The sequence below is a fragment of the Trichoderma reesei genome (genome assembly GCF_000167675.1).
Source record: "Trichoderma reesei QM6a unplaced genomic scaffold TRIREscaffold_11, whole genome shotgun sequence".
NCBI lineage: Eukaryota > Fungi > Ascomycota > Sordariomycetes > Hypocreales > Hypocreaceae > Trichoderma > Trichoderma reesei.
Genome location: NW_006711158.1, coordinates 896,281 through 963,700, shown reverse-complemented (window position 1 = coordinate 963,700; position 67,420 = coordinate 896,281). Strand labels below are relative to the sequence as shown.

Here is a 67,420-nt window from a genome sequence, read left to right as displayed (position 1 = left end):
CTCGTGCACGACGACGCGGTTGTCCGGAATGAGCCCGTGCAGGCCGGGCTTGACGGTCGTCGCCCTGGCCTGGCTCTTGCTGGCCGGCGTCGATGGCGGCGTCAGGAGCTGAGAGTCGGACGAGACGAAGTCGCTGGCCGTGGTCTGAGCGTCTCCCGACACGCTGTCGCTGTCGGCAACGCGAGGTTTGGTGTCGCCAGCCTGCTTCTTGGCCTTGCGTGCTTTCCTCGCCTCTCTGATGGCTTGCATGAAGAGCTTCTTGCCCCTTTCCGCGCCCGCCAACCTCTTGATCCGCACAATCAGCATCGTCTGGCTGTCTTCAATGCTCTTGCGATAGAGCGCCGCCGCTGCGTCGTCTGATGACTCCTTGACGGTGTGGTATATGGCGTCCAGTTCCACCATCTGCATCAGCATGACCTCGATGAGAGCATTCGAGTCCCTGGATTTCCAGGCGATGAATGCGTTATAGAAGACCGAGTAGGCCTGCTGAAGCGTCGTCTGCAATGAAGGCGGCATCGTGTACCGGTTGGCCGGCGTCAGCCAGGTCAGGATGTTCTCAAAGGATATCAACACGTCCTTTGCCTTGTCCACTAAATCTTGCAGCTGGGGGTTGTTCAGTTCGGTGGCGGGCAGTCGATGGCGGCTCAGCTGCGCTTCCACCTCCCTGTCCTCCGCCGATTCGTCCATGTTGTTGAGGACCTGGTCGGGATGACCGAGGATGAGGAAGGCACTAAGGAACGTGCGAACCGCAGCCATCTCCTCGACAGAGCCCGGTTCGCCTTCTTGGAGACCGCAGATCCGGAGAAGCCGGGCAGTTACGAGAAGCACCTTTTCCTGAGCAAGCAGCTCGACAACAGTATCAAATGAAGTATCCCTGATGCCGTCTACACTCAGGCCGAGAGCGTGGAAGTCCTGCAGAATCTTCTTCCTCATACACCCGCGCCACCACGTCTGGATCTTGGTGGCTGCCTCTTCGTCGCTCATCTTCGTTTGCGGCAGCGTTTCCGCAGACTTCTTGGCGACGACGCTCAGTCCTCTGGTACGCTTGACTGCCGTCTTGTTTCGAAGCTCCTCGCGCCGCCTCTGCGCCTCGGCCATGCGCTCCTCCATCTGCGCCTTCATCTTGGCAATCTCCTGCTCGCGCCGCTCCTTGGTCGACTCGGCGATCTGCTTGGCCTTCTTGACCTCTTCGGCGCAGCTGGCCACAATCTCGGCCAGGTTGCGCTGCCGCGCCTGCTGCGCAGCCAGCGCGCGCTCCTCGGACGTCGTCTGGCCCCGGGGCGCCGCCTTGGCCAGGGCAGCCCTCAGGCGCACCTTTTCGGCGTGCGCGGCCCTGTCGGCCAGCCGGGCTCGGCGGTCTTCTAGAAAGTTTGTGCGTCGGACGTGCTGGGCGACGTATTTGCTCTGGTCGCCATCGCGGCGGCTGGAGGGCTGGATGGAGGAGCAGCGGGAGTGGGCGGAGGAGAAGGAGTTGCGGCGGGACGAGGCGGCCGAGTCTCTGCGGCGAGCCTGCGAGGGTCGGTAGAAGCGGGCGGCGATGCGCGGCGGGGGCGTGAAGATGCGTCTGTCGCCGTCGTGCAAGTCTTCCTCGACGGACGGCATGGCGAGGTCAAAGTCCATGTCCATGTCGATGCCGAGGTTGTCGTCTGAGAATGCGCAGTCGGAGTCGTCCAAGTTGTCCACGCGCCCCGTGAAGTCGGCGGAATGGCGACGCATGGCGTCTGCCTTGCCGGTTTCGTTCATGATGAGTTGTGTGCAAAATCGTGGTTGTGATGGTGTTTGCAGTCGTAGGTTGATGGCAGGTCGATGGCCGGTTGCGGTCGACAGCACGAAACGTAAGCTGGGGAACTTATCGGCACCTCTAGCTCGTTGGTGCTGTTTTTGGGGGGGGACCCTAGAATGTAGTCGGTCTAGGGAGAAATCTGTGGAAGCGATGCGCAGCTGTGGCGTCTGATTCCGTCGGGGAAAGCAGGCAGTCGATGTGCCCAGACGAGGCTTGGTGGCATGTGGCGGCGCGGTGCCTTGCCTTTGCCTTGCGTGAGGTATGTATGCAGGTGTGCGTGAGTGTGTGTAGGGTGTCAAATCAAGGGTGTGTCGCCTTGGCCTTGATTTCGCACGTCGATCGAAGCCCTCGGGAAAAAAACTAGCCAGCCTGTCTTGCCGGGCTAGGGGGGGGGGAGAGAGGTAATGCTGGAGCACAGAAAAAAGAAGGAAAGAAAGGCAGCCTTCTGCTGACGAACAAAGAGAAGAGAAGAGAAGCGAAGATGAAAGAGCGAGAGGGGAGAACGAGAGAGAAATCCGAGGCGTCACAGCCGAGAGGGCGCGCACGTCGTTAGTTGGTCACCTTGGGTGGTATCAGAAGTGAGAGAATGGCCCCCCCGGACTTGTTTCGAAGGAGGGAAATCGACAGGCTTGGTGAGGCGGCGATGACGGATGACTGATCCGGGCGGACCAGAAGCGGAAAGGCGGTGTTGCAGCTGCTGGTTGGTAGCTGTAGCTGTAGCTGTAGCTGTACCTCTTAGGTGGTCGTGTCGTAACGACAGCGGTGTTGGGGGCTGCCTGTAGCCCCGTGTTACGCTAAAAGCGCAGCGCTGAAGATGCTACCTACATGTAACCAGGCAGCCCTCGCTGCAGAGATTCACGCTCTCCACGGGCTAGTTGGTCACCCTCCAGCGGCGTCATTTGATGCCTGCTCGTCAGTTTGACCACTGGTCGAGCTTCCCGTCGGGTCCCTTCAAGGGTTCCGGCTATTGATACGCTCCTCACACGCGCCAGGCTGATTGCAGTGACGAGCATCATGCTGCACATTCAGCTCGGTAAGCAGTCCCATCAGCAGCCAAGCTCGTGCGATGCCGTAGCACTGTGCCTATCTACCTAGGTAGGTACTCGTACAGCGCCTCTCTCTTGGTAGTAGTTGACTCGTAACCAGTCCAGCCTTTCGAAAGCGGCCTCATCTTTCACCTGCAGCCTCACCCCTGTATCGTCTGAACAGACCATCCAGATAAGGTACCGATACATCTAATGGACCCCGAAACGCCATCTGCCCACGCAAAGAGGTCATGCAGCTGCATCAATCTGCTCCCATTGAACCCATCTGGAGCATGCACCCCATCCAGTCCGACATCAATACATGTAAGGTACTTGTACAGCCACAACCATCTCATCCTCCTCCTCTTCTTCCTCCTCATTCTTCTACACAACATCACTGCTACCTCGTGAATCTCCCCGACTCAAGAACCAATACCCGCTTCTGCACGCACACACAGATGATGTATCAGCGGGGGTGTTAATATGAGACGCTCTCCAAACCCGCCTGATGATTGGCAATCACCTTTCCATACCCTTCCACGCCATCCATCCATCCATCCATCCCAGGCAGATACTAGATAGATTCCTTGAACACGTCCAACGCAACCGGCGTCAGAGAAATCATGCCACTCAATCACGAAAAAAAGAAAAACATACCTAGTAAGATCATCATCACGGAATTTGGACACAAAAAAAAAAAAAAAACAGCGCTGTAATAACCCTCAATGCTTTGTTGCAACTTTGCAACTCATGACCCAAATCTCCATTCGTCAGGCAGGACCCCTATATCGTCATACTAGTACTAGTAGTATAAGTAGCCCCGTGTGTGTGTGTGTCGTGCATAGAAGTCCACCAAAAGGCAAGTTTCTATTTATAGCAGCGCAAATGTTTCGACACCTTTTGGAACTTGACTCTGGCCTTCCTGGCTTTCTGCGTCAGTACCAAAGACCATGCGAGAGAGAGAGGAATCTACAACAGACTGGAGCCCCGGAATCAGAACATTGTAAAGGCTTTTCAACCATACGAGTAGCAGCATTGGCCCCACCAACTCCAATCCCCTATTCAACACATATCCAAGTCATCCATCACCAAACAACCACCTCACAAACAAGTAACGGCATGAAACACCGCCCCCGATTCCTGCTCAGCGTCTCCATCCCGCATTTATCCTTCACTTTTCTGCTATATAAATAGTCTGTGCCAGGTAAGGTATTCTATCTGACACAATTTTCTACAAGGCAGCACAAACCCCAGATTTTCCCCAGCAATCTAATTCACAAAGCGTAGCGTAACTTTACAAGCAAGAGGTACGCAATCTTCCCACGTGTAAGACAAGCGACGTATGGTGTAGGTAAGGTATGCATATGCACGTCTTTGTCTCAAGCTATTTCCGTCCGTCATGAGTACCTAAGGTACTACCAACAACCTAGGTAGTACTGTTAGATTATTGCTCTACTACCTACCTACCGATATGAATTCCTAGTAGTACCTAGTAGTAGGTAAGGTTAAGTAGAGAGACTGTATCCGTACCTTGCCTGTGTTGCCAAGCAGTACATTGACTTGCGATGTCATTAAAATATACACGCGCCTGCGCCCATGCCGTGCCTTTTTTTCCACTCGCTTCCCCGAGAGCCATGTCTCAAATGCATGTCATCCTCTTCTCCTCCTTGCATAAGGTATGAGCCGTTGCCTACGAGTATTACATGCCTAGTACTACCAGGCTTGCCGGGGTAACCAACCTTTTACTCTATAAATGAACCCACAGAAAAAAGACCAAAAGATAAGGTAGACATTCACTCCGTAGAGCAGCATCATAATCCTTTCATCCTTTCATCAAAGCAGCAAAATATAGATATATATGTATGTATGTATGTATTTATATACACATATACTCTGTAAGGTGTGTTTCTCGAGTCGTTTACTTATGCCATAACCATTCGTGTTCCGCATTCGGCATGTACGCTTCCTGTTGTTCCGCGCAGATGCCCATTCCTCATCGTTAGAAAAAAGACGACATAAAAAACAATATTAAGTCCAAGCACCCCCCAACGCCGATTATTCTCCTGCTGTGCCCGCTCGTCTTTTTTGCTGTGCTCCTTTGTAAAATGCCTTTGATTTCCCCCACCCCCCTCGTGTTCTTTTGGTGAGCCCAATCTTGCACACCACATATACTACGGCATGCATTCTAGCAAGTGAATTAGTGAAGAAGAAAAGATGAAGAAGAGGAAGATATAAATCTTCGTCATGAGACCTGGTAGCTCTCGCTGTGGTGTCGTCGGCCAGGCGTACTGCCTGTGCCTCTGTCGTGCAGTCGGTGTATCCATTCAAGCACCGTCTCGTAGCACAAGACGTATTGCCGCAAGCTCTGAACCATGCTGATTCTTTGCTCGCGGAAGTCTTCCACCGTCTTTTGAATCAAATCAACCGATTCATCCCGCAGCCAGGACACGTCAATCGACTGTTGCCCTTGGGTTCCGGGGGTCTCCAATCTCGGCTGTCGCTCCAGGTTGAACTTGAAGCCCATCTGCCTGTTCGTCATGGGAGAAATGGCATCGTCAGAGTCCGCCATGGGCGTATCCCCCCCTGCGTCCCGAGAAGGCTGCTGCTGGCCCCCGGGCATGTTGGCCAGTCGCTGACGCTTCAGCATGTCAATCACGCTGTCCACGGTGCAGAACGCTCCCGTCCGACCGCATCCTGCGGAGCAGTGGACGAGCATCGGCCGGCTCGCGCTGTCGGCTTCGGGCTCGTCGTACCACGAAAGAGGCGTCATGTCATGAGCAATCTTGCTAGAGCCCACGACCGAGGCTGTTTCGACCGGGAGAGCCGCGCGCTGCATCACGTTGGCAAGCTCCACCAAAGCAAGGAGGTGAGACGGCTGCGCCGGCGTGCCAAAGTCGGGCCAGGAGGAGAAATGAAGGTGAGTAATCTCGCGGATGGGAGAAAAGGGATGGGCGGAGTGAGAAAGCGCAAATTTGCGAATGGTGACAAACGCCTCGGATTGCGATTGAGGAGGAGGGGGGTTGGCCGCAGCTGTCTCGAGGGTCGTCGTTGTGTTGGCTCGCTTGCGGCTGGCCTCGTTTGATGACATGGCGGCGTTGCTTTGCGCGTTGGAGGCGCGGTGCTTGTCGAGATCGAGTGATGCCTTCTTCTCGGAAAGCTGCTTCAGCTTGATAGGGCCGTATTCGCGATCCTTCCAGTATGTGTGGCACTTCAATTGGCCTCCTTCTGACTCGGCCGTCAACATGACAATGACGCGCACATCTTGCTCCCAGATAACAGACCAAAAGTCCTATTGACAAGAGTTAGCAAAGCGACCACTGCAAAGGCAGCGCTTCGATAGCTGTTTGCTCTTAAGCTCACCTCAAAAGTGTCAGGCAAGGGGCCCTGACTCGCAATATATCGCTTGTTGCTCCCTGAGGCGGTGATGTGACTGGCGTTGACATAGTCGCAGGCGCCCTCGGGCCTGTTCTGAAGCTTCACTCGCGCGTGCTCAAAGGGAAGAATGTCCTTGTAGCGGTTCTTGCCGCCCTTCTCGACTCCCGAAAGCTGCACTCGGCCGTTCATGGCCGGGTTTTGAGCAACATTGCCCTCGTTGAACGCAGCATACGCATTCTGCATACGAGTCTTTTCCTCCAGCTCTATGCGCAGGAAGCGGTCCGACACCCGCTTGCCGTGGTCAGGCTGCGCCGCCGCGTCGCGGAGCCACATGGGGAGCACGCCCGGCTCTAGGCCGTGCGGCCAGGCAACGTCCAGCTGACCGACGCCGTCGGCCAAGTCCATGTTCTGTCGAATGTTGGAGAAGAACGGGTTCTTGGACGTGGGCAGCATGACGCCGCCAATGACGGGCGCAAGGCCTCGCGTGGCACCGGGGAACGCGCCGCCATCAGAGTCCGTGGACACGGTCGAGCTGCTGTCAACCAGTTCGGGATACGACGTCACAAACCCTTGGAAGCCTCCTCTAAGAATGGCCGTCTCTCCGGTATAACCCTCGTTTGTGAACTTCTTGATCATGTTCTGCGCCGCAACGGTGTCACGCTTGTCCGAGGAGCGAGAGTCGTATACGATGATGCGGTCCACGTCCCGCCATGTGGAAAACTTGTCTGACGCCGAACTGCTTTGGAAAGTTTGCTGCAGCTTTTCAGTGTTGTACGTTGCCCGCTTCAGAAGCGTAGTGGGTATGCAGAGGTTCAGCGCTCCCTTGATCCGGGACGAGGCATAGTTGTTGGACGACCGAATATCCAAGAGCAGGAGGCTATCCTCGTCCTCGGTCACCAGCAGGTCCTTGAGACACGCGGCAGTAATCAACGATGGCTGTCCAGGCTCCAGCTTGGTGGGCATAGTGACGGCCCTTGTCATCTCTGACAGCTTGGGCGAAGGAGGCTCCGGGCGGTGCTCCATCACCGAGAGTCGCGGATCTCGGTCTTCGGACCGAGTCAAGCTCGTCCGGCTCTGCATGGGGTCCATGGGCATGGGGGACTCGAACCTCGGGATCGCGATTCCGGGAAGCTGCAGGGGAAACAGGGAGGCTTCAGAATTCCTCTTCGAGTCGGATGACACATAGGCAGAGTCGTGGAGGCTATCCTGATCGACGTCCATTCGACTTGACGGCCGGTCTCTGGGGAGGTTCAGGGCACGGGGGAACGAGCTCTCAGACCCCGTATCGCTCGCATGGGTATGCCACCTAGGCGCCCGTGGGCGCACGATGGCCGGGTTGGACGTGGGCTGGACGTAATGGGAGGTTGGCAGCGCAAACGACTTGCCCCTGTTGATGTCGACCTGTCTCTTGAAGGCCTCAAACTCGGGGTTAGACTCGACATGCTTCGGGAGCGCAGCGGCGAAGGACTTGACCGACGACGAGGTCGGACTCCAGTTGTTGCCCAGGCCAGAGGAATCTCGAGGGTCGTGGGCAGAGTCGACCACCAGTCCAAAGTAATTGGGACTGGGCGGCCGCACTTCAGGCCGCAGCGGAGAGAGCTTGGGGGGAGGGTTTTGGCCGAGAGCGAACGAGGCGCGAGGGGAGGAGGCGGGAGTGGTAGATTTGCCCGTCTTGCCGGAGCGGGACGACTGCGAAAGGGAGTGTGAGTGAGAGGTGACGGCAGACGGCGACGGCCTCGCGTGTGTCTTCATGGTGTAGTGGACAGGCGTCCGGTCGCCAGCTCGCGAGTCGTGCATGGCCGGTGCCTGGTCAAAGGGAGGAGTCGACAGCATTGGTTGAGAGATTGGCGTTCATCAGCAGGTCGGACGGCCCATAACTAGGAGGGTATCATGAGAGTTTTGACGACCGCTGGCTGGGTGGAGGCCGGCAGCGATGGTGACGCTCGAGGGCGACGTCAGGCAAGGTATGTATGTACGGTACGGTATGGTATGGTATGGATGTGCAGGCTGCTGCGTCTTTGCTGCGCTGTTGTGTTGGCAACCGGTGGGACGAGAGCAAGCAAGCTTGGGGGAGGCTCTGCTTGATTTTTTCCTTTTTCCTTTTTGTCTCTGGCGCGTCCCAGCAAACACCGTCGCAGTGGAATCGGGTGGATAGGCAGAGAGAAGTATGAAGTAATCGAGACCCCTGGCCGCTCTCTTTTTTAACGTCAAGAACGAGGTGGCAAGAAGTCCCCCGAAACTGATGTGGCGCTGGTTGTTCTATGACAGTGTGCGCTCACGGCGGGCTCGGGCGGTGCAGGGAAGGGAAATGGTGCTGGGAATGCGGTGGGAATGACGACTTTCTGGAAGCTTGAACAACAGCCTTACTGGGGGGGTGGATTGGATGCAGCTGGCGTAGGTTGAAGCTGGCAGATGCAGATGCAGCAGCAGCAGGCCAGGATATGCCGGATATGCTGGATATGGAGTGGAAAGGGGCGGGTAGGGGGGGGAAAGGACCGACGATGGGGGAGAAGGGCGTAAGACGGTGCTTTGATATGGGATAAGAATGGCGGCCAACGAGAAAGGAACCAGAGCGAAGAAACGGGGGGGCGTCGACGGATGGCCAGACGTGAAACCGACGACGTCAAGCGGGTATTATTGGAGAGTACTGTAGACTCGTTCTGGCCGAGGCTGAAGCCGTTCCGTTGAGGCTGTTGGGTAGGGGCTCTTTTGCCTTGGGGGGGTGGCCTGGAAAGGGACAGAGTTTCTGGTGCTCTCGTGTTGCAAAAACTGCTCTTGTTGCGGAATAGGCCTAACGAGGAGACGATCCCACCCCGGCTTTTCTTTCTCGTGCTTTGCTTTTGCCTCTCGTCAAGATTAGCGCGCAAGGGGAAAAAAAGAGAAAAAAGAAGAAGGGGCGTGTGGGAGCTGAGTTGGAGCGGCGGAAAGGGGAGAAAGAGACCGGCGAAATGGTACGAAGCAACCAGAGGCAGAAAACGACAAGCTTGTGGAGAGAGAAGAAGAAGCTGGGAATGTGGGAGGGGGGACAGGGGCCTTGCAGAAATGCGAAAGTACTGCAAGGTACCGGGCCGGGGGGTGGAAGGTGGTGCGCCTGGTAGGTAAGGTAGGTACCAATACCTAGACCTAGAGCCCTGCGTAATGGCGCTGGCGGAGGGGAGCTTGAGGTTGATGGTCGCAGGAAAGGGCCTGAGCAGCGTCAAAAACAATTCATGGCACATGTCATGGTTTTTGTGCCAGAGCATCTACATATGTAGTAGTAGTGATGATAAGGTACTGTCCGATTGACTTGTCCTGTAGCTTGGAACATTCCCATCCACATGATCATGGGGGATGGATGGCGGGATGGAAGGCGAGGGCAGCCGTGGTGGTGGTCTTGTGGCGGTAATATTATTACACAGGGCAGAGAATCAGGCAATCTTTGTGCCATCGATCCCCGGTTGGATCAATCAAGCACTCCATCGATCTATCATTAGTACTCGTAGTATGTAGTAGGTATTCAACACAACGCGTGAGGCAATAAAAAGAGAGCTCAAGGGCTTTTGCGGGACAGCCATCAACAAGACAAGAACAAGACACAGGGCGTGGCAACCACAGAGCCAACAAACAATCGTACCTTGCTGTCGAGGTGCACGAGGGCACTGTACACGGTACTGTATGTAGGTACTACCTGGTAGAGAGCAGACAACATGAAGACGGAGTTGAGGAGGTACTTGGAGGTACCTGGCGGACGCTGGCTGTGGTCCGGGGGCTGGACGGACGATGAGGTCGCTGGTGATCGCGTGCGGAAGGGATCGGCGCTGGCATGACAAGCATGGTGCAGGTCGAAAGGGTCTGGGTCCCGGTCTATTGCTTCGGATTGCAGGCAAACCGGTTTGTCCTCTGATAATGTTATTGCCTAGCAATTCCTCACTTCGCACATGCCTGAACCTGCAACTGGGCGGCGCGCGGTGGGAGGAGGGATCTGCATGCCCAAGAAGGTCGCGGCCGGTTCTTTTCCTCCGTATCGCCCGGGCCACCGTACTGTATGTGCAGTGCAGATAGATGCCTTATTACGGTCGATGCTTTTGATCAAGGTGCTGTTCAAGCTCCGTTTGGTTTTGAAGCCGCGCCTTTGAACCGCCCGTTCCCCATACTAGCAGTAATAATACTCGTACGTACATACATACTCGGACGCCCTTCCGTCTCCTAGCACGGAGTTTTCGCAACGGCCTCATTCGCAAGGGCGTCACAGGGCGTCTTGGTTGCGGACTCGCTCCCCTGCCGGAGGGCTGAAATGAGGCTGCTAGTAGAGCAGACACAAACAAATAGGAAAAGAGGCTGTGACTATTACCTACTACTACTGGGCTGACAATGCCGCTTTTCTTTTCGCGTGGCCTCGGGGAGCTGTTGCCGCTGCCGCAAGGCGCCAGGAAGAATATTTAGCACATCCCCAACTCCAACTACGAGAATGATTACATGGTAAAACTGAACCGAGAAACACAAAGTCGGCGCATTCTGGCGTCACTCAAGCGGGAACTTGAGGGCTGACCGACTTGTGAGATGGATGACGATGTTGTTTGACTTTGGCACTAGGGGAACGGGGAAGCATTCACGCTGCATCCAAGCTGCGTGCTAATACTTTGCATCTACTACTAATAGTGATAACTCAATCAATAGACGGCTTTGCTGCCAATTGCGAGAAAGGGTTGGAGCTTGAGACGAGACAGAGAGGGTCAGGCAATGATGAAAAGCCATCAGTTTTAGTACCGTATTATCTGGGCTAATAATACTACCCGTATTACTTCGACATGGCATGCAAGGTGTGTCTCACGATTCCTTTGCCGGGGAGTCATCTTCACCTAGACCTCTGCCGCCAATGGTGATATACTGCACAGTATTACTGCGTACCTGCTGGCCCAGAAACCGTCCAGCCAGCAGAACAATCGAAATGCCGCGAGTCCAAGAACAGCAAAGACAAAAGCACCGAAAAGAACGCTTCACGCTTGCAGCCACCGTCTGGTCGCTGTCGCATGGCCCTCGCCGCCCCACACCTTCGTCATCGCGGCGCCAAGGGTCAAGGGTCCCCGCTAACAGCACCCAAACGGGCCATTGAGCCCCACCCAGTCCATCCAGTCCATCCAATCCCGCCTCTTCGCTTCGTTACAGCGCCCAATCGCTGTGCTTCTACTGTAGGTATCCATGACCCCCCCAAAGGCGCGCCTCCCCCGTCAGTGGCCCCCCCCCCTCGCCGTCTCCATCTCTCCCCCTCAACGGCCCTCCACTCCCTCCAACCACAGCGCGGGTGGCGCTGCCGCACAACGTCACCGCGCCCCTTTGCGTCTTGGTCGGTCGGGTCCAGACTTTGGGGGCCCCAGAAGTAAAAGCGGCTCCGCCATGCTTGATCCCTGCTCAGGTACCGTCAGGTACTCCGTGTGCTACGGAGGGCTGTTTCTGTGCTTTTTACGGGTAATATGTCGTCTTGTCAGCCCATGAACCTCTTGCTTGGGTGTAAATTTCTCACGTTTCCTCACGAGGTCTCGTCATTGAGATGGTGCTTGTCTGCTTTCAATGGTTTGCATGCCTTGATTTTCGAGAGAGAGTATGAAGAGTGCATTAAATGATGTGAGTTGGTCAGTGATTAAGTACTAGTGAATAGGTCATACTGGTACCTTAGTAGGAATTTTTCCTCATAAGCAGTTTTGAACCTAGGTACCTAGCCGTTTAAAGCCATCCAAAAGCACTGTGCAAGCCTGCTAAAACTCGTCTCCCTCTCCAGCATACCTCGACAACTGTTCGAGTTCGCACATACTGCAGTAATAACGAACGACGAATACTCGTATTACAGTTGATACCTCAAAGCCGGCGTCCATTATTGTGTACATGTGCTGATTAACTATTCGCTCCCCTCCACCAGCGGGTGCCTGCCGCGAAAGCTTGATTCTCGTCTTCCTCTTGCCAGTCTCATTGCCCCTCAACTCCCAGCTTACCAATCCCATTGGTCCATCCATCATCCAGCTGCGTCAACCCTACGCCTGCCTCTGCCAATACCAAGACGCCGATGACCAGAGAGAGAAAAACAAAGAAAAGAAAAAGAAAAAGAAAAAGAAAAAAGAAAAAAAGTCTAGAACTCTTGTGTGACGCCCATGTACGAGGTGGTACATGTTCTAAACTACGTGATAAACAGCTGTGCTTGATGAGGTGCTAAGATTACTCGACACTATTTGTTCGAGAGGTTGCCAAGGTGAGCGCGCCAGCTGAGATCAATGAGCGAAAAAACGGGGCGGTTGCAATACACAGAGTTAATAGATACACGTAGTAGTAGTACCTTATAGCGCTCTGCATACAAAGGACAATCTCTCACACAATAACAACATACTGTATGTATGTAGCACAGCAGCAGCTCCGTTTCTGCCAAAACTGCATTGTGGCGGGAGCGGGAAACAAGCCTTATGACGTAGCCGGCTCAAAGGGGCATGACGGCTATCAGCAGCTCTTGTCCGCCTTCCCGATTCGACCCGTCGAAGAAAACGCAGGGCGGACAGCGAAACTCGCCGGCTTCATGCGAGTACGAGAATTATCATCGCCAGTGGACTCATAGTAGTAATCGCACACCTACGTATACCACCACCTCATTACATACCTACCTGCCCCTTGGAATATTCCAGCACACAGCAATCCGACAGTGATTGACAGGTACCGAACCTCTTCGCTGCGGGACTACCTTAGACTGTCCCATGCCCGTGCCAAATCAGGCCACTCGACGCAAACCATGTCATTATCCTACCCATAGCATTACCGTCTGCCCTACCTCCCACCTCCAATACTCTGTCCGTACTTGTACTAGAGCTGTACACTCCATCCCCTCCCTCTTCTTGTTACTACTGTACTAGCGCCAGACAGACCTCAGGATGGTGTGGTGTCGTCCTCGAGAGCTGCGGAGTTGTGTAGTACTGTAGTAGTAGCAACGGAGGAGTCGGGGTTGGCAGGGAGTCGGCCTGGTCAAGACTCGAATCATCTTGACGCTGTCCGAACGAACCCCGGAAGGAATGATATTACACAGGACATGGGGATTCTAGTCAACCTCAGATCGCATGCTTTAGACTTTTTCGTGTCTTTCTTACTTCCGTCACAGCTCCGATGATCGCCCAAGTCATACCATGGCCGTAGACAAGACAGATAGGTAGTATGTACCGCACGTAGAGCTGCCAGTCTCATCGCTTCGTGCCCCCCTGGTCATGGTCTCGGCCACCCCTCGCTCGCCCTGCCTGCCATCCACCATTCGCTCTCGCGTGCATCCTGCGACGGCATCGCCTATTGATGCTGTAGCCGACGAGGCAAATTGCGATGGTCATGGGCCGGGCGAGAGTCCGTATACGCCTTCACAGGCAATGCCAGGCAATGGAACCCATTGTGTTGTGTTTAGTGTACTGATCTGAGGAGATGCTGCCCGGAGTCCCAGCCAGCCCATATGTCTTTTAAGACTGCTAATACTATGTATTGCCACTTGAATTATTATAAGAGAAGACTCTTACCTCCCGCTACTATCGAGCTGTATTATGTACTTCTAGCCTTGCCGTTTATCATCATGACTTCTATCAGATATATATCTAGAGTAGCTTCCTCACCTTTTAGCCTAACTAGAAATAGAGGGAGACCTTTTCCGGCGATTTCTTTCCACCGCATGGATATGCCTACAAAACTTTGTACTACAGCGATAGCCGTCCGTTACTCGCACAGCAGTTAAAAGTCTCCGGGTTACGAGGACGATCTGCAAGACAAAGATGGCCGCGAGCCGCCTCTCCAGCACGCATTGCTCACTCGCTCGAGTCTCATAACGGGCTGAGGCTCTGTTCCGACATGGCAGTTCCGTCAAGCAGTTCCGTCTTAAACAGGGTACGCGTTCCAAAAACGATACATATCATTGAAGCAACAAAAAAGCAGGATAGACTCCTATAGTAGTGTCTGTGAAAGGGCCATATCATCATCAGTGTCTACTGTAGAAGCATTCTCTGCCCTCTCAGGGCCCGATCGCCGGAGTCGCGCAATCTCTGTCGGGTCACGCAATCGCCAGACCCTTTTTTTTCCCTCCTTCCCCACAAACGTTCCTCGTGAGACCATTGTAGTATGCGAGTAGGTAGGGAAACAGGGAGGGTTTGAACAAGGGGAGGGGTCCTTTTGGATGATAAGCTGCCAGGCTTCTTTTGGTAGAAGAAATTTGGTTGTAGTAATACAAAGGACGCACTCCTACAAAAGCGTCTTGGCCTTGCTTTCGTGTCTCAGTGATGGGACGCGATATTATACTACTACTACCAATCAAGGGATGCCTTCTGCCGACTGGGCGACAGGAGAATCTGGCTGGGTGAGTTATCACCTCATTACTCCATAGGGCTCCAAAGAAGTATCTGCAATCGTTATTGTTGCTGACGGCACATTGTCCCTCAATAACTCGGCCACGGAATGTCCATCGATTTGTCTCTGCACACGTTTCCATCGCAAGCCAGGTCCCTCGGAGCTTTCCTGACGCAAGAAACTTCTTTGCTGGACTAACAACACGCAACCACGTATGCCGGCTACGCAATATTACTATTACTCGCTGCATGAAAGACTGGAGACTTGCACCATGACAAAAACACCTGGCTTGCTACTATTGCCTCTGGAATGTTCGCGTCTGCCGTCATCGAGCTTTGACACGGACGGCTTTTCCCCCCTCCCCCTCCCCTTGCTATCATGCGAGTCAAGTCAAGGTGAGATGATGAAGACGAAAGGTCGGACAGGGATTGTGCAGCAATAGTTGACTTGACGGCTTCTTACGGTGAGCTTGTATCAAGGACACTTCACCTAGTACATCTCGTCAAAATTGGTGGGTTCAAGATTATACAGATCTCACAGGCTAGATTCATCCTCTACAACGACTGCAGTTGAGCCTTTACTGTTTGTTCAACAACACTGGAGGAGATTAGAGTGGAAAACCTCCCGGAGAACAGAGGAAGTGGGGTTGATTCGGGTGCTGATGACCCGAGGCTATTATGATATCGTGAACTCAAGTCCAGTACACATGTTCTTCCCATGATTGTCTGTAAAGAAATTTGCCCATCTCACGATGGCTTCGACAGGCCTTCGGGTTATCCGCTGGCGGTACTGCCCAACGAAGAGATATAGAACAGAAAAAAAAGGATCAACAACGCCAAGCCTTGTCTAAGCCGTGAGCGTCTCCAGATACCGAGCATCGGACCGAACCCTATTCCTTTTCGTCAATGTTCTTAATCCAACTTCTGATAGAGGAGATACCAATTGACACGGATCTCGGTGACTCTGTTAATCATTGCATCTCTATTAGAACAGTCATTCATTCATTCATTCAATCAATCAATCAATCAACATTCCCAGCTGCTGCAGCGTGGAGAGAGGGAAGACACACTCCCGTCCCCTTTAAGCCGTCAGAACCCGCCAGGCGCGCCTTTTCTCACTACAATTACTATCTGTATCAACCACGGGCCACAGCTTGCCATGTTCTCCGTTCAAGAGTTCAAGAGCGGAGAGAAAGCTACTCGATCCGACTCAAACTATTACAGGAGAAGACCCATATCTAAACAAGTGACGAAGCGTAGGATATGATCCAAACTATGCCGTTTGGCGCAAGTTTCCGCGAATGCGCCCTCTCTCCCCGCAAGTACAACAAGTCATAGTTTAGGTATTCTTAGTCATCTTATACCGCGGGCCTATATCGAGCATCATCAAGTCGCCATGAAGCCATTTCGCGAAATAACAAAAAAAAGGCGCATGATACATGAAAGCCCAGTAACAAAGACTGCCAAATTGCTCAGACCCGATTCAACTCCTCTAGGTTCAGATTCGTAGAACCACAGAGTTGCTCGAAGCAGAGCATCATCCCGCCTTCAAGTCCAAAAGCCCAGTCAGTCCACCATCTCTCACCCTCAAAACCACAGATACTAACGCCCTCTCACAGAAACAAAGAAATATCGTTGGTAACAAAAGAGGTCTCAAATAGACAAAAAAGGCATCATCACAATGTCCCAGCCAGCAACCAGCCTCTCCCCGGAGGACCGCCTCAAGGCCCGCAAGCCCGTGCCCAAGCCCGTCCCAGCCTACCTCCCCACCGCCGGCTCCCCCCTGAGCGTCGACAAGGACCTGTACGAAACCATCCAAAAGGCCCCTCGCGTTCTCGTCGAAGAGTTTACCCTGCCCATTCGCTCTGGAAGGGCGTGGGAAGCTCCGGCTGGCTCAATCATCCACATTAGCACCCCCGAGGGGCCTCAAGTCGGTATGTACATACCTATCTCCAACTTAAAAAAAGAAACATCTTCCCATCTCAAGGCCGCACCCTTCCCAAGTCCTGTCTACACCATTCCAAAAAACCGAATATAACTGACTTGATCATACGAAAAAAAGGCGACCTCAACATCTGGAACCGCCACAACCCCCGCGAACGCTTCTGGGCCAGCCGCACCCGCCAGCTGCACTCCACCCACGTCTCGACCCACGACCGCCTCTGGTCCAACCTGCCCTACATGCGGCCCCTCGTCACCATCCTCGCCGACAGCCTCGCCTGGTACGGCCACGACGACAACGGCGGCCGCGTCCACGACCTGCTGGGCACCCGCTGCGACCCGTACATCAACACCGTGCTGTCCGGCGGGCAGTACGACTTCCACTGCCACTCGAACCTCAGCCGCGCCGTGGCCCGGTGGGGGCTGAGGGAGGACGACGTACATGATGTGCTCAACTTGTTCCAGGTCACGGGGCTGGACGACAAGGGGAGGTATTTCATGAGTCCGTGTCCGGCGGACAAGGGCGATTATATCGAGTTTCTTGCCGAGCAGGATGTTCTCATGGCCTTGAGTAAGTTCTTTGATACGCCCGTACATTCCTTAATGCTCCCATGAATGATTCCACCATAGCCTTCTGATAAACAGTTGAAGAGGGGGTTCGAGAGACCACGAGGACGGCTGACGTTGATAGGTACCTGTCCCGGCGGCGATCTCTCCCTCTGGGGCTTCGGCAGCGACAGCGAAAAGGAAATGATCAAGGTATGCCGCCCCTTGCACGTCAAGGTCTACCAGCTCGAGGACAAGGAGCTCCTCCAGAAGAGCGGCTGGAAGCCCGCAGAGACGTCCGGGTACAAGGGCATGCATGGCGTCTTTTCGCCAGAAGGGGAGCCAAGTCAGCGAAAGTAAATCACAACTCTGGCTCGGGCCATATTTCAAGGCAACGTAGAACAGGGGTATCAGCACTCGTGGCAACTCTTGAATATTGGCACTAGGGAATGGGGCGATGTTTGCCTCACACGAGTACTCTCATGTATGTAGTACATACAATGTCATTGTCATGTATCATTCATCTGTAAGTTGATGCGAAAGGACAGGAGGCAGCTAGGTATTGGTACCCGCATAATGGTATGGTTGAATTATCCTTACAACTCCATGTCCGTGGCTGCCGTGGTGCACCTAGGAAGCGCCCGAGAATGTAGGATACAAATGGTTTCCCTTCCTTTTCATTACGCATGTATGTTTTTGAATCGTGAATTTGTCGATGTACAGGCCCGTTTACTTCCACAGCTTGCCAAGAGAAACCTCCTTATCATCGTGCTTGTTGAGAATCTTGGCAGTTGCCAGTTCAAAGTCCTCCTGTGTAACGTGTACTCTCCTCTCTCGCAGAGCGTACATGCCTGCTTCTGTGCACACACCCTTGAGCTCGGCCCCGGAGCAGCCGTTCATCTTTTCGGCAATCTTGGTCAGGTTGATGCCTCTTGTCAGGTTCATCTTGCGGCTGTGGATTCGGAGAATGTCGGCTCGCGCTTCGATGCTTGGCGGGGGGAACTCGATTTTGCGGTCGATACGCCCGGGCCGCAGCAAGGCGGGGTCGAGGATGTCGAGACGGTTCGTGGCCATGATGACCTTGATGTTCTTGGTGGGCTCGAATCCGTCCAGCTGGTTCAGCAGCTCCAGCATGGTTCGCTGCACTTCCGAGTCACCACCTGATGAGCCCTCCACTCGAGAGGAACCAATACTGTCGATTTCGTCCATGAAAATGATTGACGGGGCGTGCTCTCGGGCCATGATGAACAGCTCTCTGACCATGCGGCTACCTTCACCAATGTACTTTTGCACCAACTCCGAACCAGAGACCCTGATGAACTTGCAAGCCGTGTGATGGGCCACAGCTCGGGCCAGCAGTGTCTTTCCGGTACCGGGGGGTCCATATAGCAAGACGCCCTTGGGTTGGGCGATGCCCAGAGACTCAAAGAGCTCGGGATGCTTCAGACCCAGCTCAATCACCTCCTTGATCTCCTTGATCTGCTGATCCAGTCCACCAATCATGTCGTATGTGCTGTCGGGGACCTTTTCTACCATCATGAGCGATACCAGGGGGTCGACCGATGACGGCAGCATCTTCTCGAGCTTGTAGCTGTCTGACAAGAGTGTGACTCTCTTTCCGGGGGTGAGCTTTGAGATTTCGACATTATCGGACACATCGACGACTGGCACACAGACGATGAGCACGCTGAGAGCGGACGCTGGGGATGGTTCATTCAGGACCTACCGTATTTGCCCTCGGGATGTACTTTGACGAGGACCTTCTTGGTGCTCATCACCTTGACAACCTCTCCGACGTATGATCCGGGCTGCTGCAGCAGGCCCAGCTCTTCCCTCAGTAACCGGACCCGGGAGTTGTAGTCGTTGCGCTGGGCTTCGAGACGGCGGAGGGCAGCCTGACCCTTGAGGATCTCGAGCTTCATCGCCTCGATCTTGTTGCGGTAGTACTCGTCGAGCGCCATCTTGGGCGGGCTCCGGGCTGGAGAGGATGGGCTGTGAAGGAAGAGTATGGAGACGGCAAGCTGGAGGCTGTTGATTCAGTGGTGTGCGTCGTCGAGATGCGGGAATGCAGAAGGAGGCGAATTTGGTTGGTCAGTGTAAGAGGTGCTCGTGATGGATGGCGATTGGGGCCAAGTTGAAGCTGCGCAAGGCTACAGCTGGTGCTCGTAAGCGCTGGGCGTGCTTCCGGATTATGGGTTGTGCCGGGCTCCGCGTTAACCGTTTGCGCTGCCGTCTGTGAAGCTTCAGGTCTTGTCACAGTGCCTAGGTACCTGGTACCTTGGGTACTTACCATGTTAGCAGTAATTTCTCTGTGCTTCAGCAAAACCAGGTCGAAAAACGGAAATGACGCCAGAAACGGAAAGATACTGCCTTCTAGCCTTGGCTGACGTCTTGTTGCAACAGAAGAGCAGCGAGATGCGGCTTGAATGCCACCGTCGGCTGTGCTTTTGCCGGTACCTGTGCTAGCACGGCATCGCGGCGCAGACATCAAGTACCGCGCCTCAGTCGCGGACTCTCACCACCACCACCAGCTCCCGAGCTCCTGCGCCCAGAGCCCGCAACTCTTTACTCGAGGCTGCACCACACCGCATCAGTAGGTAGAGTAAACGGCGGCCTGTTTCTTTTCTTCCGTCTCTTTTCTCTTTGGTAGCTGCTCTGCTCGTCTACCTCGTCATCATCATCATCACCATCATGCCATGCAACACACAAGTTTCCATCCCCAGCACCCTGTACATAATGCTGTATTTGACAACGCAAAATGACGTTGCATCCTGGCTGCAAAATCCGGGTCACGGACTGGCGGGATCACAAGGACCAAAAGCGATAAGGTAGGTCACGCCGAGTGAGCGGCCGCAGACGGTGAGGAGGCTGTGGATGCCTTGTGCCCGTTGACCGTTTCGTAAATAATATCCATCATTATTCTCTCGCCTCTTTCCTGCGTCTTCTTCAGTGGGAACGAGGCCAAGGGATATATAATCTGTAGCTCTTTATTGCGCTGCATGCCATACAAAAGCGGGCTGGCCAGTGCTAGTGGGTGTCATCTGCAAGCTCCGCGAAAGGGCAGCTGGACATTCGATTGGCATTCTTTGCATGGCCTGCTATTGACTCGTACGAGTGCTCTTGTGCACCATTCGCTGCTGCCAGGTGCTTGTCTGCCGCTTATCCTGCGCCTCATCGACGATTCGGACCCAGCTCCAGCTTCGGCGCAGCTTTAGTTTGCATTTCGTTAACTGACTCTCGAGATACCCGAGCGAGTGGCTTCAAAAGGTTCTGAGCCTTCTGCCTGCCAAGGGTACCTGCTAAACCTTGGCTGACCTCACCTAGAACCCTTGTATTAGTTAGCATTGGAGCCCTGGAGCTCGCTTGCTGGGCGGGCAGGAAGCCAACAGCTGGAGCTCTTCCTCTTTGTTCTTCCTTCTTCTTCCTTTCCTCTCCCTATCCTTCTCCTTCTGCTGCTGCTGCTGCTCCTCTTCTTCTTCTCTCTGCAGCTCCGCCGTCTCCATCACTTCCGTCAACATCCACAGCTTCTTCATTCTCTTCTTCTTCTTATTTGTTTCCCCTCCCCCATCCCTCTTCTTTCCATGTCTGTGATGCCACATTTGCAAGCCCGCCATCACGACACGCTACAGACTCCCTGATCCCGTGTTCACAGCCCCTCCACTCAGCTACTACCTACTACTACTACTAAGTAAGGTAGAGCTCGCTAGCCCGATCTATCCACAGCCGCCGGGCGACAGGGATAACCTCTGAAAGTCGGACGTTATCTCAGCCCTTTTTTTTTTTATTAGACCTGCCAAGTCCTCGTTCAGCAGGCCTGCGAGGATCATCATCACCTCTGTCGCGGCATCGTCGCCGTCTTGACACCGCCATCGACAGCCATGGATCCCTCGCAGCAGGACAGCGCGCCTCCCGCGCAACGCGCCAGCGTCTCCTCGGGCATGATGTCACCGACAGACACTCGGAATCCTCCTCTGTCCAGGCATTCATCTGTCGTGGACGAGGGCACGCCGTCGACGGACACCGTCCGGCGGCGCCCCGAGGGATACGGTAGGACAACGCGACACTGTCATACCCACGCCGGCTCTTTGCAATGTGCTTGCTAACGCAGCCCGTCCACAGGCACCATCCCGAACATGAGAAGCAGCCAGACGCTCAGCGACCACCAGCCAGGGCGGAGCAGTCAGGCGGGCCGCTCCACGTCTGCGGCAGGGCCCGAGAGGAGTCAGTCTTATTCGCGCCTGCGGAAACCGCCTCTCTCGCGACGCACGTCGGCCACGACTCCACACAAGGGAGAGGTCTTCTCCGTCGACGACGACACACACGAGGTAGAGGCGGACGCTGCCGAACGGCGCGCAGGCTTGTCGACGCGCCGCCGCCTACCACCTCCATCGGGACTCGCCCGTATCCAGTCCTTCCGTAGCGCCGAAGACGAAGCAGACACCGAACGCAACGACGAGGCCAGCACGGCCGAAGAGGAGCGCGACGAGGCGGAGGAGGAGCTGCCCTTGGACGAGCACGTCGACTGCGATTCCGATGGCGAAATCAGCGAGGCCGAGAGCTTCACGCTCAAGGACAGGCAGCAGGCCATCAACCAGACACACCCCTTTGGTATCCGAGTCTGGAAGCCCGCGCTGTACAAGAAAGACCGCTCCATCCAAAAATTTGCCCAGGCAGACATCCACTCTTCGCCCGGCGGTAGGGTAAGCAGTTGGCTGCTCCTCTTCAACCTGCTCTGGACGCTCTTTTTTGGGTGGTGGATTGCCTGCTTCGCAGCCTTTGGCGCAATCATATGCCTCTTGTTCTCCGCCGCGCCCAGCGGGAGAGAGTACGGAAGAATCCTTTGGGGCCTGGCCGGCTACTTGTTCTACCCCTTTGGCAAGTTCATCCGGCTCGAGAAGGATGAGGCCTACTTGGATGAAGATCAAGACGAGGGCAGGAGCATCTCCGAGTATGAGCAGTGGCAGAACGGCGACCTCGAGTACGGCCGGCTGTTCTTTGGACCCGATCGGCACCGCTCCATCATCGGCCGCTCCCGGAGGAGCATCGACTCGGAGCCCAGCGAGACGGAGAGCCTGTTGGGACGGGGTCGTCGCGGCGACGCTGGTGATCTTCACCCCCGGCTGAAGCGTCGCCTGTTTGGTCGCGGAGAATGGAACATTGGCCGCATCATCTTCTTCGTCTTCTTCTACTGTCTCATTTCGCCTTCTTTGATCATCATATCCGGCATTTGCTGGTTCCTCGTCTTCTGGATCCCCATGGGCAAGGTTACCATGCTGCTCTTTGACCACCTCAGGAGACACCCTCTCGCCCTGTCGTTTGAATCCCACATCAGCTATGCGCGAGTCGATGACGCCCCGGACTCATCCATTCTGGTCTGCACCTATCGAGCAGTCGGCTCAAAGTACTGGAAGTACACCGTTGACGGCACCAACATCTTCTTGATCAACCTCATGGTGGTCGTCGTCTTTGTCATTGCCGACTGGCTCATTCTGGACCGGATCCTACACGTGGAGATGCTCCTCACCTCGCCTGCCTTTCTGTTTGTTGCTGGCTTGCTCTCCATCATCCCGCTGGCGTACTTTATCGGCCAGGCTGTGGCCTCCATCTCGGCTCAGTCCTCGATGGGATTGGGCGCCGCCATCAATGCCTTCTTCGCCACCGTCGTCGAGGTCTTCCTCTACTGCGTCGCACTGAGCCAGGGCAAAGGTCAGCTCGTCGAAGGAAGCATCGTGGGTAGCATATTCGCCGGTATCCTGTTCTTGCCCGGCATCTCCATGTGCTTCGGCGCGCTCAAACGAAAGACGCAACGGTTCAACGCCAAGTCGGCCGGCGTGACGTCCACCATGCTGCTCTTTGCCGTTGTTGGTGCCTTTGGTCCGACGCTGTTCTACCAGATCTACGGTACGCATGAACTCAACTGCATGGACTGCGAAGACTACGTCTACGGCGGCATCATCGGGGGCGGCGCCGCACGCGATTGCCGGCGATGCTACTTCTCGCAGGCACCTGCTCTCGACGACCGCTTCTACCTCGAGGCCGTGCGGCCGTACTGCTACTCCGCCGCCATCCTGCTCTTCTGCTCGTACCTCATCGGCCTGTGGTTCACGCTGCGCACGCACGCAGCCGTCATCTGGAACGCCGAGGTGGAGGAGAAGCGTCACGAAGAGGCCATGCACGCTTCGGCAACGCTTCGAGCGCCGCACCAGCCGTCGACGGCCGAGGGCGCCGGGGCTGATATACGCGATTCGAACCTGTACAAGCGCATTCTGGGCCAGTCCCTCAAGCAGGTTGGCCTGCCGGACGCCTCCCGGCCGAGCTCCACGACTGCCCAGGATGCCGGTGGTGCCAACGGATCAAGCAGCACCCCTCATGTGGTACCGCCCAGGGTCGGTGCCGAGGAAGATCAGCAGCAGCCGCCCTTGCGACCGACGACCAAGGTGCCCGCCCTGAGCCAGGTCGACAACAACCTGGTGCGCGAGGTTGCCGAGATCGCTGCCACGGCCGCCACGATTGCCTCCCGTGACCGGTACGCGCACAAGCAGTCCACGGCCGGCCCAGCAACGCCACGACCGCACGGCGCCAGCCGAGCCAGCCACGCTCCCGACGTTGAGGAGGACGCTGCCACTGCGGGAGCGGCCACTGCGCACGCTGGCGGTCACGGCCACGATGCGCCCAACTGGAGCCGCACCAAGAGCACCGTGATCCTGCTGGGGGCCACCATCCTGTACGCCATCATTGCCGAAATCCTGGTCGACACCGTCGACGTTGTGCTCGAGAGCTTCTCCATCGACCAAAAGTTTCTGGGGCTGACCCTATTCGCCCTGGTCCCCAACACTACTGAATTTCTGGTAAGCACCGCGCATTATCCCCATCCAATCCCCTGAGCCCGTGCCTGCCCCTCTCCCCGTGCCCACGATTTGCTGACGCTATTGGACTCTTTGTCTTGTCTCTTTGCTACTAGAACGCCATCTCTTTTGCCATGAACGGCAACATTGCACTCTCGATGGAAATCGGCTCCGCATACGCCCTCCAGGTGTGCCTGCTCCAGATCCCGTGTCTCGTGTTCTTCTCAGCCGTCTACCCCAACATCCCTGCTGGCGGTGACGCGGCCATGTATACCTTTTCGCTGCTCTTCCCGCAATGGGACCTGGTGACGGTCGTTTTGTGTGTGTTTCTGCTCAGCTACGTGTACGGCGAGGGCAAGAGCAACTACTTCAAGGGCAGCATCCTGATGTTGACCTATCTTGTCGTTGTGATTGGTTATTATTTCAGCGGCTACACCGAGGCTGCCATGGGGCTGCAGCGCTTCGACGTGATGGGGTCTGATGGCAAGTACCAGACCTTCAAGACCATTGGCAGGTCGACAAACGGGAGAGCTTTTGAAGTGATCTAAGCGGCTCAAAGCCGAAGCTGTGGAGAGGCTGCAGCGGCGGCGGCAGCTTCATCCTGTTACTACTGATACCACCACCCTTGATCGTTTGTTAAATGCCCGCGAGGTCCGAACAAGCTACATACGTCGATGGCCTTGTTGTCTCATCTTTCTGTTTGTCTTTGCCATCCGGTTTATTGGTTTGGAGTGGGTGCTGCACGTCTTGCAGCATGAATATCTGCATCTCTTGTCTCTTATTATATTGCTCTCTCGGAAGGGCAACACGCCCAAGGTCTTTCTCTTGATTTGCAGAGCCGGCATTTCTTTTTGCTTGTTTTTTTTTTTTTTTTTTTTTTTTTCTATTCTTTTCCTTGACATTCATGGCATTGTTCGACATGACGGCAGGCTGCCTGGCAGCGGCCTGAATCGGTGTACTTTATTTTGCTTGGTCCATATCGCTTGTTTGGTCGACGAGATTGTGGTGTGGCATGGAGTCGACGAAGCGTCTCTTGAACGAAAAGCATATGTTTTATTGACATTTCACCTCTTTTCCACGTTGCTGTTGCGTACAGGATACTACCATGACCCTGACGCCTTGTGTGAAATGCATTGGAGGAATGATGCCATTGCCAACCACCCGTCTCCTTACCAGTCTCTGCAAGCCGCGTGATCACATGCATCTCTAGTCTTCTTTCCTCCATTTTCCTCTCCATCTCGGACACACGCGGGGCTTGCCGGCTGTGAGATTCATGAACCAGCAGGAAGAGAGACGAGACGAGAGGAGATTGGTCGACGAGGTCCAAAAACGTCAAGGGGGGGGATGTTCTAGATCTCTCTTCACTGCCAGTGTGTGTGGGGGGGAATAACCAGTTGCAAAGTGCCGGGGGTAGTATCGTCAACGCTTGCCTGAATAGGCAGAGCTTTGCAAATCGTGCATACGGCTTGTCTTGTCCGAAGAGGAAAAGAAAGGGTATAATACTACTTAAGACTATCAGGGGTCCTACTACTTGCTGTAGACTTTGCACTTCGATTGCAGGATAGGAGGGGGGCGTGTATTGATTGGAGTGGATGGAGAGAGAGAGAGAGAGAGAGAGAGAAACTCGTCGGATGCTGCCCGTGATGCATAGGGAGCTTTTTTCTTGCATGAGAGCTTGGGAAGCTTCTTGAGCTGTTGTTACATTACTCGCTTTGGTGGTGGGGGAAGGCAAGGTTTTTTAGAGTGATACTTCGTTTGCAGGAGGCTGTTTAATTGTATGATTTCTAGTTTAACGAGGGAGATAAGTTGTTGCATGGTACACACGTTTGGGAGTCGGTATAAAGCGCAGTGTGGGAGAAAAACGTCCGACTGCCTTCAGATAGAGCTCAGTCTTGAGAACAAAGAAGAAAGACATGACTGGACAAGATGAACAGAAGAGTCTTACCGCAACATGCCAGTCAGGCCCATTATTCGTGCGTCCGGCATCGCGATGCAATAATCAGCACCTTGTCAAACCCTCCTATGTACAGTACTAGCACAAAGATCATGAAAAGAACCAGGGGTATAGGTATTACTACCACGTGGGAAAAAGGTGATCCTAACAGGAGGGCTCAGCTGACACTTGCAAGTTTTTCCTCTCTCTATCTTCTTCGACTTGCTCGGTTTGGGTCTGGGCCTGGGCCATTGCTCGTTTGTTCGTGGGGCAAAAGGGGGAAAGGATCCATAAGCCAGGAGGAGGAGGAGGAGGGCTGCGTTTGCCCTCTCGGGTCCTGCCCCCCCCTGGTTCAAAGTAGTGGTCCGTATACCTACATACATAGCAATAGCAAACACGTCAAACTCGAGCTGCATCCGCGGTCCGTCTTTTATCGGCACGACGGGGTCGACACATGGCTTGTCGTTGCTCCATAACTGCCAGTTAGTAAAGTGCCGGGGAGGAAAGGCAGCAGAGCCGATACGGAGAGAAGACGACCCCTGCATGTTCGATATCTACACGTCTCGTCAAGACCACCACCACCACCACCACCACACCGCAAACCACAAGGACTGACAGGCAAACTATTACCAAGAGGAAACTGAATCAAAGTTTTCTCTTTTTCTTTCCTAATTATTTCCCCTCGGCTTCCCGCGGTTCCACCTTTTGGCTCGTGGAACGCCCGAGAGCCATTGCTGGGATGGCCGTGTCGTGAGTGGCGCGGAGAGGGGGTGAAGATGGAGGCTGGGACATATAAAAAACAGCGAAAAGCCGCCGAATGTGTGAGTTGAGGGGGAAAGAGAGCGTGTCCGTGTGCTTCTACTTCTGCTTCTGCTTCATACCCGGGCGTTTTTCTGGTCGATACGAACGTTACAACAAGCTGTTTGAAAGCGATCTGGGCCTTGACACAACTTCAGTTGGCAGCGTCGAGACATTCACAAGCCACGCGTGTGATTCTTCGACTTTCTTGTGTGCTGGCGCTCGTCCGAGAATTTGTTATTATCATCTCGTGGGCAAGATATAATCCAAGGGCATAGTCGTCAATCAGCTGAGCCAGGTATTCGATGCCTGCGGCCGAGCCCACAGCTGTCGAAAAGCCTTCAACGTCAGCTACAGTGACGACGACACCGTCATCACCAACATCCACAACCACGCCCTCCCGCGACCACAATGCCAGCTCCCCAGCGGCTGATAGTAGCGAGAACGAAAAGGGCGGAAGCAGTTCCCCCACGGTAGTGGAAGTCGGACGGGATGATGTCGAAGCACAGCAAGAGAACCCGGACCAGGGCTGCCCTCTGCCACCCGCCGACACAGGCAAAGACGCATGGCTGTTCCTGGCTGCCTGCTTCGTGATGGAGGCCATGGTATGGGGTGAGTAGTCGAAGTCCACCACGTTGCGTAGCATACCAAAAAGGCCAAGAGAGCATGGAGTCCTGATGGTGCACGCAGGCTTTCCCTTTGCATTCGGCATCTTCCAGGAGTACTACCGCACCCACGAGCCCTTTGCCGGCTCGTCCAAGACGGCCATCATCGGAACCTGCGCCATGGTAGGTAAAACCCTCAACGGCAGTTGCACCGGAAAGCCCTTCTGCTGACGACACTTGTCCACACAGGGCATCATGTATCTCGATGCCCCTCTCGTCTTTGCGTTTGCGCGCATCTTCCCCAGGGCTGGGCGCTGGAATCCCACCGTCGGCCTGCTCATGATGTGCGCCGCCCTCGCCCTCTCGTCCTTTTCCGAAACGACGACGCACCTCATCCTCACACAAGGCGCCCTGTACGGCATTGGTGGCTCCATCGCCTACAACCCCTGCCTGATGTACGTGGACGAGTGGTTTGACCGCCGCAAGGGACTGGCCTTTGGCCTCATGTGGTCCGGGACCGGGCTCGGAGGCTTCACCATCCCGCTGGTGCTCGAGGCGTTGCTGCAGCGGTACGGCTTCCGAGTCACGTTGCGCATATGGGCCGTTGCCCTCTTCGCCTTCACCATGCCGCTGGTGTACTTTGTCAAGCCCCGTCTGCCGCCTGCCATGACGGCTCACATCAAGCCGCTGGACTGGAGCTTCATGAAGAACCGCGTCTTTGCCCTGTACCAGCTGGGCAACGTCCTCGAGGGCCTGGGCTTCTTCCTGCCGGGCATCTTCCTACCCACGTACGCGCGAGACGTGCTTGGGGCCAGCTCGTTTGCCTCGGCAGCGACGCTGTTGGTGCTCAACGCGGGATCGGTCGTGGGACCCATCACGATGGGAACTCTGGTCGACAGGCTGCATGTCACGACGTGCATCTTGATCTCCACCGTGGGAGCAGTTTGCGGCGTCTTGCTGCTGTGGGGGCTGGGCTCCAACATTGGGATCCTGTACGTCTTCAGCCTCGTCTACGGCATCTTTGCCGGGTCTTTCACGACGTCGTGGCCGGGCATCATGAGGCACGTCCTCAAGGCTGCGACAGCCGCCGACATGGGAGCGTCCAGCGCCGAGGACCGGTCTGGCAGCGTCGGCACCAGCAAGTATGACCCTCTCATGGTGATTGGGTTCCTGTCCATCGGCAGAGGCGTTGGGAACATTGCATCGGGCCCGCTGAGCGAGGCTCTGGTGAGGGGGATGCCATGGCAGGACCAGGCAATCGGAGGGTACGGCAGCGGATATGGCGTCTTGATTGTCTTTACGGGTGCGACGGCGTTGCTGGGATGCGTGAGTTATGTTGGGAGGAGGTTTGGCTGGATGGGTTAGATGGGCTGCATAAAATAAACTACAAGGTACCTAGGTAGTATATCTGTATCACAGAAGGTACGATAGATGACTAATAAGATGAAGGAGGTTTTCAAAGTCTTCGTCTTCCAGAGTAAGGTGCAAATGGCCACTAGCTGCTGTTGACTTGCTGTGCCTGTCTAGCCGATCATGATGCTCGTGATGCTGGCAGTCGTTTCTCTCCACCATTTCCGTGAAGCTTCACAGGAGCTCGATCTTATCCACAGTGATGCTCTTGTACTACTTCATTCCTTCATGCCAGTCGTTGAAAACTCTTCTCCAGACGGGGCTCAAGGCGGATATCAACGCCAGAGCCGTACAAAGTCCACACCACCACTAGGACTAACAAACATACGACCGCAACCCCCAATAAGCAGCAAAATCTCTTCTTCGCTTTCAGGGCAAGCCCCGAAATAAAAAGCAACGAAAAGATAGTAGAAAAGAACACGCCTGTCAGACGTCCATCGACACCCACCCTACCAGCATGCCCGAAGACAAAAGAACCGGCAGGGTCGAGATCATCAAGAGAAACAACTCTCTATACAGCGGAAGCCACAAAGAGCAACCGCCGCCGTCCTTGCGGACAGAGCGAGAGGACCAAAAAAGTATTCACTCTTGGGTATCGAGGATGTACAATCATCAACCAGGGTGGATTCGATGGCTCTTTTGGGAACCAAAGCGAGAGACGAATACTATAGAAATGATTCTCCTGCAAAAGGTTGTTAGCAAATGATTCTCGTGCTGCTGCTGCTGCTGCTGCTGGCAAGGCAGAGGGGGGAGAGGAAAGCCAGCAGTTAGGGGTGCACATACTGAAGTATTGTCGACGTAAAGAAGAAAAGAAAAAAAAAAAAAAAACCAAAAGGACGGCGGACGAGACGAGTTTATATAGGTGCTCTGGTGGGGCGGGTTGACCGCCTAAAAGTTTTTTGGTGGCAGAAAAAAAAAATCTCGACGGACGCGTTCCGCGTTTGGTGGTAATAGCGGAGCTTGTCTTTCTGGTGCTGAGACGAAAGGCTGAGCTGTGAATGGACAATGGTGGGATTTCTCTGCTTGTTCTTCTTTTTTGCATGAATCATGAAGAAATAAAGTGGCCAGCGATACTTTTGATTGGCCTCTCTGGCAATCCTGATGACTCGCGAGTCTTTACTAATTTGTAGTATGTATCCTGACTTTGTGCTGCTGGGTCTGTCGAGCGGGAGCTTCCGCAGTGGCTTCACAGTTGACAGCTTCCACAGAGAAAGCAAGCCAGCTCTCCCACGGTCCATCAACGACCTGATTTCCCCATTGCGAACTTCATACAAGCTCTGAATGCAGTGTTGTGAAATTGAATGAGAACGAAGAGATATGTTCATCAAGGAGTCATTTCAAACATCAACGGCAATATCTATGAAGATCAACAACTCTCCGCTTCCCTCCAGGGTAGCCTCTATCAACACCATCCGCCAGCATCGCCAGCATCACCACCTCATCCTCTCACTCTCTATACAGGCCCATCCCCTCAATCCACCCCAGAACCTCATCATCAACCATCTCCCCCAACGCCTCCCTCTGCCCCCTCCTCACCATCTCCCTCACCCTCGAACTACTCACCCCGTTCCCCGTCCCTCCCCCCTGCACCAAGTCAACCCTCCCAGCCCACGCCGCATCCCCCCCAACCTCATCCAGCACGCCCTCCCCAAGCCCCCTCACATACGCTCGCTGCTCCTCTTCCCCTCCCCACTCATCGTCCGTCCTCATCGTGACCCTCAGCCTCGCTCTCTCGAAAAAAGGTCCCAGCGCAGCCTTCATCCCTTCTCCTCCTCCGTAGTACTTTGGATTGAATATCCGTATCACCGTGTCAAAGCCCGCCAGAAACACTTGCTCCGGCTCATGTGCCCCTCCTTCTCCCAAAGCAGAAGAAGAAGAAGAAGAAGAAGAAGGCCCATACACGCCGCTCTCCCCAATGACCCTCGCCTTGTCGTGAAAATACGGCATCTTGGTAACCGCGACATCAATCTCAGGCCTGATCCCCTCATCCTCAAGGCTCCTCAAGAGACCATGCCCAAACGCATCCATCATACCCAGCCGTACCGGGAAACTCGCCGGCTTGGGCGCTTTATCCGCATTGTTTACAGAAAGCAACAGCATCAACCGCACACTTGTTGTTGTCGTTCTTCCTCCTCCTCCTCCTCCTCCCGCGTCATCATCAGCATCCTTCCCACCCCCCAAAAAGGGCGTGTCAGTAGTAGCAGCAGTAGTAGTAGACGAAGCCCACCGCAGCGCAGACCGCGCCATCTCCCCATGCGCCCTCGTCGGCGGATTGAAGCTCGAGTCGAGAACCACCAGGCGCCTCACCACCTGCGAAGACGCGCGTCGCGGACCGGGTTCTCGGCCGCCGCCGACGACGTGCGGCAGTGTGCACAGGACGCGGAAGACGTCGGGCGACGACTGGAAGGATGTGAGCGAGCGGGCGAAGAAGTCGACCAGCTGCTTGGGATTCGGACGCATGACTGCTGCTGCTGCTGCTGATGGTGATGGTGATGATGATGATGATGATGGTGATAATGATGATGATGATGATGACGTTGTTGCGTCTGAAGATGCAGTCGCCATGATGGCTGTGAGAAGAACGGGGGGAAAGGATGGAAGAGATGAATGAAGTAGTAGACGGGATTTCCAAGTTGCGTGATGGCTGCATCTGCTAGTAACTTCTTTTACAACATCATCCGATGGCAACTTGAGACGCGGGGCATCTCCGGCACTTCCACCAGACGGCTCCTCACTAATAACACGACGAAGGGAAACCCAAATCAGACAGATCCTGACATTCTGACCGTCGCAACATTACTTTCAAAAAAAGTCTAGATAAACATGAGGAGAGAAAAGGAAGCAATACTGCAAAGGTTCAAAATGTAAAATATACCGCCTCATCGCCTGGCGCCCCGCCCGTAAGAAAAAAGAATCAAGAAACCTGCTCCGAGCCCTGCGCATCCATCACCCCTCGCGAAAACCACTCGGCAATCGTCGCAAACCGATCAGAGCTGTTCTCCAGGTCCGCCTTGAACAGGTCGTGCCGTCCTGCCCGCTCCCTCTGGCCCTCCCTCATCTTGCGAATCACCTCGTTCTCGCCGGCGCACTTGGGACACTCAATCTCGGCATCCTCGCCGCCGCCGCGAAGGCATCGCTGGTGGAAGCTGTGCTTGCACATGAAGTGCACCGCGGGCAGATCCAGTCCCTGTCCGCAGTCGGAGCATCGCGTGGCCTGGAAGACGGCGGGTTTCGAAGCCAGATCCTCTAGGTCGCTGCGCCTCTTTTCGGTATCGGTGCGAAGAGTGGTGATCCGATGCCGGTTCTGGGCAATCTCCTTGCGCTCGCGCGTGATCGTGTCGCGGAGGTACGGCTTGATCATCCCCATGGTGGCCACGCCGCCGCCAGAGTTCTGCCCGACGAGCGTTTGAACAACCTGCAGCGGCGCCATGAGCCCGTCCTTGTCAATCTTGGCCAATATGGCCGCCAACTCATCCGGCCCGGCTTCTTCCAACACCCGGGGATCTGACGTGAGGTATGCCAGCGCGGCCGGATACAGCTCCGGCTCTTCGGGCCCGTACTTTCGCAGCGCCTTCAAGGCCCCACGGGTATCCTTTGCCGATGTATACGATCTGAATATGTCCGACAGCAGCCCAGCTTGCTCCTTGACCAAAACAGTGCCGTCTTGGAAATTGGACAGATGTGAAAGCAGCAACACATTCGAGCTCTCCATTGGCACGTGTTCTCCCTCAATGAGCTTCTTTGCCTTGGCCTCCCACTCCTCCTTGTGTAAGCTGCCCTTTTTCTCATTCGCCTTGTGTAGGTACATCTCAAATAGTGTAGTGTACAGGTCGGTGCTGTGAACTGCCCTCAGCTTTTCTTCTTCCAAACAAGCCTCTAAGAATGTGATGAACTCATCGGGATGGTCGATGAAAGACGAAAATGCTGTCCTGGGCGGCGGGGGAGTGTATTTGGGTATCGGAATGTCGTCTTCGTCAGGCACCACAACGGCCTCGTTTGGCTTTGCGCCCCCTGGCGTTCCGGTCGTGGGGCTGATGTATGAGGGTAGGACGAGGAGGTTCGTCAGGTTTTGCACCGCGCTCGCTGCTCCGGCAGTGAATCCTGTACTGCTTGCAGCCGCCCCAGGGGCTTCAACCGGCAGCACCACCGTCCGCCGCGGCCGATAGTTGCTGGTGTAGTAATCCACAAAGAGCTTTGTAGCGTCTTTGGGGCAATGCTCTATGAGGACCCTGGCGTACTTCTGCATACACGGATATGCCTAAGAAGGTCAGTATCAGGCGCGATTGAGAGGGGTGAAGGAAGCGGAAACGAACAATTGCGGGATCTTGATGCCAGATATAGTCCAGCGCCTCATCATAGCTCTTCGAGTCCTCGATCAGGATGTCCACGACAAGCTCGGTCTCGCCATGCTTTTTCGCGAGATACGCCGCTTGCTGGTAGTAGCCACCTTGTCGGCACATGGTAATGGCCGTGTCTAAATCAAACTTTAGGTCCCCTGGAGCCATGATGAACTCCTCCAGCTTCTTGATGTCTTTGAGTTTGGCGTAGCAGTTGAGCAGCAGTGTGGTGTGGTCAGACGTCGCCTTGCCGTGGTGATGCAGTTTTTCCAGATATAATATCAGATTGTGTATCCTTTGTGTGTCCAGAAACTGCAGCTCTTCGTCAGTCGCTGAACTCATGGCGTGACAGGGCAAGCTGGGTGTTCTTTTACCTTTCTGATGACCTGAGAGGGCTCAGTGGCATCGATTGCTTTGATATACTGGTTCATTGCTCCATCGTAATCGGACTTTTGGTAGAGGTGATCTCCGAACCGGCGATAGATGAGACTCTGTTGTTCAGCATCCATCCCAGAGTTCTGAGCCAGCTCAATGGCAAGGGGGTACATGTTTCGCTGGTAAAGCATCTCCAGACGTTGCTGCAGTGGTTTCTCATGGTATCGATAAATCTGAGAACATCGTCAGCGCTCAGACACCGTCATCAACAAGACTCTAATCCGCACCTTTCCTTCCTCTGTGACTGTGAATAGATCCCCCCATACTTCAACGATGAATCGGACCGGTGAGATGAGCGTCTCCGTATGGCCAATCACCCGGAGATCCGGCTCCAAGAGGACAAAGGTCCATGCGTTAAACAGACCATCTGCCGTCGCGGAGCCAAATCTCCTCCGCAAAGCCTCGGGATCCCGGCTGCTACTGACGGACGACGGACCCGCGACAGCAATGTAGTCGCCATGCATGGCGACGAGGCGTTTGGGAGACTCGTAGGCTCGGGGAGGTCCGCGCCCATCCAGCCTATACGTGTAGATGGCATCGTCTCTGGCGACAACAACGTCCTCTGTCCGGGGATCAATCGTCATGCACCCAGCTGCGCAGCCAGAGTCCTCGATCGTCTTCGGTGGTGAGCCCTGCCCCCGCTTGGACAATGCGAGCTGCAGTATCCTCGAGGTCGTCGAGATGAAGAGGGTTGTCGAGGTATCCTGGGTCGTCAACTGGACGCCCGTCACCGGCTCCTCCGACTCGTAGACGATGCGTTGCTTCGTTCCTAGGTCGTGTACAAGGTCTCCTCTGATGACTGTTACCGCACCGTTGGCAAAGCCCACAGCGATCTGGGTAAGGTCGTCGAGCGCAGCAAAGGCTGATATCTTTCCATTGGCACACACACGTCAACACACACTATCAAACAGAGTACTCGAATCGCCGACTCACCGGAAACTGCCGCCTTCCGTTGTTGATGGTCAAGGTACTGAGGCAAGTCGGCATATTCGTCTTCTTCACCAGCTTATCCAACGCCCAAGCCTTGAGGGTCGGCTCGCTGCTCATATCCTCCTAATCAAGAAATTCTGTCATCAGCACATTTCCCCCCTCGCAGGCCCAATCGCCTCAAAAGGCTCCAGTCGTCGTGGGAGACGCCTCACCGCAACCGTCACCAGCAGGCTCGTCCCCTCAACCTGCCGCATGTGCGTGATGCGCGCCTCGTGCGCCTGGAAGCGCCTGATGACCTTCCATCCCTTGCCCACAATGCTGACGTATCCATCGCTCGAGCCGAGGAACAGGCTGTCGGAGCCCGCGCAGATGCTGGAGACGTCGTTGCTCTCGAAGAGCTGGCGGGTGTCGTCGTCGGGCAGCGCCACCTGCGAGACGTCGAAGAAGTCAAACGACTTCCACTGCGGGCTGGGTTAGCCGCAAAGACCATGTAACATGTTTGGAGGGGGGGGTTCGAGCGCCGTGAGAGTCGACAAGGCAAAGGGTTTACGTACCGAGATGGCCATCTTGTCGCCTGGAGTCGAGAGTCGCGGAAGCGCTGCTCAGCGCACGATGACGATGGTGGGACTGAGGCTGGAGCTGTGGGAGAGCTTCAGGTCGGGTGCCATTGGACTGGATCTGAAGTGACCTACCCGACCGCTAGAGGCCGTTTGATAGCGGGCGCCACAGTGGCTCAAACCCGCCAACACCACTAACACCTGGACGCCCAATGCAACAACTCGACCATTGCCCAACTCGGGCTGGTTACCATCATTGGAACATTATTATTCACCATTTTGTTGACTCAATCTCACTGTGTAGATCCAAGTAGAGTAAGGTAAAAGCTGTAGACAATGACTGTTGCCATCATTGGGTGGGATACGTCCTCTTCATTCACGTCATCTGCTTATTGGGTGCCGCATCACTTGTACCATATAGTCCGACCTCCATCACCACAAACGCACATCATCAAGCCCCAACGTGAAAAGAAGAAGGAGATAATTGCAATTTGTCATAGGCTAAAGGGTATCACGTTTGTAGCATCTTCAGGTCTCTACCCCTCCGGTTCGAAATAGAAAGAGATAATAGAGCCAAAAAAAAAAGAGAAAAAAGGAGAGAAACAAGGAAAGAAAGTGTAGCAAAGGTAAGGGGCCAAAGAAAAGGAAGCCAAACAGAAGGCAAAAGAAACCGTCCCTAATCCAGCCACATTTATGAGCCCGCTCTAATCAAACACAAACACACAAGGCCTTCTCCCCCCCAAAAAACGCCTGTCACTGCAAAGAGTAACAAAAGATGGCCGCTCGTGGCGGATGTTGTAGGTTTAGTCCTCCTTGAAAGCGGATGTTAGCTGGCTCTCCTCTGTACTTTGCCCAAGGCTTTGCTCATCAGGTACCTCTCGAGGGCTGGCGAGTGCAACGCTGCCGCTGATAGAATCGGGACGTCCGTGCCCCAGGCGGCCACTCCTAACGCTTGCACCGTCGCCCTGCTTAGCATAGAGACTGTTGCGCTCGCTAGGAATCGCCGGGGCCACGCCGGTTGCCGAGTATATGCTGTTCCGCTCTGCGCCAATCCTGGAGGCGTTGTGAAGACTGGACGTAGGCCCAATGCTGGACGGGTCGATGTTGGCGCTGAGGACACTCAGGGGTAGACTCTCGCGGCTGCCGCCCCAGAGCGACGACGGCGCGAGGGCACGGACAGATGCATCGGTATCCATCGACCGACGCCGCCCTCTCTTGCTCGACGACGCCAAAGTCAGAATGGATGCATTGTCCGTGAGCAGGTTGTTGGCGGTGGCCGAAGCATATGTCGTCAGATGGTTTGACGGCATGAGATGCGCCGGTATGGCCGACGCTGGCGAAGCCGTCGGGAATGGCTGGCTGAACTGGATCGACTGGGTGATGCTGTGAGTAGGCGCCACCGGGGCCTGCCCATGGGGCGCAAGAGATTGGATCGTAGTCAGCGTCGTTGCGAGCGACCTAACCGATGGAGAAGGGCTGGAGAATGTGCTATCGCCGCCTCGTCTGGATTCGTGACCTTCGCCAATCGTCCTGCTTGTTCTCGTCACGGAGCTGGGCGCGCGACTGGGTGCAATGACGGATCGAGGGGGGTCGGTTTCGGTTTCGGTCTCGGTTGAGATGGTCGTGGTCAAGCTCCTCCCGTCGGAGGCCTGTGGTGCATAGCCATCGGCCGAGAAGCGGGTTGGCGGATCTATCGTCGAGAGGCTGCAGTCGGTACGGCCGGTAGCGAAGGAGTAGGAGCTCTGCTGGCCGTTGGGGTGGCTTTGGCTGACGTGGCCGGACTGCGGATACGGGTTATTGAGCTTGGGACCGCGCCTTATCCGTATGTGTCGCTTCTGGCGCTCGCCGTCGGAGGACGACTTGAAGTTGGTGAGCTTCTTGACCCACGTTGAGAACGGCCTGCGCCGATGTTGGACTGGGCCATCTACGCTGCTGTCAGCTCTGAAATGCAGCGGAGAGTCGTGAGGAACGCTGATTGGGCTGGAAACGCATCCTGACACGAAGGGGCATCTTCAGGCGAGGATAGGGAGGCGAGGAGCAAGGAGACGGTATTACCGTGAGGCGCTGCAATCAGGTCGGTGGTCGCCATCAAGGGCGAGAGTAGGTGGAATGCCGCGGGTGCGGCTCCAGGGGACGGCGGGTGTGTTGGTTGTCGGCGCGAGAGTCAACAGAGAAGGGGAACGGCAACGGCGTCGGGCAGAGATGGAAGACAAGAGACGGAAATGGAGATGCGGATGCGGATGCAGATGCGGATGCAGATGCGGATGGAATCAAAGAGATGGGAGTTGCACGGGCGAAAGACGAGGGTCGACGAGGCTACGGCACGCGGGAGGCGGTGGTCCAGCTGATTTGGGGGCTCAGGAGCGAGGCTGCACAGAGAGAAGATAGATGCGACGAGCAGGACGGCATGCGGGAGACAAGAGGCACAAGACGGATCGCGACAGAATTCGATACCCAGAATGGGCATCCAAGCATTCAATGTTCTGATGGTGCAACGCTAAGAGGCAATAGCGTCGGATCACGGTTGGAGCATCAATTTCGGCATCCCATTGCCCGTCACGTGATGGGCCCAGCAATCACATGAAGGAGGCCGGACAGGAAAGGAGAGCAGCTGACGATGACGAAATGCCGCTGCCAAATCGGGCCAAACGAGGGTCTCGACGCCATTCTCGTCTAGGTACCTATACAAAGGTAACTGCTGGCTCGCTGTGGCTTGGCCCTTGAGCCTCTCGCTGCTGCAGCTTGCCGCCATCGACAACGGCTTCTCCGTTCGAACCCTCTTCCAGATCGTGCAGAACTTTGGTTTGACAACTCGCATCCCCGCGTTTCAGCTGCTCTTCTCGGCACGTCTTTGGTTGATCCTGACTCAGCCCGGCGATCGATGCCCGGAATGGTGGCGCCTCATCTTACTTGAACCCTCCCCCGGCCCTGCGTCACGATACTCGAAGGGGGATCAGCTCCCAGTTCGTCGCCGCCGGTCGTTTCTCCAGATTTGCTGCTGCTGCTGCTGCTGCTGCTGCTGCTGCGCCGGCCAGTTTCAGGCTTCGTCTCGACTACGTGTCATGAAGCATCATGTGCCATGTCCATCAGGGCGCTGCCAGAGGATGTCGTTGGCAAAATCAGGTCCTCGTCGACCATCACTTCGCTCAACGGCGTCGTCTGCGGCCTTGTCAAGAACTCGCTTGATGCTGGCGCCACCAAAGTCAACATTGTGGTCGAGTATGGCCGAGGCAACTGTGTCGTAGAAGACAACGGGCTGGGGATCGTGCCTGGTGATTTCTCAGAAGATGGAGGGCTTGGGAAACCCTACTGTACGGTGTAAAACCCCCTGTCTTTGCGTGACCGGTGATACTGACTTGAGTCCGTCTCGTGTCAAAGATACATCCAAATTCCCACCGCAGCATGGGCTCCATGGCCAGCAGGGAAAATTTCTCGCTTCACTGGCCTCTTTGTGTCTCCTGACAGTCACGTCCCATCATTACCGCCACAACTCGCACAACTCCATCTCGATTCACCACGGCAAGCTGCTGAAGAGGCAGACGCCATCTTTGGCCGGAGATCGGTTCCATGTTTTTGACCACGGCACACGAATCACTGTCAACGACTTGTTCGGTTCGCTTCCCGTACGTGTCAAGCATCGTGCCACGCTCTTTGCGGACCGGCCTGGGCTTGACAAGGAATGGGGGCGCCTCGTCCACGATGTGGTCGGCCTGCTCGTATCATGGCCCTCTGGGGTCTCCGTGTCCTTGCGTGAAGCCAAGGGACAGCGCGAGCTACGCCTGAAGCCGCCGGATAATGCAAACATGGTCTCCCGGGCGTTGCGGCTCTTTACCCAAGCATCGCTGGCGGACTCGGGTGACGTGGAATCGTGGGTGCCGGTGTCAGCAACCGCCGGCCACGTCACGATCAAGGGGTGCATCTCGCTACAGCCTGTTGCCACGCGCCGATCTCAGTTTATGAGCGTGGGGATACTGCCAGTCTCGAACGAGTATGGAAGCAATGTGTTGTATGAAGAAGTGAACAAGATGTTTAAAGCTTCACGTTTTGGTCTTGAGCAACACGAGAGCATCCTCGGTGACGAGTCGGATACGATTCCCCAAAAGAAGAGCAGAGGTGTTGAGCGATGGCCCATGTTCTATCTTCGAATCACTCTAAAAGGGGCCGAGGATGTCTTCGACGTGGATGACATGTCACCTCAATCGCAGGGAGACCTCGAGAGAATCACGAGCGTATTGAGAGCAGTCATCTACAGCTTCTTAAAGAAATACCACCTGCACCCGCAAAGGATTCAATCATCATCAGACAAGTCGTTGTTTTCGACCGCGCCGCGTCGGAGCACACCTCGGGCTCCCAAGGGGTCGCAGCCCGCACCGACTGCGTCTCCGGCAGCTTCGTCCTCGCAGGTTCTACCACTTGACTCCGCATCGTCTCTGCTTGACAGTCCTCTTGACGGCTGGGGTAGGGTCAAGGTTGGCCCTCGAACTCAGCGAAAGCCGACCAAGGAGCAGCAGCATGAAGCGGGATCAAGTAGCTCAGAAAGCATTGTGACTGCCAGGCTGATTGGCGAGGGAGGGAAGCTGCTCCGCAAACCTTTCGACCTTTCCGACTCCTTTAGTCCAAGCATCAAGGGTGGGAAACTTGACGAGGCCGGTACGCAGAGCGAGCCTGAGATGGCCTCCCTGACACTGGCCGAGCGTCCAAAAAGAGCGGCAGAAGACTGGACAGGGGCGGAGAAGAAGCGTCCGAGGGTGGGCGGCTCACATCTCCAGGGCGGGAGACTGAGTGCGAGGCATGAGGCGGTTGAGAAGAAGCCGCCCAGCGAATGGCTGCAAAACATCCTCAAGTCGTGGAACAACCCCGTCTTTGAGCCGACTCAGCCCTGCGTGCCGCGTATCAACGACGACGCGCCGGCGCCAGTGCGTGATGCGGTGACCACTCTCGGCTCGCATCGATGCTGCGTCGACGACGGCGGAGCAGTTCGCTTCGAGGCTGCGTCCATCGGCTTGCAGGGCCGGGTGTCGCGATCGGCGCTGGCAGCGGCGGAAGTCGTCGCACAGGTTGACAAGAAGTTCATCCTGCTGAAACTTCCCCTGCGCAACGTGACGGACGGACGAGAGCCGAGCAGCTCGTGCGCCCTTGTGATGCTCGATCAGCACGCCGCGGATGAGCGGTGTCGTCTGGAGGACCTCATGGCGGGCTACTTTACGCACGACAGTTCTATCGGAGCCATCAGAGCAGTCGTCGAGGCTCTTGAAAAGCCACTGATCTTTGAGGTCTCGGAGCGGGAGCAGGAGCTGCTGCTGCGATACCAAGAGCATCTCGAAGCATGGGGCATTCAGTGCAGGATCCAGCGACGAACAAGGCTTTCGAGGGACGCGCAGGATGGGTGTTTGGTGACGGTGACGGCTCTCCCCCCGAGCATATCGGAGCGCTGCCGTACCGAGCCACGGCTGCTGGTGGAACTCTTGCGCAAGGAGGTTTGGAGGCTCAATGACGAGGGGATCATTCCTGCGCGGCCACGCAGCGGCGGTGATGCGCAACCTATGGCGGATTTCCACGGGTGTCCGAGGGGGATTCTGGAGCTGTTGCATTCGAGGGCTTGTCGAAGTATGTTTTGATTCCTCACTCCCCTATTGACTGATCTCCTGTGACCCCTTTTCTCCTCGTATCAGAACGTGCTGACGATGGTGATTTGTGCAGGTGCCATCATGTTCAACGATGCTCTTTCGGCGGAGGAGTGCGAGGGGCTCGTGAGGCGGCTCGCGAGGTGTGCGTTTCCTTTCCAGTGCGCGCATGGGAGGCCGAGTCTGGTGCCGCTGGTTGATTTGGGGGCGCGTCGTGGGAGAGGGTGGGTTGGGGATGGGCATGGGCGTGTTGATGCGAGGAGGTGGAAGAGGTGGATGGAGGAATCGAGTTGAGCGTATATGATGGTAAGCGTTGGGGCATATATTAAGCATATTCCAGTAGGATTTGCCGCATGTTTTCATTGCTATGGAGAGATGTGATGGATGGTCATGAAAGGGGACTGCCAGGTCGTATAATGAATGAAACGCATAAAGTGGCTGCTTGCTTTGAATGCGACATGTGAGTTTCCTCAAGTCCATGGTATTGACATGAACACTCAAGATGAAGCCAATTTCTTCATAACACCATGGACGTGACTCATTAAACAACTTGGTATCCAACTATATATACAGCCCAAAGGCAACCTTTCCCCAAGCGTCATCATCCAAACGACGCAGGATATAGACATTATGATGCCCCCCCGACGACGACAAATAAACGCCCGCAATGCACTGTATGTGTAGCTCCCATCCCTTTTGAACCAAGATTCGAACAAGGCAAGAAATATGGTATAGGGGGATACAATGGGTAAATCATACCGGAATAGAAAGAAAGAAAAAAAAAAAGATGTAGGGGGGGTATTATATCATAAGAGGAGTAGATATAAGGTAAGGTAGTATGGGTAAGGGGAAAAGGGTATAAGCGTTTTTGTGTGTTTTTTAGTCGTGCTTTTCTTGCTTTGCGGCCTCTTCTTCCTTTTTGCGCTGCTCGGCGGCTTCCTTGCTCTTTTTGATTTCCTCGGGCGTCATCTTGACCCATTCGTTGATGTCGCGATTCCAGCGGTGTCTGTTTAGAGTGTCATGCGTTAGCGAGGATTCATTTTCGATTCCAGTGTTTCTTGAATTACGTCTTGGGTAATGTGAGAAAGGGAGAAGGAGGGGCTGCAAGTCAAAACGCAAGGGAGGCGTTTTCGCGGGGGGGCTGAGCTTATGCCAAGCCATCCAGCCTTGCATATCGATGACAGCCACCTTTTTCCCTTTCTTTTTGTTCTTCCTCTCCACCATCCTCCTCTCATCATCACCATTACCATCGCCAAGACGGAACAGACGGCAGCAAAAAACGACTTACCCCTGAAACTCCTCCACGACGAGGCTCTTGTCGCCGTACTCGGCGCGCAAAATCTCCTCAAAGTTGTAGGGGATGCGGGCCTTGACGCCCTCGAACTCGGTGACGCGCATGGGCCAGAGGTCCTGGCTGGCGTAGCGGTGCTTGTTCTTGCAGCTCCAGATGCCCGGGCGGTCGGCCTCGCGCTCGCGCACGCCGGTGATGTCGATGAACATGCCGTTGGAGGTGTCGATCCAGCGGGCGTCGATGATGTTCATGCCGTCGCCGCGGTCAATGTCGACGTGGTGCGGGTTGACGTCGAGCAGGTACGTGCGGGAGGCGCCCGTGTCGGCGTCGACGACGTGCGTGTGCTCGGTGCGGTTGAGGTTGTCGCCCAGCCAGGTCATGGTGGCGTTGGAGACCTGAACGTCGAGGTCGTAGTCCCACGGCATGATCTGGCCGTTCCACCACCAGCCCAGCAGGGTGCCGTGGGCCAGCCACGTCTCGACGCCGTGCTCGTGCAGCGTCGTCAGGTAGCTGCGGATCAGCTGGCGCAGCACGTCGCGGTGCTCGCCGTAGGGGATCTCGGCCTTGAAGTAGCGCTTGTCGTAGTGGCCCAGCGCGAGGCTGCCGCCGGGCTCGTTGAAGTACTTTGGCGTCTTGGGCTTGTCGGCGCGGGGGAAGCGCGACGTGGGCGAGGCGACGACGGCGGCGGGAGCCGAGAGGGCGCTGGCGGCCAGGAGGAGGAGCGACGTCCAGGAGGAGGCTATCATGGTGGCGGACGGGCGAGCTGTGAGAGTGTAGGAAACCAAGATGTGGGAGGTGGGCGAGAGAGCCGCGATCCCACAGGGACGAGGAGGGACGAAGTGGTGAGCTCGTGAGATCTGTGAACCCCCTGATCGGTGGAATCGCCAGATGGACACAGTCCCGGAGAGATGGACAAGGCGTCGATGGAGCTTATCGGCCCCGTCGAGCAGATCCAAGGGGTCCCTGTGTCCAGAAAATAGCAGTACTAGTAGTGCTAGGTATTCTTTGTATGTAGATCGCCCAGGCTCGTTTCGAAGAGTAGCAGCTCAGCTCCAAGCGAGTGTATGGAGTCCGAGACAACAAACGAATGGAGTAACCAACCAGGCGAAACCAAAGGTAGGTAGGTAGGTAGGAAGAGGAACGAGAGGTACAAGCGACACAGAAAGGAGGGGAGTCCTAGGAAATGAAATGGAAGAGGTATTAAGAAGCAGGCAGATGCTATGTATGATTAGGAAGACAAAAAAAAAAGGGGACAGGGGAGAGACGAGGAGGAGGAGGAGGAGCCAAGGTTGAGAATGAGAATATGGGGGAAAAGGAGCAAGGATGCGAGGGTGGGTAGCCGTGGGCTCTTTTTTTGGGGGGGGTGGTGGTGCGTGCGTGCGTGTTCCTCCCAGGTCGACAAGGAACGGAACTGTATGCCGATAGTATTAGCAGGAAAGGTAAGGCAAGTACTTTTCCACCAGACCGTTTGCGCGTTGATTGCAGTCGGAGGCTCCCGGAGCTGCTGCAAGTTGTAGTTGCAGGTGCAGTTGCAGTTGCAGTTGCGGGTGCGGGTGCGGTTTGCAGGTGGTGCTGTTTGCGGATTTGCGGGTTCGCTGCTGTTGGGCGGGCTGCAGCAAGGCAAATGACGCTCTGACGGAGGGGCCTCAAGCTGGGATGAAACGAAGCAGGATTCACAAACAGGCGAGAGGGAGAAAAAAAATAGAGGACGATGAGAAAGACGAGTGGTGGTGCTACCGGGTCTTTGGGTCTCTGACAGATGCTCTCTCTCTCTCTCTCTCTCTCCCCCCAGTGCTTGGAGCGGGCAACTGTCTGGATATGTACGGTATAGATAGGTAAGGTAGGTAGGATAACCCAAGATTGATAAACCGCTTTTGAAACTTGTCTACTTTTCCATCGCCTCGTCTTATTTGATCAACATCTCCAGTCATCCCGACATTCGCCTCGTTACGTGGCTGACAGCAGTATGACGGCGGCCAAGCGGCTACAGCGAGCTTCGTCCCTGTCCCACACCCTCTCTTTTGCTCCGTTCAATTTCATTGCAGAATCCTACCCACCTATAGTACCTTGCCTACCTACATGTACGAGTACAGTAACATGACACTACTGCGGCAGACAAGGCAACACAGATTGGCCGCAACCGACTGTAGCGAACCACCAACTACGGAGTACCGCTACCACCACCAACAACTGATCCGTCAAACAGGTATGTACCATCTTCTCGTGCCTATTATTCGCCCTTGTTCTGCGTGTCTATGGGCAGAGTGGAATCAGCACGCTAATGATGCGCGGACGGGCCAGATTAGTAGTATCGTTGAAACCCGGACAGCCTGGACGAGGGTCAATGCGGTGGAGCTGGAGATGCGTCAAAAAAAGAACAGTAAAATCCGGAGAGACGACCAGATTCAGCGTCGATGCTCAATCCCCTTGCTCCCTATCTTTTACCTACTCGGATACGCAAAAACACCCGTTTCCTCTCAGCATCGGCCTCCATATAATAATACTGTATTCAGCTACTCCTTCCAGCGCAATGATAATCCTCAAGTATCATTATTTTCTCCTATTTCCGTCCTCTGTATTACTAGTATAATATTATCATCTCCCGTCTCAGCGCAATTTCCCAGAAACGCCCAAGACCAAGCCAAGCCAAGCCCATCCCCGCGCTAATCCCCTCCCGGCAACCAGTCGTGTGCGTTTTCCTTTTCCCTCTCTGCAAATGATTTCCTCGCCATCAATGCAACAACCCCCTGCGTCATCGCCTGCAAAGCCACACACACACAAAAGCCGCTATACCTGATTCCCCCCCCCCCCCCCCAAATCCTCCAGCCGCTTGTCTGCCGTCCAATCAATTGGCCGTCGTAGCCTCTACCTGGCACCACTTGACACATCCCGCGACAACTCAAGTAGCAGAGACAATCTATCATCTTTCGGTCGCATTTTGTCTGTCTTCCAGGTTCTTCAAACCTCCCCGACGTTTGCCTCTACAGGTAGGTACATTTACCCGTAATATGTACATGCCTTAACCCCCCTTGCCCCCCCCCTTGACCCAAAGCTCATTCGTTGAAAAGCCTCTCGAAGGATGACCGACAAAAGGAACAAGGCTCTGGGCATATTAGGCACATCATTTCCCCTTTTGTCCTCTAAATCCTCGTCTGGCGCCTTGAACAAAGAGAAACGGGCACACGAGACACACATATCCGTACGCGAAAAGACATGCTGCGAGTAGTAGTCTAATACCTTTCCTTACTTTTTGCCTGTAGGACAAGTGCCAACTGGTTGAGGCGATCCCGATCCCGTCACACTACCTAGGTACTTACACCTTGACTTGCGTTACAACAACAACACGAGAACAAAAAGCAACAGCAACAGGGGAGCTCCCTGGTCTGCTCTGCCGTCTCGGCTCTCCAGATGACGAATCCATGCAGCCAACTCGCCATGAAAGCAAATCTTCAACCAACGCACGTACAAGTACTACTAGGTAGTAGTAGTATCGTTATGGATTTCGCTGCCCATGTCACACAGGGACACAACCCCCCCTCCCAAGGCATCTCCATACCAGTTCTCCTCCATATCTGATATCTACTATAGTTGCCTCCTCCGACAAGCATCATAACGATATCAACCCATTCCCATTATCCAAAACCCACAAAGGGCCCTGTCGAGAATACTCCGTAGAGATTCTAGAACTTGCCTCCTCCACCAGACCTGGACGTTGGACGCGCAATTACCATCTCTAACCCGGCACGCGGCCGCCTCTTAGACGCCCTTTAGCCATGCCGTATTTCCCGGAAAAAGCATCCACGCATCCACCCGACCTTTTCACTATGTACTACCCCCCAAGCCGCAGCGCCTACGCCAGCACGTCGGAACAAAATTGCCGATCAGCCCGGCAATTCATTCGTACCCCGATGCGGCTTGGTGTTGCTTTCAGCAGCACGAGGAGACGAAACAACGGGGGCAGTGAATAGCATTCTTCCATCGCCCTATAAGAGAACGATGAAGATCAAAAAAGAAAGAAAAAAAAAGAGAAAAAAGGGAGAGAGATTTCATTCGCAGGATGCAAGTATCTGGTAATTAACATGACGGAGAAAAAAGTGCAAAAAAATCAACCTCTTGGAGGCTTGGCGGATCTCTCCCGCCGGGAATTGAACCCGGGTCTCAAGCGTGACAAGCTTGCATACTGACCACTATACTACGGAAGATTTCAGGCGTTGCGCGCCTGTTGTAGCGGATCTTGTTGAAGAGCAGTCACCTATTTCTATTCATAAGGCTAGATGCGTACCTCTTTTGCTCCACCGCCATCTTTTATCTTTCCCCTTCCTCACATTGTTTCCTTCACGCAATCATCTGTAGGTGGCTTCGCAAGCCGCCAGACATGCATCAATAGCAAAAGATTCCATCAACGTCAACACAACACCTCACCATGAAACCCGAATGACAGATTCACAGGAAAGACACACGAATCATGTTGTCGGGTATCGACGAGTAGCCATTCTCTTCAACACATGTACACGCTACAATTTATACACTGTCAGAAAAAAGAGAACAGAAACCAAGAAATGAACAAAAAAGCCACATGCTTCTCCCAGAAACATATCTCATTCCGCCAGCCAAAGTTCCATCATTCTATTCATCGTCCACATCACCACCCGCTCATGACGATTAGAAATGACGAGCTCTCAACAAGAGACCCATTGTATATGAACCATCACTATCGCGCAAACACCTTGACAATGCCGTCGCCGCCTCCGCTCACCACCCACTTGCCGTCCTGACTCCATACGCATGTGCAGATGCCCTCGCCACGCATCACCCGGTGGCTCGTAATCTCTTGGATACAGGTCCTCTTCTCCAGGCTCCAGAACCTGAGGGACGCGTCGTGGCCGGCGCTCACCAGCTCGCGCCCATCTGGGCTGAGCGACAGGCTAGAAATGGCGTCGGGGTGAGCCAGCATGTTGTATGTACATTGGCCTGGGAGATGTCAGTTTTCTTCCTTGTTTGTGTGCTTTGATATCAACATACCGCTGTTGGCATCAAAGAATCGTACAAAGCGATCCTCGTGGCCAGTGATGATCGTGCCCTCAACGCCGGAGCCAGCCATTGACCGTCCGCCCGTCGGTCCTCCCATGGCGGGATCCTCCTCTCCGCCGATATTGATGCCGTGATGCTGGTTGCCCTGGTCCAGGCCGATTGTAGTCGCCACGACCGCGTTGACGCTCGTCTTGATCGTGCCGTCGTACGTCTCTAAGCTGTCCATGCTGCCAATCTGCTCACCCGTCTTTGTATCGTACACTAGCACGGCCGCATCCGAGTAGGAGACCACAAACGTCTCTCCTGAGCTTCCGAGGGGCGTGATGCATGTGGGGCTGGCCTTGGAGCCATCTTGCCTAGATATCACATGCACAAGCGTGTGGTTAAAGGGCGAGTTGGAAGCCACGGTAGGCTGGGGGGTGTTGGAGAAGCCGCTGCCGGAGCTCATGGAGTTACCGCGTGTCCGCCCTCCACGTCCCGAGGGGGGCTGAGGTCTGGGCTGCGGTGAGGTCAGCTGGGGAGGTGCGCTGACGGACCAGAGCCGAACGGTGCCATCTGCCGCGCCAGAGACGAGCAGTATCCGGTCAGGGGTTCCGTAGTTGCTAGAGCTGCCGAAGACCGATCCCAGTGTCGTGGGCAGGACGCAGAGCGCCCACACAGCATCCGTATGTCCCTCCAGCGTCCCCTTGGGGTCGACCCTGCCGCGTTCCCAGACTCGAACAGTGGAGTCCTGGCCGCCAGAAAAGATCCAGCCGTCGCCCTGAGCGCGGCCTCCGGTGGAAAAGTTCGGGGCCGGAGACCACGCCGCAAGCGACAAGACAGCCCCGTTGTGGCCGCGGTGGGTAAAGTTTGCGGTAACGTCCAAGTCGGAGGCCGCGTTGTTGGAAGCGGCAACGTTGCCGTCCAACCGTGGAATATGGAATCGCTTGATCATGCCGTCATCGCCGGCTGTGCAAATCTCAGGCTCGCCAGGGCTGCCGCCACCCGAGAAAATGACGGTTCGGATGGTGTCGAGGTGTCCCCTCAGCCCGAATCGTAGCTTGAAGCTGGCGCTGTCAACCTTCTGAACCGCGCCCAAGTCGTGGTCACTGCCGCGCCTCTTGGACATGGAACTCTTCCGTCGATGAGTCCCCGGACCCCGGCTGGGGGACTTTGATAGGTAGTCGGCGTTGGGAAAGGCGTCGGTGTCGGATCGGTAGGATGTAGACTGAGACTGCGGTTGGCCAGATGTTTCCGGGAACGAGCCGTCTGGAAACTCCCAGCCCTCGGGATCGGGAGCAGCAGGCGGCTTCTCTCCCAGCTCGACAGACTCTTCCAACCCGCCCATCGTGTCGTTTGAGTGATTGGGTCGCGGCATACCGTCTTCCACAGGGCGCGTTGTGACTGAGATAGGCTGCTGCTGTTGCTGTTGCTGTTGTTGTTGCTGCTGCTGCCACTCGTTTGAGCTGTGAAACAGAGACGACTGCTGATGGTCATTCACGGAGCGTCCCATTTGGGACTGCATTTCGGAAGCGTTTGGGGCAAACTTGTGCTGCTGTTGCTGCTGCTGCTGCTGCATCGGTGGTAGAGAGTTTGGGCCTTGGTGCTGTCTTGAGTTCATATCCTGCATGTGATTGGGTCCCTGTCGCATGGGAAGCTGGTACTGCCGTTCCATGAGCGGCGCGCCCGGCATGCCAAAGGCCTCGGCGTCTCGTAGGTCTTCCAGCATCGGCAGAGGTGGTGACTCGCGCGGCGGCAGAGGATTCGCAGGGGTGATCATGAGATACATGAACTCAGACTGGCACTGGTCCAGGAACGTCTTGAGCTCCGTTCGCTGCGTCTCGTCGTCGGTCCTCTCGACTTGGACGCCCTCGACGCCCGGCACTGCTTGGCTCTCGGACGAGGCTGGTACTGCGTGTCAGCAACTACTAGATTCCGAACCTCATATCGCCATGAGGGAAAGGGGCATAGAAGGGGCATCCTACATCGCAGCTTCTCCTGAATCCTCGCGGCGCGATCATTCTTGGCAGCCTCCTCAGCCTCTGCCGCATCGGCGCCCTTGAGCTGCGCGGCCTGGTCCTTGATCTTGCGCTCGAGGATCGATACGTATTTCTTCAGCGCCTTCTGCGTGGCGTCTGCCCTCCTCGCCTGGCCCTCAAGGTTGGCTATCCTGCCCTTCATCTCCTGCTTCTCAATCTCCCAGGCATTTCGGTCGCGCTCATGTCGGTGCCACTCGGTCTGCAGGAAGCGCATCACACCCTGCAGCGTATATTCCGTGGCCTGGGGCTGGTTGGGGCCATTGCCCTGCAGCGCGCTGTTGAGATCCATTCCGCCAATGCCGTTGCCAATGTTCGAGCCCATTACGGCACGCGAGGTTCAGCTGCGAGGGTGCATCGAAGAGTCGAGGGCTGCTGTTCGGTTGCGCGCGAGGAAGAGCTTCCCCCAAGCTGGGCCTCAGAGGGGCGGCAATCCAGAGGCAAAGATGAGACGCAGAGAGCTCCCACGCGCCCAGAGCACTCTCGAGAGAGGAAAAGCCGCCGACTTTGTCTCGTGTTTGGCGTTCTGTGTCCGCAACTGGCGTCGTCCAGGCGCGTGAATCGGCCGCTGCGGTGAAGTCGCCTTTGTTGAGGTGATGCGTCTCAACATTCAGGTTCGCCTCGAGTTCTCGTGCACAAGCTCTGGCGAATAGGTGGCCGTATGCCGTCCCTGTTGCTGTGTCTAGCGCTGCTAGGCCGGGGAGCTGGCCAATCAGGGCGCGCGGCTGCCCGTGAGGCCGCAAGGCATCAACCTCTATCGGACCCCCTGAGGCTGCAGCAACTGCAGCTTGATGGCGGGGTGCTTTTGGGGTGCTTTTGGGGTGCCTTGGGGGTCCAGTGCTTCTTTGGGGGAGCTGTCCACTGTAACGAAACGGCTGCACGATGTTAGCGCTGCGTTGGCGAGAGCAGCATCAATGACGCCGTTGGGCGGATATGCTTACATCAGCTTGAGGATGGCGCATGTTGCATCCAATCTGGATTTCACTTCAACTTGCATCTGCATCTCTTCATCATTCATTATTTTCGACATCCAGGGAGTGCAGCAATAGGCACGGGAGCTTCCACAGGATACAACTATATACTTAATGATGATATATATCAGACTACTATAACTGCCGACATAAATCTCACACCAGCTCCAGAGTCTTGATATCAGCATCTTCCCACCACTTCGACCCATACGTCTTCCCAACTCCTATTCTGTAACAACTGCCATCGCTCCTTTGCCGCACCAGTAGCACCCAATAGTGTCGGAGTTTCTTTGAGACAGTCGTTCCAAGACGTCTCTCTGCTTGCTCGTCTCGTCGGCTGATGGTGCCCATCAAAGCGAGGGCCAGAACCACTCCTGAGGCGGCATCTTCTGAGGCGAGGTCGAATACGGTCCACCCGATAGGAGCACCATCCGTGTCTAGGATATACTGAGCCATGGAACTGGTCAACTTGGCATGAGATGATGCGATATCCGTGAGGATGGCTGCAGTGACGGGGTTCCCTTCGCCCTGAGAGTCCGTCACTGTTGACACCATGGACACGCGCTTTGCCCAGGTCTGCATGCTCAGTCGTCTCATGTCGCCGTCTTCGAAAGCAATCGCGTCACACTGGTTCTTGGCTCTGTCAATGGTCAGATATCGCACACCGCACGGAACATGAGCCCACGTCCAAGTTGGGAGCTTCAAAGGATCCAAGATGGCCGTCCCCTCTATCCTTTTGGTGACCTGCCAGAGCAGTTGGTTAGGAAGAGACTCTTTCCAGACGCCAAAGGCATATTCGCAGGCAATCTTCTTCCCCAGCTCCATGCGCAGGCCCTCGAGCGCAATCAGCCTGTCCGTTGCAAAGGTCAGCTGGCGGTCGCTGTACTGCTCCACGACATTCTTCCAGCGTGTGTTCCGTGAGACGCTGTAGCATCGCTCGCCTGTCTCGCGCTGCGTGATGGCCTTACACGACCAAATGAGAGCTCCCTTGGTGAAGAAGACGATTCGTCTGGATAGGAGCCACTCCTGAGTAGCCCATGCCCGACTATTGAGTGCACCGAACTCGGGAAACGTGTTGGCAGCAGTCTCCCGTCGAATGGTTGCAAAGACCTGTATCTCGGACGTGTCGCATACTTTTGCGTCCGTCGCACACTGAGAGAAAAAGTTTGGAATCTCTACGGAAGGAGGCGGTGGGCAACGAGGGAAGAGGAATCCCTCCCAGCAGCCGGGGGTATGAGAAGCGGCTATGGTGGTTTCGGCCTGCTCGTATATTGAGCCCATACGCTTGGATTCCTTCAACCACTCCTGGTGGTCATCTTGCACAATGCAGAGCGAGTCGATCCAGACGTAGTCGAGGCCTATCCTGCGAGTAATGGTTATGGCATCCTGAAATGTCTTGGGGATCGAAGCCCAAGGGATATGCTGAAGATGGTTCTGGAGGTTTGCTTGAGTCGTCTTGAGCGGCTGCCTCCCAGCAGAGCCCCAGCAATGGCTCAAGGCAGCATACCTTCCACGTCTGCCTCCAGACGGCAACAGTCTCACGGTGCTTCCAGAAACATGAATGACTCTGCTCGGCAGCTCTGGAAGCTCAGAATCGTCAATGACGCTCCCTGATAAGGTTTCCCAGCACGACGCATGATCTCTTTTACACGCAGCCAACCATCTCTTGAGCAACGAGACCGCCTCGTCACAATCCGGACTCTGCAGTGCTGGCCTGCCTACGATATCATGACGGTCATGAGGGCCTTTGCCTATCTATAGATGTAAGTAAGTCATGCCATGGTTTTCTCGCCCAGGTTTGTCCTTAATCCCACATACGCTGCCCCTGGGTATAGAGCCGGATCTTGGCCTGTATCAGCTGTCCCGTGGTCGCTTCGGTGGCAGTGACAGTGAACCCCGTCAAGTGCGAGCCCCCGGTTGGCGGCTCAGGGAACGTCGATCCCTGGGAATCTGATTTTGGCTCGAGAACGACGGCATTGGGCGCTAACGAAAGCCTCGCCGGCGGATCGTGAACCCGATGACACGATGAGCGAAGCAGGGCCTCGTGGATGAGGGCGCACAATCGGCACACCGATGCCGATAGAGCCAGAGCAGAGCCGTCGTCCAGCAGCACCATGCCCTGCCTGGCCCCCAGACGAGCCGCCAGGCTGGTGGGCAGGTCTCGCCTCAGAGCGCCGAGGGAGATGCAGCGGCAGCGCTCGCACAGCTCCATGATCCGCGGTGGCCCAGGTAGCTGCTGGCGAACTCAAGCCACCATGCTTCTATCGGGGACAGTGGCTGTCTGTCTGTACTATCTCCCGTCGTTGCGGATCGGCTGATGGTGGTTTGGGAGGGAGGAGGTTGTTGACTTGACTAATGGACTGCCTAGTAGTACTAATGAGATGAGGGATTGGGAGCTACCCGTTGTGGCATGGCGCCCCCAGACAACCTTGGCGGTTAGCCAAGCTCCAAAGCCTGCGAGCGAAGCTCTTGATGGCTGTTCCGGATGTGGCATGAAGCGCATCATGTGATGGCTCCCCAAGGTAGTGCTTGGATAGGGTGGACTATGGAGGACTTCCGACGCGACAAGTGCAGAGAACGGCATGTTCGGTGAGCTAGAGAGCTGTTGAAGCTGGCCACATGTTCGGCGCCATCGAAGAAAGACTCGATTCTAGCGTTGGCATCGAGGCCAGAGAGATTCAGAAACAAACAAAAAAGCGCTGCCATCGATCACCCTTTTTGATTTCCTCCAAACCACGTTCTTGTCGAACTCGCCTTGCCGAGAGTCCAAATGAGCCATATGTGAGTAGGTAGAATATTTGACTCTCGACTCAATGTTCTAATCAATATTCTTCCCAATCTGCCGAGAATAAAGAACCGAATAAACCTACCTAGTAGCTCTAGAGAAGCTGAGATGAGGTGACGGGGTCAAAATAACGTCAATGGCGCAGAGCATCAGCTCAGACAAGCCCGGCACTTTCGGGAGGAGGCGCATCACCGAGAGCCGCACAGAGGGCTGAACGGTTCACCACGGCTACTGCCTGATGGCTTGTTGACTTGTGGTATGCAGCTCCTTGTTCTCACTGTGTCCGTGGAGAGAAAACGCTGGAGCTGAGAGCTTCCGGGTGCCGTCGGTTGGCACATGTCAAAAAAGTGACAGCACTCTGACATGAGCATACCCTGCCGCCACTTACACGACCGCAAGTAATGTGTCACATCCTCACTCAAAAGCCAACATATGAAGAATCTTGTAAGTTACAAGCATCGAATAGATTATGGTACATTGATTTTCTTCAAGCAGATCAATCAATAGTTGTTGAAGTAGCTTGACGAGATACTACGGTCCAGGTGCTCTCGTCAAAGCGGTTACCAAGCTCCAAGCTTGAGCAGCCAATCTCTGTCTTCATGGTATCTCTCCTACAAAGAACCAAACAATCGTGCCTCTCACGCACTGGGTATCACAACTATAGAGGCGCCTCCATCCTCCGATTTCAAGCCTGTCAATGTCTTAGACAGCAGTGCCGGAGTTGACTGCAGGGTGCGCCGTCGCGGCCGGAGCTGCCGGGGCTGCCGGCGGCGGTGCGGTGGTGCCGGTATCTCCAGACACGCCGGAAACACCAGAGGCCGGTCGCTCCTTGGTATGGTGAGTGGGCTCATTGACATAAGTCCGGCGGTGAGCCCTGAAGAGCAGGCCTTCGACGATGAGATTGCACAGAATGAAGAAGCTAGGGCAGGATGTGTGAGCACGCTGCAGAACAAAAAGAAGACAAACTAGACGGGGACGATGTATGTTGAGAACCGGGGGACAAAGAAAAAGCGTGTCAACTTACAAGGCCAGAAAGGTAAATGCTTCAACAGCGTGCTTCTTGCCACATTGTCCACCCACGGGGATGCCAGCTCTGCACCTATGATGGCTCCATCTCTGAGCGGTGAAGATAAAGGCCGTGAGCCAGAGATAGCTGAAGATGAGATGCAGAGGGGCCAGATGGCCTCCATACTTGGGCAGGCATGGGGCGAGCATTCCAACGAGGTATACCACCATTGTTATGACAGCCTGGCGTCACATGTCAGTTTGGCTGTAACCCCACGGGATCGGTGAAGGGTAGGCTGTAAATCGAGGAAAGACGAACAATGACTTCGATGTAGACGATATCAACACCGCGGTTTGAGAAGCGTTCCAGGAAGTTGCCGACGATACCAACGACAATGATGGAGGAGATCCAGGTCATCAGGTAGCAGAAGAAGGACCCTGCCCGAAGGGCAGTGTTTTCGAGATCATTGGCGAACCGTGCCATGTTGAAGAGCTTCAATATTTGTTCTCTCTGGCAGAATAGCGAACTGGTGTAGTTTATCCTGAGTTGAACCAAAAAGAAGAAGAAGGAGAAGAGGAAAAGATGGACAAAGCTGAATGAACTGAAAGATCTGTGGCAGCTCTATATAAATGAATGTCAATGACAACATCTCCCAAGCTGATTCCCATGGCACCCCCATTAGCCTCACACCACCACCTCATGGCACAGTGCCCATGAACATGTAGCCGTCACACATTCACGGCCAGAAATGCTTGGCTTCAACAAACTTTTGGCCATCTATGAAGATAAGAGAAGAACATTCTACCTAGGGAATGCAGAAGCTCGGCTATGTGGCTTGCTGGCCGGATAGCTACCATTTCTGTAACAGAGCAGCCGCCCAGCTTTAGGGCGTGGGTGTCATGCTTACAATGGGGAGCGTCAAAGCCACATCATGCCAACGGTGTCGAGTACGTCCCCCCAAAGCCGGTAGTTACCAGAAACAGTTTCCCGGTCAAATTTGCTGTTTTGTAGCTTATTGAAGATCCGGATTTCCACGGGAAGTCGTTTCTTTGGTCTCAAGTGCTTTTGGGACCCATTAGTCTACCTAGGAGCTGGGTCAGATGGGGGCAAGCTCTGCCGTTCGCTCCGAGGCGAGCGAGCTTGGCCATGGAGCTTATCACGCGATGGTGGGTGAGATTGTGTCAATGTTGCTTTCATGGCTGTCTAGTTGTTTGTGATGGGCAAAAAGAAAAAAAAAGCTTGGTAGTGGCTAGAGCTCACGCGATTCGATGCCGTGAAGCCGTCTTGTTTGCGAGATTGGCTTGCGGCTCGGTAAGGCGTCTGGAGATGTAGATCGAGAACCGAGCTTGCGTTGCTAATGGCTGTTTTGTAAACATTCCATGTCAGAGAAGAGTGGCAAAAAGAATATGAAGCTAGGGCTGAGCTTTTGACGTTATAGAGTCCCATAGACTTGAGGCGAGATGGGGCTGTTTGTAAGAGGAGATTGATAATCGCTTGTTGTTGATGTCTTTCATACGTGATCTTCTGTTTCCATTCGGTTCTAATATATTTCCGCAGTCTTTTATTTACTGCGACTTTTGTCATAGCTGGCATTGATGATATATGTACGAAGTCACCGGCTCGAGTGCCTTGTGATTACCTAGTAGTGAGCAGTGAGCATCTACAAGTACATGCATCCACCCATTTCACGACCACCAGTGAAGACGGGGACACAACCGCAGTATAAGTGGTCATGATGCTTGAAAACAGGCCTCGAAGAATGCATGTATGTGATGCTTGGTAGAACTATTCTCCAAAGATAGCCATTTATCCATGCCAAACAATTACTGTGCAAGTGAATCGAGGCGACATCATGGAGGCAAATAGCCCTTCGAGGCAAAGTACAAGTGAGGCTGTAACTCGGTGATATTCCATTCTAAAGTGAACCAACTGTGTCAAAAATGGATGGACGAGTGAGTGAAATGCCTTTGTAAGTGAAGGAACAAAGAACGCTGCACCTAAATGACTTTATGTTAACGACTAGCTATCTAGACATGTAGCATGAGAAGGAAGGAGGCGGCCGGCTGTCGTTCCACGATCAAGCGAGGAGTAGCGATGAGAACCTGGACATATCCCTTCATCAGATAAAACATATGCGAATGATATAAAGGATTACGGAATACCTTTTTGGCACAGAAGATCGTTGACACAGTCCACGTGTAGTGCTGGCATGCTCGAGATGCTACCTTCAGGGTCCATCTGTCTGTACGGACTCCGATCTCCTAAATTTTATATGATGCACAGATGGATGGATATTCCAAGTGGTGAATAAAGTCGAAGTCAGATCGAACCGCGACAGAGAATGAGCAAATCAATGCGCATGGGTCGACATGGAGAGCAAAATAAATAAATAAATAAACAATAATACAAAATAAGAGACTGCTTTTCCTCCTTTTTTATGGACAAACATATGTGAGTCTAGGGTAGATGGTAAAGACTTGCGCACACTGGTGGCTTACACCGGTTGGTGCTTTTGTAGGTCAGTTATCAATCAGATGGGCTGGGATCTCATGCCCGCTTCATGCAAGATTGAGGCAGCTGAACATGAAGAAGCAGGTTCCTGACCCAGATTCCAGAACATGCATGTGCCTCCCGTTAGTACTGATAGTGGAAGGTAGCCAATGCCGAACAAAAATGCCTGGCTGTCTGGGCTGATTGCCTTATGGTGCAGGGCAACTCTGTGATTCGGCACTCTTTGTGTGTCATCTTCGGCATCGGTACCTACCTGTCTCGTCCATGTATCTTCGCGTGAGAATCCCCTCAATAACCGCCTCTGTCCTGGTCCTACGAGAACCTGCAACAACCACGACTAATACCTACTTACTGTTACTTGATCCCCTCTTCATCTGTGTAACTCGAGAACTGGGCAGTGCCAGTTGTGTTTCTTCAGGTTGCCTTGCGGCAAATTGTTTACCCCGCCGCCTATCAATCGCAGCCAGCTTTGAGGCCCTATAAAGTCGTCCCGCAAGAACACTGGACATCCACGCTAGGCCCTGACTTGGCAGTACTACTAGTAGGTAGTAGCTGTACGGAGACCCGACCGCCTTGGACCTTATCGTGGCTGATTGACTCCATCCATCTGACCGAGATCACGGCGAGAGACGATCGTGTTTGGGGCCGCTCTGCATCTTCCTCTTCCATATACAGCAGGACTACTACCATACCCGAGCACACCCTCTTTTGCTTCATCGCTCACGCACCGCTGCATCCACTGGAGCCTCTCCTGCTTCTTGCTCTCTCCAGTATTACGAGCACGGCCACTATCCGGTAGCCTGAGCGGATCCGACCACTTTAATCTCAGCAGCACCAGCACCAGCATCGGCATCGGCATCAGCATCAGCCAGACCCAGACCCAGACCCAGCCCCGGCTGTTTTTGTTAGCCTCCCGCTGCTTAGCTCGCCAGCATGGCCTCAGCGTCCCAGCGGCGGCGGCGGCGAGATGAAGACGACTACATCCCCTTCGGACCGCCCTCGCTGCCCAGCACCCAGACTCACCTCGACACCATGGCGTCGGCCGACCTTGGCTGGCCTCCGCCCGTCACAATGTCCGACTCGAGCGACGACGAGCTGGCCGACCACCGCGCGGCCGCACGGCACTTTGCCCGCCGGAGCCAGCTGCCGCCCGGCCTCAACGAGGGCTTCATGACACGGCCCGCCGACCGATACTCGCCCGACATCTACTCGGTCACGTCCGACAACCCGAGCCAGACGGCGATGCTGTCCGCGCTCGACGCCGGCATGCAGTCGCAGTACGCGGGCAGGCACTCGCAGTACTACGCCGCCAGAACCCCCAACCCGGGACCCCAGATCAAGCCCCATCTGTCGTCCCTCGACATCCCACGCCGCTACGGCAGCAACGCCATCCTCGACATGTACGCCCTCACCTACGTCAGCGATCCGGACCCCAACCTGCTGTGCCCCATCTGCCACGATCCCCTCGTCGACCCCGTCACGACGCCATGCGATCACACGTTTTGCTACCGATGCTTGCGCAGAAGCATGGCGTCGAGCCCCGCGGGCGGTGCCTGTCCCATTGACAGAGAGCCGCTGCTGTGGACAGACTGCTCTAGCTCTATACGGCCGATCCGCACGCAGCTCAACAGCCTGATCGTCAAGTGCCCTCACCACGGCAGAGGCTGTGAGGAGGAGATGAGGCGTGAGGTGGTGGAGCGGCATGCCACCGTCGAGTGCAGCTTTCGAGAGTTTCCCTGTCCGGATGCCGAATGCGACAAGACGATTCGCTACAAGCCGACGGACGACAAGTGTCACCATCAAGAAGCCAGCTGCATGTTCTGCGACGCCATCATCGAGGACGCCGACCGCGACATACATCTGCTCCAATGCCCCAAGAGCAAAACCCGATGTGCGGCCTGTTGGTCGCTGGTTCTCCGCGAGCAGGAAGACAGCCATCGAAACCTGGACTGCGACGCCATCGAGGTGGGATGCCGCTTCCAGAGCGCCGGCTGTCCGGTGAGGGTCGCGCGCGCACATCAGGAGCTCCACGCCCTGTCCTGCCCGTTCCATCCGGACTCGCCATCAGGTGCCATCATACGCAGCCAGCGTGAGCTCATAGAAACGTACAACAGCTTGGGTAGCCAGCTCCGCCACCTGCGGGCCAGGCAGGAGGAGACAAGCCGGCGGCTCGACCACGTAGCTGGGCCGGCCGCTCGCCCCGGTGAGCCGGGTTTCAGGGATCCCAGGCCGATGCCAGACCTGGATGCCGGGTTTGAAGAGGTGCATCACAACCTGAGCAATCTCGAGGCCCGGCAGAGCATGTGGATGGTCACCCAGCTCATGCCCGTCCGGGAAGAGATTGTTGAGCTGCGGAATACCAACAACATGCTTCGTATGCAAGTCAATTACCTCCTGAGCCGCGTCCGCGATGAAGGACAGCCACGACCGACATCCAGCGGCACGACAAGGCCCACGTCGATGGGCTCCGACACGGCGGCGCGGGAGCCGATGCCTCCCATGATGCGCCAGAGACGGCGATCCTCCAGCGCAGACGTCGACCTTCCCCGATTATAGATAGCGATTCTTTGGTCTTCTTTTTGAACGTAATGAACCCATCTGGAGCGATGCTGAGATTATGAGCAAGGGGCTTTCGCCGAGCAGTTACATTTTACACGGCGTCCAAAACTAGGAATCAATTTGCTGGGCTTTGTTTGTGCCTTTTTTCCTTTGTCTTGCGAGAGAGCATGGGGGCCATCCGCCTCGCTATGATTGCGCAGTGGCATTTCAGACGAATCATGCCCAACTCCCTATTAGTCTTTCCCATTCCATGGCGGAAACGAAGGAAGAGAGGTGGACAGAGGAGAGTCTTTACTACTCAGCGTCTGGTGCTACTTGGTCTTTGCTCTCGACAAGTCCGCCACCCCATGCAGATTGAGGAGGGCGGCGTCGGGGTTATGGGCGGGATATGAGACGAGACAAATCCGCAGCTGGAAGATGAAGGCTGACTCCATACTCTAATCCCGTCTTTTGCAGAGACCGGGCCTGGAAAAGCCTCCGACGACTGGGGAATTCCCCGCCCGGCCCGGGGACTTTTGAAGGATTTGCTATACCTTGTCACCTTATATAGAGTATGTAGCTCTTGAATGAATAAATGAGACCGTGTACTTAGTATGTACTATGCGTGCTCTGTGGTGTCGGCGGACTTGTGATGCAGCTGCAGACAGTGCCAGTACAAGTACATAGGAGCAGCTGATGGATGGCTGTGAGGCTGCTCATATCTGAGATACATGAACAAAGGTATGATGAGTATGGTAGTTTCTTTTCTTTGTTCTCAATGCCTTCGCCCTGCGTCTTCTTAACCTCGTAATTTCAACCCGTTCCCAACTAAGCAGAAGCGGATGGTGATGCCTCACTCTAACGTCGCTGCTTACTCCAGCTGCTTGACGAATAGGACCACAGCCGCCGCTTACCAAAGCATGATTGGCTGCTCCCATTGAACGGCGCATCCAATCATCCAGGAAGCAATCAGTATTAACAGAACAATACAAGGCCAGAAGCGAAAAGCACTGTATGGACTACCTATGGACTCCAGCCTCTCTGCTCACCTCGCCTCACCTCGAACTCCTAGGATATCCGTAGAGCGCGCCTTTCACCATCAAGTCTTCCCGTAGCCGCTGGCGAGGCTCAGCTACCCGACAGCAAACACTAGCGCGACCAATTACAGGGGGGCAGCCCGCTGAAGCCGTCTGCTAGCACCAGGTGGCAGCGGCCCCGCACAGCGCTCAAGCTGGCCGCAGGCAGACGACATCACATCAACCAACCTACTCCACCAAGGCGGCCATCTTTGTCAGCCTCGCCATTCCACCTTCTTCTACTTCTCAGCAACTTGTCACCGCAATCCTTCGTTCCGGTTTGCCTTTGTTCACTATCTCTGTGTCATTGGGACCTTCTGGTGTCTCTCCAAAGCTTCGACTTTTGTTTTTTCTCCTCCTCATATTCTCCTGGTCGGCCCATCTTTCACCATGGATCCCAACGACCAACCGCCCGCGGGGCCTGACGCACCTGATAAGGAAACGATGGAGCAGGTAAGGCGTCTTGTGCTCTCCTCCCAGTCGCCGGTGACGCGGCTGATGCTGTGCTTGTGCGAACGCTCACGACGTTGTAGATCCGGGCACGACGCCTGGCCAAGCTGGGCAAGCCCGCAACGCCGAAGCCGGCGGAGAGCAAACCCCCCGAGGCTGCCAGCTCAACATCATCACCAGCTCCCGAGGCAGGCGAGGCGAACAAGACCAAGATCAACATCACACCCGCGGCGGCCTCGCCGGCTCCCAACCCATTCGAGCAGCTTGCCGTCGGGTCGAGCAGGCCGGCCGAGGCCGCGAGCCCTACAGGTACTACCTTTCGTATTGCTCGCAAGAGGTCCGCCTCTCAAGTTGACGACATCCTTTCAGCGCCGCCGCCCCCGCGCAAGCCTACGCCCGCACAGGTCGAGTCGGACGAGGACTATGCCGACAGAGTGCTCAGCCAGATCTTCCGCATCACGGCCGACCCCCACCGGATGACGAGCAACCAGGGGAGCCACCGTCTGACGTTTCTCCCGAACCTAAACCAAGAGCTGGTCGATTCCGGGGAGCCCCTGAAGCTGTCCGTCAACAACCTGGACCAGGCCATCATAGAGGCTTGCAGCAGCTGGCCCCATGACAAGCCCCTGATGCAGTATCTGCTGCCGTGCTGGAAGAGGGCCGTAAAGGCGGCTGCGGGGAACAAACACACAAGTGGCGTCAGGTTCGAACTACATGAGGAGTCAAAGCGGCTTTGCATGAGCAACTGTCTGTTTGCCGTTACCATGCCGGTGCTATATGGGTTAGTTGCAGCTTGAAGTCTTTCGGAAATTGCTCCTTTCACATGTTTGCCATGACTGATGCTTTCTCTCTTTAGTCGCGAACCAAATCCGGAGCATGACACCATTGCTCCTTATCTTCTGAGGAGTCCTATTGACGAAGAGGGAATATGCTTGGACTTTATCAAAGAAGCAATCAAGCGGTTTGATGATGACGAAGCCTTTCCTGCCATCTTCAACGATGCCATGGTCAAGATCAGCACCCAGCTTGCGAGCATGTCCATGGGTGACGATTACAAGCCACATGTCCAGGTTAGTCTTTTCCCCCTTCTTCTATCTGCTGGGAGCTACACATCTTCCGTTTCATCCCTAAGATAGATCTTCGACGAGCTAACGCGCGACGCTTACAGGCACTGGTGACATATGCGCGATTCCCTGTCCTAATATCAAACCTTGCAAAGCACGCTTGCTTCAAGCTCGCCGTGTCCGCCCACAATATCGAGAGAAACACGATTCTCGGACCCTTCTTTCGTCTCTCTCCCTTGCAGCCAGAAGTGATCAAAAGTTATTTCCCGGGGTCGCGAACTCTAGACAAGGCCCGCATTACAAATGCGCAAGACGCTTTGCGAATGGTGCTGAGAACACACCAAGACGACTTGTTTGTCATTACGAATGCTTTCATTCGGGCTGGGCCCGACACAAGGAACCGCACACTAGACTGGTTCGCCTACATCCTAAACACGAACCACAAGCGGAGAGCAATCCAGGTGGACCCTAGAGAAGTTGCCTCGGATGGCTTCATGATGAACGTGACGACTATTCTGGATCGATTCTGTGAACCCTTCATGGACAACGACTTCAGCAAAGTAGACAAGATTGACGTACGATACTTCAGGAGACAGCCACGAATCGACATCAGCGACGAGACCAAGCTCAACGCCGATCAAGCTGCCGCCGAAAAGTACTATGCGCAAAAGGAAGAAGGGGAATCAAACTTCATCACCGAAGCCTTCTTCTTGACGCTGGCTGCTCATCACTACGGAAGTGAGGCGCTCAACTCTCAGCTGAAAAACCTCGACCGCGAAATCAAATACCTGGAGAAGCATATCAAGGCCATGGAGGCGGAGCGCCCCAAGCTGGCGAATTCTCCTCATCAGCTCAGGTTATTTGAGGAGACGCTCAAGCGCCACACCAACGTCTTGGAGAAGACGATAGCGCTCAAGTACTCGATTGAGGGCGTCCTCCTTGACGAGAGGATGCAGAGCACCTCCTTGCGGTTCATGCGTTATGTCACTGTGTGGCTGCTTCGCATTGCGACGGGGTCCGACTATAAGCCTGGACTTGAATCCGAGACTATCAAGTAAGTTCCGTTCCAAAAACTAACACTTCAAAACGACAGACTCTAATTCTTCCGCCAGGTTGCCTATAGAGTTGGGCCACTCTGATGCCTTTGCGTATCTTCCCGAGTACACTCTCCAAAACATCGTCGACAACTTCAAGTTTGTGTTCCGGTAAGAAGATTATCCCTTCGACTCAGGGCCTGCTTTTCACTTGCACATGGGAACCATCTGAAACCCTTTCACTAACCGTCCTTGACAGATGGTTGCCTACCATTCTTCCCAGCGCGGTAGGCGAGGAAATGATTGCCTTGTGCATTACATTCCTCCGATCCTCGGAACACATCAAGAATCCCTACCTCAAGTCTTCGCTGGTGTCTCTTCTCTTCTCCGGAACCTGGCCCTTTATGCATCTTAAGAGAGGTGTGTTGGGCGACCAGCTCATCTCCATCAAATTCGCCAACGACTATCTCCTTCACGCCCTCATCAAATTCTACATTGAGTGTGAGTCAACGGGAGCCAACTCGCAATTCTACGACAAGTTCAACATTCGATATGAGATCTTTCAGGTCATCAAATGCGTGTGGGTCAACGACGTCTACAGACAGCAGCTCATTAAGGAGAGCAAGTGAGTAGAACCGAGGGTATCTTGTTCAGGCACAGCGTCTAACACAGCTTCTAGGGTCAACAGGGGCTTCTTTGTCCAGTTTGTCAACATGCTTCTGAACGATACCACCTACGTCCTCGATGAAGCTTTCACGAAATTCCCCAAGATCCGCACCCTCGAGAAGGAACTCGAGGATCGCAGCATCTCTACAGAAGACCGACAGAAGAAGGAGGAAGAGCTGCAGACCCTGGGGACCCAGGCGACGTCGTACATGCAGCTGGCCAACGAGACACTCGAGATGATGAAGCTGTTTACGAAGACGCTGAGCGAGGCTTTCACCATGCCCGAGATTGTCTCGCGTCTGGCGAGCATGTTGAACTACAACCTCGAGACGTTGGCCGGTAAGAAGGCTGCCGCCGAGTTGAGTGTTTCGAACAGGGAGAAGTACCACTTCCGGCCGATTCAGCTGCTGTCCGACTTTGTCGACATCTACCTCAACCTTGGATCATCCCAGGTCTTTATCGAAGCCGTCGCTGCCGACGGCCGCTCCTACAAGCCAGAGGTTCTCGACCGTGTCTCCCGAATTCTCTCGACAAAGCACCAGAAAGACACGGCAGACATTGCCCGGTGGGACAAGCTCAAGCTCAAGTTCATCGAGGCAAAGGAGCTGCTGGACCAGGCCGAGCTCGATCTCGGAGACATCCCGCCCGAGTTTGAGGATCCCATCATGGGAGAGCTGATGAAGGATCCCGTGCTGCTGCCGAGCAGGCACATTGTCGACCGGTCGACGATTGTGCAGCATCTTCTGAGTGATCCAAAGGATCCGTTTACGCGGCAGCCCATGACGATTGAGGACGCGATTCCGCAGACGGAGCTCAAGGAGAAGATTGAGGCGTGGCGGCAGGAGAGGATCCAGGCTGCCAAGGAGAAGATGGCAGGAGAGGCCATGGATACTGCTGAGGGTTGAGGGGTGAGTGGATGGTGGAACGTTGGGTTCATGATTTGCGATGAGACCATTGAACGTTTCCACTCACCCCCTCGTTCTTTTGTCTTTCTTCAAAGGAAGAAAAAGTATAGTGGATATAGAGCAGAGCAGATGATTCTGCTGGCACCTATCTTCTTTCCCACTCTCATGATCATAGTGCCCCCCTTTGCCGGTTCTTTTTGCTCTTCGTTGATGTTTGGTGCGGCGACAATGAGCGGGACACATCATGTCAATGGGGAATAGCAAACAGGACGGCTTCCCATTCTCTTTTTTTCTTCACTCTTCTTCTTCGAATAAACGATACACTTGAGTGGGTAGGGCTGAGAATGATGACAATAGACTTTATGATGAAATGATGAATCCCCCCTTTTTGACTTTCAAGTCGTATGCCTCTTATGTTCAAGCTCTTCGAATTCTTATTCCGTATTGTACCGAGTTCTCTCAAAGTATTCCACACGAGATCGTTACACTCGCTCGAGTTGGCCCTGCACTTCTTCATTTCCCTCTTTATAACCTGCCTACCACAATCTTACTCGAGTCTAATGGTTTTTATTTTTTGCTCTGCATCGAGGATCGGTCAGTCCAGCCCTACCTATTGATCCCCCTATTTCTGTCTCCCGCCAGGAGAAGAATAAAAAAGACGGGTTTTGCATATAACAGTTCCCTATTTGAGATTTGTCTAATGGAAACGTATGATGTCCGTTTGAAATTACAATTAGTATACAATGCAAGTGTACCTACCTTATGCTTGTGGCCGGACTTCAATGCCCAAGAGCCAAAGCCGTATACGATGGCTGGCATCTGGCAACAAGTAGACCAGCAAGGCCGCCCCTTCTTTCTGCCTCCTTCATCCCGAGGAAAGGTTGCCGAAAGGTGAGCAGGTGTGTCAGCAGGTACCATCTCATTTTTTTTTACGTTTAGCAAAGGGAAACAGGTCATGGTCGCTATCTCGCTAGAACATGCCATTTAAACGAACTACAACGCAACGGACCATATTCTGCAACAGAATCCTAAAACCAAGTAAGCATAAGTAAGCGGTGAGAAAGGCTCATTCGTCAGGAGTGACGGAGAAACAGAAAGGAATGAGATCCATCCACCGCCCGCCACGTGCCAAGACACAGCTGCCTTCAGAGCAGGGCCATGGAAGGCAAGAAAAGGGCAACATAAGGATGTAAGCACGCAGCCGTAAGCTAAGTTATCCCAATGATTGAGAATTTATCCTCCCCCTTTTGTGCCTAAGATGAAAAGGAAACAAAGCCAGTGGCAGATAGCTTCCTCCGAGAGCTCATAGAGGGAGAGACATGAAGTTGGCGAGGTGATGTCTTCTTATTCAGCCGTGGCAACGGCATTCTGGATGCGGTTCACACGACCAACTAACCGTCCGGCATTCTCGCCAGATGTTCGCTGATAACCAGGTCGGCACGACGCACCGCAGGGTCAGGGGGAAGAATCGAGGCACATGTCCGGCGGACTTTCTCAGGGGGCTCGGCTTAGAGCGTGAAAGCCTAGCTCATCAATTACTGACAGGAATGTAGCCCGATGTTCCGAGACATGCCTAGAGGAACGAGCCGACGTCGTGCGCGTCGATTTCCGTCTTAGGGGCCTCGGGATCGGTAGACCAGCCGGGTGACCGCGCGACACTCGGCAGCCACAGCCGGTGACGGCCTGTGCAAGAGGGCTGCGCGTGTCTGGCCAGGCACGAGCAAGCGCGAGAAATTTGACCACGCGCCTCCGTACGAGCATATGCTCCGTATTCCACGTTCGGTCCCTTATCCGCCGCTGCCAACACTTACATATGCACGCACCAGTGTGTCCTCGCACACACTTGTCGGTACATGCAGGCTTGCTGGAGTGTTGCGACAAGCACAGAACAGTCCCGACCATGAATGCATAAGCACGACTCCTGCAAGCTTGCGTCATCTCGCTCCATTGTGCTAGGCCTGGCAGTGGATCGAGCCGACAAGGCATCGACTTTCGTCTCCGCGATCAAGAGTAGCCCCGAGATCCAGTATATTGCAACATGAGGCGAGACCCGCCGACGACGTTGGAAAGGCGCTTGTGAGTAATAAGGAGCGGATAATGGCATGAATGAGGGTGCTTGAGCAGCGATTGTGATTTGGGGTCACGCTGAAGAGAGAACTTGGAAAGACTTTGCAGGATCGATCCCGGCCACCTGGATCGTGTCAGATGGGCCAACTCCCACTTACCATGGCATGCCTCAGCACAGAGACACTCCACACGCAATGATACCCGCAATACTGTATGCAGCAAGCAAACAAGAGCTCGCTTGCTTCGCACGCCAGCATCGTGGGGGCCATGAGTCTTAACCAAACGTGGTTGGAAGCACCGAAACTCCGCACTTGGTCGCTGTGCCCGTTGGAGCCCCGTGCCAAGGCAGGTGAAACATGTCGTCCGCAGTCCCAACAAACGGCTTGGGTCCCGTATAAGTCGATGCCTGTGCTGTACTTCGTATCGCCTGTATACCATGCGCATGCTCGGGCAGTAGCATTATCTCGGCAAAGCCGCCGTGCTTTGCCGCACCACTCGCCGACGATCGACGTATAGTGCCGTCCTGGCCCTCGTGGGCGTCCAGAGTCCAGGTCCAGGGAGTCAAAGCTGGCTAGTATGGATGCAGTCAGCAGCTTTTGGCGTCGAGGCGGACGGTCACCCGTGTAGGCAACACTCCGTACGGAAAGGACACGACGGAAGCTTTCTCCGAAAACATCGGGACAGGCGCTCGAAGCATCGGTGAGCATACGTAGTCCGGACAAGGGCCTCTGTTTAGCCCTGGACCGACGACGGCACGTAGAAAGCTTGGCCTTAGAAGGCGTCCATTGCGACGTGAGGAATTGGCAAACCAGAGGTGCCCCGTCCGTCCGCCCGGGGAAAGCCACGCACCCCCCCTCCCATACAAGTACTTCGTACGAATACTTGGACACCTAGGCAACTCAGATGTTTGGCTTATTTCATGTGATACGCAACTGCTTCAGACCTGCAACTCTGCCTGCACGTGCGAAGTGCTTCAGACTCGTAACGGACAGATCGTTGACCTCTTTCCAAACCTGTACCGGTATTCGTCGTAGCCGTTGGCATATTCCTGCTGGGCGAGGACGTGTGTATACATGGCAGATACTCGTAGGTGTGCCGTGGTCGTGCTCGAGAGTGTGTGAGTCCCATCCTGCGGACGCTTCCTCGCCTGGACACTTGTGCTTAGCCACCCTCCCCGGACATGTCAGACGACTGCAGCCCTCCAACTTCGGTTGCTACCACGGGAGCTTATGTCTTTCAGCTAGAGCTGTGAGACCCAAAGAGGCGGCCTCCATTCAACGAGCTAGCCTCCGTGACAGCCTATTTCGGATATCTGCCGCCAAGTGATAATTTCCAAAGAGCGTTCATCTTCGGGTCGAGCTGGCGCTGCAACCGAGTCGCACATGTGGCATCAGTGTCCCCAGTATAGCGAGAGCAGGCCCCTCAAGCCCGCACAGAGGATGCTGGAAGTGTCCTTATCCCCAGAACCGCCGGCGTCCGCGAGCCTGCAAGACCACTTGCAGCTCGCTAGCCGCCGGTGTCGACCAGGATGACCATCAG

General features: G+C 54.9%; 15 protein-coding genes across 15 annotated transcripts in view; 5 read left to right on the top strand and 10 right to left on the bottom strand.

The window, feature by feature from the left end:
* Positions 1 to 1,602, bottom strand: part of TRIREDRAFT_78823 (uncharacterized protein) — a gene marked incomplete at its 5' end in the record, with an annotated part of 3,048 nt that extends 1,446 nt beyond the window's left edge. The window contains one exon of the mRNA XM_006965985.1: positions 1 to 1,602. This exon is cut by the window's left edge and continues 1,446 nt beyond it. Within this exon, the coding sequence (XP_006966047.1) occupies positions 1 to 1,602 (1,602 nt within the window).
* Positions 1,603 to 5,107: 3,505 nt separating this feature from the next.
* Positions 5,108 to 7,845, bottom strand: TRIREDRAFT_25159 (tyrosine phosphatase; the record flags this gene model as incomplete). The annotated part of the gene is made up of 2 exons (XM_006965866.1): positions 5,108 to 6,097; positions 6,169 to 7,845. Coding segments are annotated over 2 exons (2,667 nt in total), but the record flags the coding sequence as incomplete, so codon positions are not given.
* Positions 7,846 to 16,191: 8,346 nt separating this feature from the next.
* TRIREDRAFT_63007 (uncharacterized protein) lies at positions 16,192 to 17,357 on the top strand (the record flags this gene model as incomplete). The annotated part of the gene is made up of 3 exons (XM_006966109.1): positions 16,192 to 16,444; positions 16,573 to 17,022; positions 17,143 to 17,357. 3 exons carry the CDS (start codon positions 16,192 to 16,194, stop codon positions 17,355 to 17,357), a joined length of 918 nt encoding a protein of 305 aa, XP_006966171.1.
* Positions 17,358 to 17,561: 204 nt separating this feature from the next.
* Positions 17,562 to 18,958, bottom strand: TRIREDRAFT_78817 (uncharacterized protein; the record flags this gene model as incomplete). Its single annotated transcript, XM_006965984.1, has 2 exons — positions 17,562 to 18,661; positions 18,724 to 18,958. The coding sequence occupies 2 exons, from the start codon at positions 18,956 to 18,958 to the stop codon at positions 17,727 to 17,729; spliced, it is 1,170 nt and encodes a 389-aa protein (XP_006966046.1). The 3' UTR covers positions 17,562 to 17,726.
* Positions 18,959 to 20,875: 1,917 nt separating this feature from the next.
* On the top strand, positions 20,876 to 24,390 carry TRIREDRAFT_62835 (Ca2+ transporter; the record flags this gene model as incomplete). The annotated part of the gene is made up of 3 exons (XM_006966108.1): positions 20,876 to 21,062; positions 21,117 to 23,845; positions 23,959 to 24,390. 3 exons carry the CDS (start codon positions 20,876 to 20,878, stop codon positions 24,388 to 24,390), a joined length of 3,348 nt encoding a protein of 1,115 aa, XP_006966170.1.
* A 2,488-nt stretch (positions 24,391 to 26,878) lies between these two features.
* On the top strand, positions 26,879 to 28,715 carry TRIREDRAFT_108317 (uncharacterized protein; the record flags this gene model as incomplete). The annotated part of the gene is made up of 5 exons (XM_006966107.1): positions 26,879 to 27,185; positions 27,264 to 27,361; positions 27,428 to 28,504; positions 28,578 to 28,600; positions 28,706 to 28,715. The coding sequence occupies 5 exons, from the start codon at positions 26,879 to 26,881 to the stop codon at positions 28,713 to 28,715; spliced, it is 1,515 nt and encodes a 504-aa protein (XP_006966169.1).
* A 1,319-nt stretch (positions 28,716 to 30,034) lies between these two features.
* TRIREDRAFT_62871 (uncharacterized protein) lies at positions 30,035 to 31,048 on the bottom strand (the record flags this gene model as incomplete). Its single annotated transcript, XM_006965983.1, has 2 exons — positions 30,035 to 30,713; positions 30,816 to 31,048. The coding sequence occupies 2 exons, from the start codon at positions 31,046 to 31,048 to the stop codon at positions 30,035 to 30,037; spliced, it is 912 nt and encodes a 303-aa protein (XP_006966045.1).
* A 398-nt stretch (positions 31,049 to 31,446) lies between these two features.
* On the bottom strand, positions 31,447 to 34,856 carry TRIREDRAFT_22538 (vacuolar membrane protein; the record flags this gene model as incomplete). The annotated part of the gene is made up of 8 exons (XM_006965865.1): positions 31,447 to 31,910; positions 32,004 to 32,828; positions 32,902 to 33,237; positions 33,300 to 33,533; positions 33,588 to 34,229; positions 34,294 to 34,413; positions 34,503 to 34,751; positions 34,845 to 34,856. 8 exons carry the CDS (start codon positions 34,854 to 34,856, stop codon positions 31,503 to 31,505), a joined length of 2,826 nt encoding a protein of 941 aa, XP_006965927.1. The 3' UTR covers positions 31,447 to 31,502.
* Positions 34,857 to 35,650: 794 nt separating this feature from the next.
* Positions 35,651 to 37,106, bottom strand: TRIREDRAFT_78811 (uncharacterized protein; the record flags this gene model as incomplete). The annotated part of the gene is made up of 2 exons (XM_006965982.1): positions 36,903 to 37,106; positions 35,651 to 36,771 (listed from the first exon to the last, which is right to left on the bottom strand). Exons 1-2 carry the CDS (start codon positions 36,934 to 36,936, stop codon positions 35,651 to 35,653), a joined length of 1,155 nt encoding a protein of 384 aa, XP_006966044.1. The 5' UTR covers positions 36,937 to 37,106.
* An 820-nt stretch (positions 37,107 to 37,926) lies between these two features.
* TRIREDRAFT_63047 (uncharacterized protein) lies at positions 37,927 to 40,765 on the top strand (the record flags this gene model as incomplete). The annotated part of the gene is made up of 4 exons (XM_006966106.1): positions 37,927 to 38,158; positions 38,226 to 39,595; positions 39,656 to 40,448; positions 40,548 to 40,765. 4 exons carry the CDS (start codon positions 37,927 to 37,929, stop codon positions 40,763 to 40,765), a joined length of 2,613 nt encoding a protein of 870 aa, XP_006966168.1.
* Positions 40,766 to 41,410: 645 nt separating this feature from the next.
* On the bottom strand, positions 41,411 to 42,388 carry TRIREDRAFT_31798 (uncharacterized protein; the record flags this gene model as incomplete). The annotated part of the gene is made up of 2 exons (XM_006965872.1): positions 41,411 to 41,477; positions 41,760 to 42,388. Coding segments are annotated over 2 exons (696 nt in total), but the record flags the coding sequence as incomplete, so codon positions are not given.
* Positions 42,389 to 46,473: 4,085 nt separating this feature from the next.
* Positions 46,474 to 49,100, bottom strand: TRIREDRAFT_63159 (uncharacterized protein; the record flags this gene model as incomplete). Its single annotated transcript, XM_006965981.1, has 3 exons — positions 46,474 to 46,733; positions 46,785 to 48,683; positions 48,758 to 49,100. 3 exons carry the CDS (start codon positions 49,098 to 49,100, stop codon positions 46,474 to 46,476), a joined length of 2,502 nt encoding a protein of 833 aa, XP_006966043.1.
* Positions 49,101 to 49,935: 835 nt separating this feature from the next.
* TRIREDRAFT_108309 (uncharacterized protein) lies at positions 49,936 to 51,991 on the bottom strand (the record flags this gene model as incomplete). The annotated part of the gene is made up of 3 exons (XM_006965980.1): positions 49,936 to 51,142; positions 51,287 to 51,389; positions 51,598 to 51,991. 3 exons carry the CDS (start codon positions 51,989 to 51,991, stop codon positions 49,936 to 49,938), a joined length of 1,704 nt encoding a protein of 567 aa, XP_006966042.1.
* Positions 51,992 to 53,065: 1,074 nt separating this feature from the next.
* Positions 53,066 to 54,127, bottom strand: TRIREDRAFT_122324 (uncharacterized protein). Its single transcript, XM_006965979.1, has 3 exons — positions 53,889 to 54,127; positions 53,589 to 53,812; positions 53,066 to 53,483 (listed from the first exon to the last, which is right to left on the bottom strand). Exons 1-3 carry the CDS (start codon positions 54,051 to 54,053, stop codon positions 53,267 to 53,269), a joined length of 606 nt encoding a protein of 201 aa, XP_006966041.1. The 5' UTR covers positions 54,054 to 54,127; the 3' UTR covers positions 53,066 to 53,266.
* A 3,025-nt stretch (positions 54,128 to 57,152) lies between these two features.
* Positions 57,153 to 63,814, top strand: TRIREDRAFT_78806 (uncharacterized protein; the record flags this gene model as incomplete). Its single annotated transcript, XM_006966105.1, has 7 exons — positions 57,153 to 58,616; positions 60,229 to 60,926; positions 61,002 to 61,215; positions 61,314 to 62,263; positions 62,322 to 62,414; positions 62,503 to 62,868; positions 62,923 to 63,814. 7 exons carry the CDS (start codon positions 57,153 to 57,155, stop codon positions 63,812 to 63,814), a joined length of 4,677 nt encoding a protein of 1,558 aa, XP_006966167.1.
* Between the last annotated feature and the right edge of the window lie 3,606 nt (positions 63,815 to 67,420).

Excerpts from the sequence above, each read along its gene's own strand:
- TRIREDRAFT_122324 (XM_006965979.1), bottom strand. The coding sequence starts at position 54,053 with ATGGCACGGTTCGCCAATGATCTCGAAAACACTGCCCTTCGGGCAGGG. Across the intron at positions 53,813-53,888 it reads TCGTCTACATCGAAGTCATT|GCTGTCATAACAATGGTGGT; the intron begins GTTCGTCTTTCC and ends ATGTGACGCCAG. Across the intron at positions 53,484-53,588 it reads GCATTTACCTTTCTGGCCTT|CTTCTTCATTCTGTGCAATC; the intron begins GTAAGTTGACAC and ends ATCCTGCCCTAG.